Raw genomic sequence first — 72,089 nt, 5'->3', positions numbered from 1 at the left:
TCGGGGAAGGATACATACCTGATCGGTGGAAGGATACATACCTGGAACTTCTTCCAAAGCTATTTAAACCACGCCCGATCAGCAACTCACGCTTCACGTTGTTCTGCTCCTCGCAGCTGGACGCTCACCGTTTCAGCTCCTGCATCTGGACTTCAGCCACGCCTGTCAGCATCCTGGGTCACCTGCAAAGGGAGATAAGAGAGAATTGGAGAGAAAGAAGACCTTACCTGCTAAAGCTGTATCACGGAGACATCACACCGACGATCCTGAAAGGGAAGACATCATTTTTAAAAACATTTCGCTTCGATCGCTGCAGCGCTGCATTTCACTCACCTTTCCTGGGCACCTCCATCTTCAGCAGCGATCATCCGGATCCGCAGCCACTTCCCAGAGCCTAGAGAGAAAAAGACAAGAACACAAGGTGAGAGAAGGAAGGGAATAGGAAAAGCTCAGTTTCTAAGACTTACCTGTTGGGTCATTCCCATTTCATTTCGGGTCCTGCCGCTTCCTGGCATTCCGGACCCCGGCCCCTATGGGGAAAAAAGAACAAGACATTGAATGAGCGAATGCAAAGACATTACCCGAACGCTTATCCAGAACTTACCTGTCATTTATTGGAACTGCACGTTTCACTTCGGGTCGACGCCATATCTCCGGTATTCCGAACCCCGGCCCCTAAGGGGAAAAAGACATAAGCGTTAGCGCTTGCTGCAATAAGACAATGAACATTATTATTAAGCTTGAACTTTTGAACTTGCAACAGAACGCTTACAGCGCCTTACCTGAATAGTCAAGCTTATTTGAACTTCCATCAAACCTCAATCCAGTGAAGTAACTGGGTTTCAACGCGCCCCTGCATCAGAAGCAGGATGGAGAACTCATCCTTCCAGACCCTAAGGTGAGACTTCACGGGGAATCGTGGAAGGGTATCGTGGAGGGTTGGAAGGGAGTGGGAGTCTTGAGCATTATTCAGTCAGTAGGTAATACTCCCTTTTCACGCACAGGGGAATATTCCTACGAGCCAGAGAAGCCAGAGTAGAGGGGCCCTACCTGTCCATCTTCAGAGTCCTACGCTTCACCATTGAAGAAGCATCAGCACTCGAAGCCAGACCTGCGCCTCCGTGGGAATCAGGTGAGCGTGACAGAACGCGAAGCCTACCCACAATTTCCCACCCGGGCGCTATGGAGACTTCCGAGACAGATCAGTTGACCCAGCTTTTGGGGGAATTACGGGCAGAAGTGCACTCAGCCCGCCAGGAGACTAACGCTCTCAAAAGAGAACTGATCCTATCCAAGGAAAGAACAGATGACCTGGCCAAAAGGTTATTGCAGGCCCAGGCAGGGCACACTCCTTTACCTAATTCCGGAGGTACTTCCACATCAATGGGTTTGAATAACCCGGTACAAATCAATCTACCTGGACACATGCCTTTGGCCCCGCCTGAACGTTTTGCGGGGGATCCCAAGAAATATGCCGTCTTTATGAACCAATGTCGTTTACACTTTCTATGCAGACCCGGGGCCTTCCCTAACGACCAGACCAAGGTAGCCTTTATACTATCTTACCTCAGTGGCAGTGCTGCCGATTGGTCTATTCCATTGGTAAATCAGGATGATCCCATTCTCCAGAATTTTCAGGGTTTCCAGGCCAGCATGGAAAGATTGTTTGCTCGACACTCTCAAGGACAGGCCCTTGATAACGAACTGCTATCTTTACGACAAGGTAATCAGGATCTCCTGTCCTACGTTGCCACCTTTAATAGACTGGTTGTGGAAACTGGATGGCCAGAAAACAAAAGGATCACATTGTTTCATCGAGGCCTGCGCGGAGAGCTTAAGGATGTTCTAGCTCAGATAGTAGATCCACCCCAGGTCTGCGCAGACTACATAGACTTGGTGGTTCAACTTGATCACAGACTTCAAAATAGAAAAGCAGATCGGTTCAAGTACGAAACCCGAGTACCGATCAAAACCCACGGCAACTTTAAGAGTACCGACGTATCCGAACCTATGCAAATCGGCGGTGTTAAAGGACCATTAACGCAGAAGGAACGAGAGAGAAGGCGGCAAATGCAACTTTGTCTGTATTGCGGGACTTCCGGGCACTTTCTTCGAAATTGTCCGGTTAAACCACCTAAGAAGGTGGTTGGAGCCACTGATAACGATTTTTTGACACCTGATTCGGGAAACGACCTAGCCCGACAAGCGTAGGGGTCCGCTTGCCGAGCTTGAAAACAAATTCTTTGACCTCGCATTTTGTCATGCCAATGGTGCTCGTGGACCCAAAACAGCCTCAGCAGTTGCATGCTATAAAAGCATACATCGACAGCGGAGCTATTGGAAATTACATAGACCGTGAATTGGCTTCCAGGATTAAGCTCCCTCTCCGCCCGAAAGTAACCCAAGATGTCATTACTACAGTAGATGGAACCGAAATAGCCTCAGGGCCTGTAACGCATTCCACTGTTGAAATGACACTGGTGGGTCAGGATGGACATTGGGAAGCAATCGTGTTTGATGTGATCAAGGCCCCACAATTTCAAGTAATTCTTGGAATTCCTTGGTTAGAAACACATAATCCCAGAATTGACTGGCGAGCAAAGAAGATAAGTTTCCCTGATTGTGAACCAACTGGTTATCCAAGAAATCCGGATATGGGTCTAGCCTCAGCAACTTCCACCCCAGTACAGCTGCCGTCAGAATACCAAGAATTCCAAGACGTTTTTCAGAAGGAACAGGGTAACACGTTACCTCCCCATCGGTCTTATGATTGCCAAATCGATCTGGTACCCAATGCTCAACTACATTGTAGTAGGATTTATGCTCTTACGGAACCTGAGAACCTGCATTTGCGTCAGTATTTAGATCAGTACCTAGCCAATGGTTTTATTCGCACGTCCAAGTCTCCTGTCTCCTCAGCTCTGTTCTTCGTGCCGAAAAAAGAGGGCGACCTTAGAACATGTATAGACTATCGCGCCCTAAATCAAATAACGATTAATAATCGTTATCCTCTGCCCCTGATCCCTGAGCTTATCGACCAGGTGAAAGACGCTTGTGTGTACACCAAGTTAGATCTTCGAGGAGCTTATCACCTGGTGCGTATAAAAGAAGGCGATGAATGGAAGACTGCATTCCGCACCAAATTTGGGCTCTTCGAATATCAGGTGATGCCCTTCGGTTTGTGCAATGCACCTGCCGCCTTTCAGTACTTTATGAATGATGTTCTTCGGGAACTTATCGATGTCTGTGTCATTGTTTATATTGACGACATCCTGGTGTACTCTTCTTCAGAATCCGATCACAGAAAACATGTTAGGGCAGTTCTTGAGAAATTGCGCCAGCACAGACTATTTGCAAAGCTCGAAAAATGCTTTTTTCATACCACAGAAGTTGAGTTTCTCGGATTCATCCTGACACCACAAGGAGTCCGAATGGACTCGCGAAAGGTGGACGCCATCCTCAAATGGCTATCTCCTAGCTCGGTGAAGGGAGTTCAGAGCATGCTCGGCTTTGCCAATTTCTTTTTTTTTATTTATTTTTTTTTTTTTCAATTTCTATCGAAGATTCATCCCGGAATTTTCCCGAACAGTCCAACCCATCACAGCTCTCCTAAAGAAAAACAACCGCTTTGAATGGACTCTTGAGGCCGAACAAGCCTTTCAGGACCTGAAAACCAAATTCACCTCTGCACCAGTATTGAAGCACCCGCACCCAGATCTCCCTTACATTGTGGAAACCGATGCATCCAGTTCGGCCATGGGAGCTGTCCTGTCGCAAAGAGACCCAGAAACTAACCAACTACACCCTGTGGCCTTTTGGTCCAGGAAATTTTCTCCTCCTGAAATCAACTACGCAATTACCGACAAAGAGTTACTGGCTATTAAATCTGCTTTCAAGGCTTGGCGTCACTATCTTCTCGGGGCAAGACACACCATCACCGTAATTACGGACCACAGAAATTTACAGTATTTAAAGACGGCCAAAGCTCAATCTTCACGACAACTCCGATGGGCTCTATTCTTTGCGGAATTTGATTTTGTAATTACCTATCGCCCTGGCTGCAAGAATGGTAAAGCGGACGCCTTATCCCGGATTGGCATGGAAGAACCCAATTCGAGTTTAGAACCTGTGCCAATCATACCTGAACAAAGAATCTTAGGCCTAACTTCATTGCAAACTATTGAGGACATCCAAACGCAAGTAAAACAACTTCTAGACTCTTCAGCCTTACTGGAATGGAGTCAAAAGGGTCCTCATTACACCGTTAAGGATGATTTACCCTACTTCCAGGAGCGGTTGTTTCTGCCAAGTAAAGAATTGCAAGAACTTGTTATTGCCCATCATCATGAATCATTAATGGAAGGACACCCTGGTATCGCTAAAACGGAGGAAAAAATGAAACGCCACTTCTGGTGGCCTTCTTGGAGAAAAGACATAAAGTCTTTTGTATTGTCTTGCGGAATTTGCGCCCAAAACAAGGGTCAAAAGAAAAGGCCAGCTGGCCTACTTCAACCCTTGGATATTCCACCGGCACCATGGCACACCTTGTCAATGGACTTTATAACTGACCTGCCTCCTTGTGCTGGTTACAACACTATTCTTGTAATTGTGGATCTATTCTCCAAAATGGCCCACTTTATCCCTTTAAAAGGTTTGCCTTCAGCTTCCACCTTGGCCAAGGAATTTCTGGAGAATATAGTTCGCATACATGGTTTCCCTTCCATATTAGTCTCGGATCGTGGAAGTCAATTTATCTCCCATTTTTGGAAGAAGTGTTGCCAACTAGCACAAATAGATGTGCAGTTATCCACCAGCCACCACCCCCAGACCGACGGACAAACCGAGAGAACCAATCAGACTCTCGAGCAATATCTTCGGTGCATGTTACACCAATCCGAGTTAAATTGGAAAGACATCCTTTGGATCGCCGAATATGCATACAACAATTCAGTGCATTCTGGAACCGGACAAACTCCTTTTTATACTTTGTATGGTCACCATCCTCGTACCTCTGACCTAGATCCACCTCAGACCCTGGAAATGCCTGCAGTAAATTATTTGCATTCCACAATAACCCGAGCCTTCAAAGAAGCTGCAACTCATTTACAGCAAGCCAAGAAAAAGTATAAAGAAAACGCTGATTTGCACCGAAGTAAAACTCCTCCTTACCAAGTAGGAGACCAGGTATGGCTAGCAACGAAACATTTACCCCTCAAGGGCACGCAAACCTTCAATCCCAGATTCATAGGACCTTATCCCATCAAGGCTATAATCAATCCCGTGGCCTTTAAACTGGATTTACCGTCCAACATGCGTATTCATCCAGTTTTTCATGCATCACTTTTGAAGCCAGTACAACCAGGGACCCGACTGTCCAAGCCTCCAGACCCAGTTCAAATTGAAGGGGAATTAGAATTCGAAGTTAAAGACATTTTAGACTCCAAGGTGTTAAAGTCAAAACTCTTCTATCTTGTTGACTGGAAGGGATATGGACCTCAGGAGAGATCGTGGGAGCCTGGTAACCATGTTCACGCACCTCGATTAATACAAAGGTTTTACCGGAGATTTCCGAACAAGCCAAAACCCCCGCAGGGAACAACCTTGGGAGGGGCCTTGAGGGGGGGTACTGTCATGATGCCTACCTCCAAGGAGCCAGGTCCGACCCAGCAACCCCAGAGGCAGGCATCATTCCCCCCATGGAAGTGCCAGCGGGCCCAAGCTGGGGCCCTTTGGACACAGTCCTGGCGCCTTAGGCGCCAGGCTCATGTTGGACCCCTGTCGTGGCGCCTTAGGCGCCAGGCTCATAAAGCTAGACATATGTTCAAGTGTTTTAATGTGCACTTACCTGATGCAGACCATGCTGCTACATCCAGGCCCTTTTGAGGCCTGAATGGAACTACTTTACCTGTGGGACTACTTTCCACCTGGGTGTGGTCGAGGAAGGATACATACCTGATCGGTGGAAGGATACATACCTGGAACTTCTTCCAAAGCTATTTAAACCACGCCCGATCAGCAACTCACGCTTCGCGTTGTTCTGCTCCTCGCAGCTGGACGCTCACCGTGTCAGCTCCTGCATCTGGACTTCAGCCACACCTGTCAGCATCCTGGGTCACCTGCAAAGGGAGATAAGAGAGAATTGGAGAGAAAGAAGACCTTACCTGCTAAAGCTGTATCACGGAGACATCACACCGACGATCCTGAAAGGGAAGACATCATTTTTAAAAGCATTTCGCTTCGATCGCTGCAGCGCTGCATTTCACTCACCTTTCCTGGGCACCTCCATCTTCAGCAGCGATCATCCGGATCCGCAGCCACTTCCCAGAGCCTAGAGAGAAAAAGACAAGAACACAAGGTGAGAGAAGGAAGGGAATAGGAAAAGCTCAGTTTCTAATACTTACCTGTTGGGTCATTCCCATTTCATTTCGGGTCCTGCCGCTTCCTGGCATTCCGGACCCCGGCCCCTATGGGGAAAAAAGACAAAGACATTGAATGAGCGAATGCAAAGACATTACCCGAACGCTCATCCAGAACTTACCTGTCATTTATTGGAACTGCACGTTTCACTTCGGGTCGGCGCCATATCTCTGGCATTCCGAACCCCGGCCCCTAAGGGGAAAAAGACATAAGCGTTAGCGCTTGCTGCAATAAGACAATGAACATTATTATTAAGCTTGAACTTTTGAACTTGCAACAGAACGCTTACAGCGCCTTATCTGAATAGTCAAGCTTATTTGAACCTCCATCAAACCTCAATCCAGTGAAGTAACTGGGTTTCAACGCGCCCCTGCATCAGAAGCAGGATGGAGAACTCATCCTTCCAGACCCTAAGGTGAGACTTCACGGGGAATCGTGGAAGGGTATCGTGGAGGGTTGGAAGGGAGTGGGAGTCTTGAGCATTATTCAGTCAGTAGGTAATACTCCCTTTTCACGCACAGGGGAATATTCCTACGAGCCAGAGAAGCCAGAGTAGAGGGGCCCTACCTGTCCATCTTCAGAGTCCTACGCTTCACCATTGAAGAAGCATCAGCACTCGAAGCCAGACCTGCGCTTCCGTGGGAATCAGGTGAGCGTGACACTCTATAGACCTTTTCAATCACTGATTTCGTTCAAGATGGCTCCCGTAGGCAACCGGGATGCCATGCCTCCTTCCTATACTATTAACTATAGCCCCAACTTCTGTATACAAAGGGAAGATTCTCAGCCAATGGGTACATTTGAGGGTTGTACTGACATTGCAAATCTGAGCAGTGAGGACAGACCTTTGTATGTAGGAGACCCCCATTTACTTTGTTTGTGGCAATGAGGCTTATTCTTGGTTACCTAGAGATTGGCAGGGTACTTGTTACTTGGGTATCTTGTTACCAGGGGTACATGTGGCTACCACCACTGAAGTCTCTAGAGCTTGTCAAAGGCGGGATGAGAATGGTGACATTCCTTCACAAGTCATGGGTGATGTAGCAAAATCCTTTGTGCCATTTTGGGGACAGATAATAAATTCTGAGGATATCAGAAAACTAGCAAGGGTATTGGAAAAGACCATAAGTAGAACCACTGATATTCTGTACAACATGACACCGGAACAAAAGGCAATTAGATTAGTGGCCCTACAAAATAGGATGGTGTTAGACATCATCCTAGCCAAGCGTTGGGGGGTATGCAAATTGGTGGGATCCGTGTGTTGTATTTTTGTACCTGACTCCTACCCTACCATATTCAAGGCAATACAAAATCTACATACCTTGAGTACTGAAGTACATGTCCCCGAGGGAGACTGGAATCTTAGTGCTTGGTTCTGGGACTTGTTACGATCATGGGGTTGGAAACTCTATGCAGTCCTAATGATAGCTCTTGGTGTTCTATTGTGTTGTTGTTGCTGTGTACAATGTCTTCTTGCCATATGTTCGATGTTAGGAGGATGTTGTGCACAAACGATAGGTACACTAGGACCAAATGTACATACACCCAAGGAAACTTTTAATGCTGTAGTAATGAAGGATATGACTATCCAGAAATTCATGGCAATTGATATTTCAGAAGAATGTGATTCAGGATGTACGGACATTGGGAATCTGAGCAGTGAGGACAGACCTTTGTATGTAGGAGACGCCATTTACTTTGTTTGTGGCAATGAGGCTTATTCTTGGTTACCTAGAGATTGGCAGGGTACTTGTTACTTGGGTATCTTGTTACCAGGGGTATATGTGGCTACCACCACTGAAGTCTCTAGAGCTCGTCAAAGGCGGGATGAGAATGGTGACATTCCTTCACAAGTCATGGGTGATGTAGCAAAATCCTTTGTGCCATTTTGGGGACAGATAATAAATTCTGAGGATATCAGAAGACTAGCAAGGGTATTGGAAAAGACCATCAATAGAACCACTGATATTCTGTACAACATGACACTGGAGTAAAAGACAATGGCCCTCATTACGACCCTGGCGGAGTGGGTCTACGCCAGCGGTATTCGCGGCGGACCCGTCCGCCCTACTACGAGTTCCCGTAGCGCCATGGAGCGTTTTCCGCCTGGTTTTTCCGGGTGGAGAAATCCATGGCGCTACGGGACCTTGTTGTTAATTACGCCACCGTATTTTACGGTGGCGTAATTAACGCCTTCCCCACTCCCATTATACCCTATGGGGCAAAAATGGGAATGGGGAAGGGTAAAATGGGGAATGGGGATTTACCGCCCCGCCAAGGTCGGAATGGGGCGGTAAATCCGCCAACCCCCATGGCGCTATCGGCAGCTTTCCGCCGTGCTCCATGGTGCATATTGCACCACGATTTCCGCCAGGGTCGTAATGAGGGCCAATTAGATTAGTGGCCCTTCAAAATAGGATGGTGTTAGACGTCATCCTAGCCAAGCGTTGGGGGGTATGCAAATTGGTGGGATCCGCGTGTTGTATTTTTGTACCTGACTCCTACCCAACCATATTCAAGGCAATACAAAATCTACATACCTTGAGTACTGAAGTACATGTCCCCGAGGGAGACTGGAATCTTAGTGCTTGGGACTTGTTACGATCATGGGGTTGGAAACTCTATGCAGTCCTAATGATAGCTCTTGGTGTTCTATTGTGTTGTTGTTGCTGTGTACAATGTCTTCTTGCCATATGTTCGATGTTAGGAGGATGTTGTGCACAAATGATAGGTACACTAGGACCAAATGTACATACACCCAAGGAAACTTTTAATGCTGTAGTAATGAAGGATATTACTATCCAGGAATTCATGGTGATTGATATTTCAGAAGAATGTGATTCAGGATGTACGGACATTGAGGCGTGGGTTATTGAATAAAGCGAATGTTTGAGTAATGTTCTTGGCTTAGGCCAAAAGGAGGGTTTGTTAAACTGTATTAGTATAATACCGCCTTGTTATGAATATTGGCCTAAGCCCATTCGCGTTGCACAGAAAACCGCGTTTGAAATGCTTCAATTTGAATCGACTTTGCTGCCATTTTAGAACTATCCGCCATTTTGATTTTGACTCTTACTTCGTGTGCTAAAATGGTGGACTGTGTTTTCAACTACAGCTGAGCCAAGCGACCTTTGAGTTATGTCAACATTTAGGCTGTCCGAGAGCAGACTGTTTGTTCTGTGAAAAGAAACCTTGTGACTCATATGAACTGCAATCCAAATGTTGTCTGTGCTCACTAGCCTCATCCTCATCTAAACAACGGAACAATGTAGAGCAAACTCAAAGCATGTGCTTTGGTTGTAATATATTAAGTTCTTTCTTGAAACTAGGCGTACTATGAGCTGGAGACCCAATAGTGCCATTGTATCTTCATGGACAAGCAAACTTGTTATATATGTCAACCAATATTGTCATATTTGTCATCTGAACTGGGCACGAACCCTAGCATGTAAATTATTAGTTTGGAGAGGGGCTGGGCAATGATTGGAATAATGTATAAAAGCGTCTGCATGAAGATGTCCATCACTCTCACCCCTCACTGTGTCTGCTGGTACACACTGTGAGGTGTTGGGAGCCAGATAGCTATCTGTTTTGCTTGGAATCTGTACAGAGATAAAGATACTTGTACCTTTTGACCCGTGATTGGCGTATTTCATTTTGTGGTACTAGCCCTCGATATTTCTTTGGTCTTTCAAGGGGATGTCGATCCACCCAGATGCTCGTTGTAAGCTCCCTGAGATCAACACGCATCCTGAGACCCCACATCCTGTTTACACGCTAAAACCATGGGTGGCAACCACTCTGAGGACTCAATCTCCTCTATTATCCCTGCCTCCATCAGTTTGGAAAGTTTGACCTTCAGACCTTCCCATGTCAACAAAGGTACCTTTTTCACTACATGGGCCTTAAGCACTGCTCCTCTCTTAAGTATAATTTTATGTGAAAACCCATGCAACATGCCTAGCTTGTCTAAATACACGGTGTAAAATGCATTCTCCAATTAATCCACAGACACACTCCTCCCTGCTAGACTTCGCTCTTACACACTCAACATGGGAATGGCTTTTCCAGGGCATATTTATATTTACAAAGAAGCTTGCTCATCCCATGCCAGGACACTCTCCCCCTCATGCGCTACATACAATTTACCTTCAGTTTTGTCCCCCTTGAGCTCTATTCAAGCCTATTCATACCCCTGCACTTTTATAGGCACTTGCCCATACGCAATGGGATAGATGTCAGGAGATTGGAGGGTTGACACCTCCTTTCCATAACTTTCCTATGTATAGTTCAGATGAAATCATAGTGTAGGGTGAACCAGAATCTACCAACATTTCTATTGGTACACCATTTACATTTAACATGTCTTGACTGTCCCCTCCATATGTAACAGCACTCTTTCACACGCCATGCTGCTCACACGCCCCACCATTCCGTCGGCACCCTCTTCTGCTTCTACCATCCTGACCACTTGTCTTCCTTGCACAACGCCACTCTCATTATTCAACTTGCATATTCTGGCATAATGCCCTTTGGTATTGCATCTCCTGTACTCCACATTCAAAGTCGGAAATTCCCTGGCCCTGGTGGAGTGGCCGGTCCACCCACACTTTCTACACACTTGTCTTCCTCCGGCACTGAATGGCCCTCGGCTGCACTTGTTGGTGTGGTAATCCACTTTTTCAACTCTACTCCTGGTCTCGCCACCACCCTTCTTGAGTGCTAGCACAGCCCGCACTGTCTCTCCTTCCGCCATCCCGTCTCCTTTCTCTGTCACCACTTGCACACTAGCTCAGTGGCCCTTGCAATCTCAATCAATGTATCCAAAGCAGGGTCTCTGTCAATCCATAGTCTCTCCCTTACTTTAGCATTGCTCGTTTTCATCAACACCTGGTCCCTTATATATTCATCCAGTACGCCAGTGAATTTGCAAGTCGATATAAGGGTATGCAAAGCAGTTATGTAAGAATCAATCGATTTGCTTCCACTTTGTACTATGGAAAAGAAGTGGTATTGCTCCAACACCACATTAGCCCTTTTCCCAAAACACCCCTCCAATTTTTTCAAAGCTGCCTCGTATAGGCTCACTACTTGTTCTCCTTCCCGCCGCCAGGAATTCATACGTCCTCCCCAGGTAAGTGTCTGAACACTCGTCCATATACTTAGCTGCGCCGACTTCATTTACGTACACTTTAAATTCATCTACCCAGAGATCCCAGAATACAGGAGGCTCACCTGGAGATGATAGGAATGCGGGAGGGGGTCTGGCATTACTCTGCTGCATTGTGTTCAAAATAACTTGGGTTATGACCCAGATTCCAGCTATTATTGCACTGTGCTGTTGTCCTAGGTAGGCACTTTAATAATCAACAACAGGTACGTGCCACAGTACAGGGTTGCTGCTTTCTACTGCTTAGTATTCACTTTAATCCAGCAAAATAAGCATTCCATGTTGCGACAATTACTATAATGGAGAACGGACTTCGCGCGTTGCAGCATCTAGTTGGTTGCCATGCCAACTAAAATGGTTGGCAATGCGGCGTGGCATTGTAGGGTCCTTTCCTCAGACCTCTACTTATGTCTGTGGGCGTTGGAGCACTCTGATTGCTTGTGTCGTCTGGTTTGGGGTGGGGGCCGCACCTGCACCTGTGTTCTACAGTGCCGTCGTGGGGGCTGGCAGGATTGGACTCTGCACCCTCTCCTCAGGCCTGCATGGCCAGCACAGTGAAGGCAGAGGCACACAATGGTGGGTCTCTTTCAGGGTCAACCTCGTTCTCTTTATCGCTCGTCACCAGTGAAATAATGGAAGTTATGGACCATACGGTAAGAATAAACCGTGCTTTATTCCAACGAAAATGACCCTCTGGCCGCCCAGCTACCAAGCCCCTCAACAGTTAAGAATATGGAACCCTGGGCAGGAATAAACACCCAGCATTCCATTACAACACAGTGTTCACATTCACTGGCAGGCCTCGGCAGAAAGAGCAGGAACACTTGACAAGAGAAGGTTTTTGAGAGTTTTTAATTTATTTTTATTTTAGTTGTATTTAATTTAAGTAAGCACATTTTACACACTGGAACCCTAATTTACAAACAAAATCAAACATTTTAAAAATCACATCATATCCATATGAACATATGAGATACAGCGTTACGACCATCATTAAAACATATTCTAGGAATCAATCTGCCTCAAATTTAATTCATATTTACCAAATATTTCTTCTATATTGTTCCATAATTTCAACATCCGAAGCGATAATGATAATTGGCACCCAGTTAAATTTCGACCCCAAAAATTACACGTTTTAATCATTTGTAAATCATGATTAGTCCTAATAAGTAGAAGAATTAGGTGCATGGGCAGATCATTTACTGTCTGTGCTGCCACTCTGTGGAATCAGTTGCCTATGGAGCTACGATCCAAGACAGATCTCTTGAGATTCAGGAAGAGGCTAAAGACTATTCTATTTGAGTAGCCCAGGTGTTGATTTATGTCTATCCACTGCTGGCTTTTCCCACTCTTGATGGGTTATCGGCGCCCTTATGCCTGTGGGCTTCGGCACCTTACAAATCAAAATCAAAATCAAAATCAAATCATATCAAATCAAATAAATCAACAAATGTACACATATGAAGATTTCTTATTTGTCACAATTCTTTATATTAAAGTAATATGTGTCTTATTAATTCAGTTTGCTCTGGATTTTTACATATCCAACACACGTAAGCATGAATTCACTCCAAACCTACGTCCCAATACTGCAAGACCCGGTAATTGGTTGAACCTTAATTAAGCAATATGACCCGAGCGGCGGGGGCATTACCGACTCAGGTAATGCCCCGTGGCCCATAGTTATAGGCCCGAGCGAAGCTGCCATGCACCCACGCCGGGTACAATGGCCGTGGAATACCAGCCAAGGGATTCCCGGCCCAGTAATGCCTCGCGAGGGCCAATCAGAATGGTTGTGGAAAAACTGGGAATACACTGTTCTTCAGCAAAATTGTGAGAGGTTATGCGAATTGCTACCCGATACACAATTGAAGGACCAGATTGAAGATATTACAGTTTGGTCACAGGGAAGGATTAATTCCATTTCACCTTTCTGCATCTCCAAAGTGCATATGTGGAGATGGTGTGGCTCACTCCGGTCCATATAAGGCAAGATTCAAAGAGATTTTTGCTTCATGTCCTGAGGAAGGTCTGAAAAACAGAAGGGCTACAGTATTAGTGCTCAAATCCATGATCGAAACACGTGTCAACAAAAAGAACTGCTCAAAATCATAATGAACAGCTAGTGACACTTGTACAGAGAATAGGGTCCAAATACTTTGTAAAACTATATGTATGGAATATGGTGTAACAAAAAAGTGTAGTTACACAGCAAAGTAAAGAGAAATTTTTGTGGTTGGTGTAAAAGTATGAATGAGTGACGAAATAAGTTGGAGTGTGAGTATGAATTTGTATTTGTATATGATTTTACGATATTTGTTAGAGATTGGTAAATGCTATACACATCGATATATTTTTGTATTTGATCAATAAAATTACATTGGAAGAAATTGTGTTAGATAATCCTGTCTGTTTGTTTATTTATTTGATAAAACGCACCAAACCCTCAGGTAGCTGGGCGCAACATTACAAGTATACTTAAAGCTTAGTTGCAGAGTAAGTACGTACTTACATACAAGAAAATACAGAGAAATACAAAGAATTACTGTAACATATATAGCAAGTGACTAGTGGTCACATGTAGAAATTGCATGGTTACAGTCGACTGGTGCAATAGTAGTAGATACATTGAAAGCAGAGAAGCCTGACAGGGATTAGGTAGCAAATACGGTCGTAGTCTGGGCTAAGGAGTCAATTTCAGCAAGTTAGGAGTCATTGGAGCGTATCCAGGTAAGGACTTTCCATCTAAATCTGGAATAAGGTTGGTCTGTTCTGAGCTCTAGTGGGAGTGCTTTCCAATATTGCGCAGCTATAACCGGGAAGCTGGATCCGCCTGCTGTAGTACGTTTAAATCTGGGGATCTCTAGGGTGTGAGCATTGGCAGATCTCATGGGGCGGGCAGTGAGTCTCTTGTTTATTCTTTCAACAAAGTAGGTCGGGGCTATATTATTCAGACATTTGGACGTGAGAGAAAGTATTTTAAGGCGAATCCTGTCATTGATTCTGAGCCATTGGACGTCTCTTCTAAATGTAGAGATATGCTGTCTATTAGGGATATTTAGAGCAGCTCTAAGGGCATTGCTTTGAAGTCTTTGCCTTTTGTCAGTTATGTACTTGTTGGCACCTACGTACACAGCATTGCAGTAGTCCAATCGAGATATTATGAGGGCATTGGCCAGGGTAATGCAACTAGATTCAGAAAGAAATGGTCTGCAGGCTTGGATCAGTTTGCATGTATAAGCGGTTGATGATGCTAATGAATTAACTTACTTCTTAAGGGTAAGTGCGGAGTCCAGGTAGAAGCCAAGTGTTTTAGCTGCAGGCATCACTTTGATGACGTTATTGTCAATGTTAAGGAGGCGTAGCTGGGGTTAAGTTTTTTAATGGCCGTCTCTGAACCTAGAATCAGTAACTCTGTTTTGTTGTCATTCAGGCATAGGCCATGGGATGCCATCCATGTCTGAATGAGGAGGTATATCTTATTTACTAAGGCCGAGTCCTCCAGAAAGTTGCCCGAAAGGGGAATGCGGATCTGGGTGTCATCTGCGTAATTAGTGTAGGTAATCAGTTGCCTATGGAGCTACGATCCAAGACAGATCTCTTGAGATTCAGGAAGAGGCTAAAGACTATTCTATTTGAGTAGCCCAGGTGTTGATTTATGTCTATCCACTGCTGGCTTTTCCCACTCTTGATGGGTTCTCGATTAGTGTAGGTGACACCCAGTCTATCCAACCTGTCGAACAATGGCTCAGTAAAAATGTTATACATGGTAGGAGAAACACATGATCTCTGGGGTACGCCACAGGAGACTTGTATGGGGTCAGCAGCTGTGAAGGGGAGAAGACTCTCACTGTACGGTTAGCTAGGAAGGACTGAACCCATCTTATGGCATCACTTGAGAAATGGGCAGCCGACCTAAGGTGGTTGCATAAGACTGCGTGGTCCACCAGGTCAAAGGCTGCAGGTAGGCCAAGGAGGAGTAGCATAGCTGATTTCCCTTTTGTCCTTCAACTCGTCAATTTGGGTCTTGAGGTCTATTAGGGCTGTTTCCGTGCCGTGGAGTGGGCAGAAACCAGACTGGCGTGACCCTAATAGGTGGTTGACTTCTAGATAGTCCTGTATTTGTAGGTATGCTACTCTGTCGATAATTTTACGCAAGAAGGGGACTGTGGTGATAGGTCTATAGTTGGTCGGGATGGAAGGATCTAATGTTTGTTTTTTGAGCAGTGGGAGCGCCCAGGATCCTTTGAGATTGGTAGGCACTGAATTTGTTTTAAATGAGGCATTGATGAGCTTTGAGATGAAAGGGGCTAGGTCTCTAGTTGCATCCTTTATAATTTGGGCCGGGCAGTTGTCTCCTTTGAAATTAGAAGGTTTTAACGAGAGTATGATTTTTTTTGTCTCAGGGATAGAAATTTTCTTGAAGCTGAAGGGTAAGGTGATGCTCACCCGTGTGAAAGGTGGGGGTTGCTGCTCAGGTAGGAGCAGTGAAGCTTTCTTTTTAGCTATTTTAAGTTGGAGGTAAGTGATTTTATTAGCTAGGGTGTTTTGAATGTCCGTACACCAGGATTTATCCTTAGGCGTATTATCAGTCTGAGGTATCGGTGATTCCATTTCCCGAAGGATGGAGAATAGTTCCTTGGTGTCTGATTTTGCCTTAGATATTCTGTCGTTGAATATATTCTTTTTAGTGTTGAATATTTCATTCTTGTACAGTTTGGAGAGGTTTGTTAGCTTGGCTTTATTCTCGTCAGTGGGAGAGTGGCGCCAAGTTGATTGAAGCTTTCTTTTTTGGAGTCTTAATTCTTTAAATTCGGGTGTGAACCAAGCGTTAAGGTGAGATTTCTGTTTGCGTTTGCGGATTTTGACAGGCGCAATAGTGTCCAAGGCCTTAGTCATAGTGCTGTTAAAGATCTCCACTAGTATTGTGGGGTCCGTATTGCTGGCTATGTTGTTAATGGCAGGAAGAAGGTGTGGGAGTAGTTTTCCTGCTGTAATGTCCTTTTTGCTTCTGGTCGGGAATGGAGGTGCCATAATAATGGTTTTAGGGCAGATGAGGTCTAGTGTGGCCATGAAGATAATTAGATAGTGGTCAGTCCAAGATTGCGGGGTAATGTTAGTGATGGTAATATTACAGTTCAGGTCGGCAACCCAATCTAGGGTCCTACCTTTGATGTGGGTGGAGGTGAGGGCTTTTTGTGTTAGCCCATTATCCTTCAGTAGTGCAGCGACTGATTGGGCATGTTTGTCATCAGTGTGATTGAAACCAAGATTGAAATCACTTAGCAGCAAGATTTGTGAGTGGTCTTTGGTGTTATTGGATAGGAGGCAAGTAAGGTCATCCTCGAAAGTTCCTAATGCTCCTGGTGGTCTGTATACCAGGTGGATTGTAAGAGTACAGTAATTAGATAGAGGGAGTTTAGCTGTGAGTATTTCACAGGATTAGTATGAGGGAGAGGTGGTCAGTCTGATAGGTAGGTTAGTTTTTGAGATAATGGCTAGTCCACCGCCTCTGGTGTTTGGTCGATCAGCTCTCAGTATCTGGTAACCATCTGGTACAGCTAAAATGAGGGTGGGTCCTGCTGCCTCGTGAAGCCAGGTTTCGGTTATGGCAAGCAAGTCCAGGTTCTCATTGGTTAGGGTACCTGCAATCTCAGCGGCATGGGCCACCAGGGATCTGTCATTGATAAGTGACCCTGCTAGTGGCAGGGTACTTATAGGTTTGGTAGTAAGTGGCTGTTTATTTGCAGGTGTCTTAACTCTTTGGGAGGTTTTCATAGTAGTGGCGAGATATGCCGAAGTCAGATTGTAAGTGCTATTCTGCTGTGCACGTTTAGTAGATAGTTCTGTGGGTTGGGCAGCATTACGTATGGGAGGTCTGTTATTCCAGTTTGTTTTAGGTTCGTAAAGGTGGGGCAGTCTTGATCTAAGTCTCAAGTTCCTATCCTTCGGTGGGAATGTGGCTAAAGATGCAAAGGCCATTGTGACTAGGAGGCCTAGAAGGAATTGGGTTGTCTGGGTCCTTGGGAATTTGCTCATGTTCGTAGACTTGGCTAGGACAGATAATCCTGAGTAGATTAGTAGGTGAGCCACAGGAGGGGTTGTTTCCAGTAGAAGTGAAGTTATCACGACTTAAGCTGTTAATTACTTTGAGGTGTGGGCTAAAGACACTGGCATCAGAGTAGGCTAAGATTCGTTTTCCAGAGTGGGCTGAAATAGTTGCGTAAAAGTGGGCTGGAGTCACGTTCTAGTTTAGTCTGGTGTCACTTGCCCAGAAATAGGCTAAGGCAAGTTTTCAGGAGCAGACTAGAGTCCTTAACATAGGCATGGCCTAAAATCACTTGCAAGTATAGTCTAATAACATTAGTACCCAAGTAGGCTAACCTCAACTTTCAGTAGAGGGCTAGGATCACATGCAGGTGTGATCACAAATCATTTGCTCCAGAATAGGCTAACATTAATTTTCAGTAATGGGCTGAGATCACATGCAGGTATGGTCCAGTAACATTTGTATCAAAATAGGCTAACATCAGCTTTCGGTAGAGGGCTAGAATCACTTGCATGTATAGTCACAAATCACTTGCACCAAGATAGGCTGGCATTCATTTTCAGTAATGGGCTGAGATCACATACAGGTATGGTCTAATAACATTTGCATTCAGGAAGGGCTGGTGTCAGTTTTGGGAATTAAGGCTGAAGCCGCAGGGCAGTATGAGTGGGTTCAGATAGTACTATGTGAATGAGCCCAATCACGTGGCAGGTGGGAGCAATGAGCACAGGGGGAGGCAGGTAGGCACAGAGTTATACAATTTATTAATTAACGTGGGTCATGCTGGCAATGATAAGACGGGTGTAACTACATATGTGAAGACACAGTAAGGTTGAAAAGGAGCGTTAGATGGAGGCAGGTTACTTAAAGAAGCGCAATCATCTGGATAGGCAGGTGCACAAAGTGGATTACCATTTGCTGTGCAACAAATTCCGTCTTATTGTGTGCACGTTTGGATTGAGCTGTGGAGGCAGCAGATAGCGTCCGTTACAAGGGTGTAAATGTCTTGATGATTAGGGGGAGGAACAAGTACTTTAGTTGTCGTGCAGTTTGATGGTGACTTAGGTTGAGTGATTAGTAGTGGATAGGGTGTGCACAGGCTTCGGTGGGGCATTTGCAATATGGCATGGTAACTTGCAGATGACAGATTTCGCTGCGAAAGTTCACACTGGAATGGCAGCAGTACAAAGGGAATGATGGTTACCTTAAATACGTGTTATGGGTCACGTGGAAGCAGCCCGGGCCAGGCCAGTTGGGCAGGGGGTCTGGCAGACGGCATGCACGGCTGTGGACAGGCTCGGGACAGGTGATAGCCTTATTTACCTGGGCCTTGCTGAGGTGGGCCGCCTTACGCCTGCCGGCGCGCAATAGGTGGATGTAATTGGCTCCTGCTCCACGGAAGGGGCTGGATAGACTACTTCTGAGGCTTGGGACAGGTGATAGCCTTGTTTCCCTTGCTGAGGTGGCTGTCATCCCCTATCTACTGGTTCACCCGTTACATATTTTCCAAATTATTGGGGGAAGTAAAGGAAATAGAGGTGGGATCTATAGCATTATCGGATCATGCCCCCCTGATTGTTCAAGTAAGATATATGTGGCCACGTATGGGGCTGTGGGCATGGACATCCCAGGTGAATTGCTGCATGATGTAGGTATGGTAGAGGAGATAAGAGGTAAAATAGAAGAGTACTTTTCTACTAATAGTAATCAATCTGTCATGCCAGAAGGGACCTGGGATGCCTTTAAGGCGTTAATGCGGGGAGAATTCATTGCACCCTGGGCTCAGAGGGATAAACAGAGGGCAGAGATAGAAAGGGACATTGAGGTTCAGGTGTGAGACACCCAATTGGCTATAGCTAATCACAGAACGAGAGCTTTATCTAACACACTGAAGGGTTTGTACAGCCAGCTGAATATGCTACAGACTCGAAAAGCGGAGAGATCTTTGCTGATAACTAAGCAAAGATATTATATTTGCGCTAATAAAGTGGATAAATTGTTAGCTCGACAACTAAAAGGATTGCAGGCTACTAAGCTAATACAGCGATTGTCACAGCCAGATGGGTCAATAGTCACAGAAACAGAGGCCATAATTGATAATTTCGCCAATTTTGATGAATTACTTTATACGTCAAGCCACCCATGCACATGAGATACAATGCTATATTGGTGAAATAAATCTGCCAAAAATAGCGGCAGAGGAGTGGGAGGATCTCTAGATATTAGCGAGGAGGAAGTGGAGACAGCAATAACAGCATTGCCAATAAATAAAGCACCGGGACTAGATGGGTTCCCGGCTGCTTTTTATAAGAAATACGCTAGGCAGTTGGTCCCAATATTAGTGGAACTATCAATACAATAGGGATGAGGGGGGCTGTGGCACCCACTATGTCAGAGGCGAAGGTGGTGGTGTTTGAAAAACCAGCGAAGGACCAGAGGAAATGCAGGTCATATAGACCCATTGCCTTAATGAATATTGATGCAAAACTGTTCACATGCATCTTGCCAGCGAGATTAGCGCTGCTGCTCCCGGAATGGATACATACAGATCAATCAGGGTTTTTACATCGGGTAGACAGACCTCAGATAACATTAGGAAGGTGATCCATTTAATTGAAAAAGTTAATATTAAACAGATACCCGCAGTTCTAGTTGCACTTGATGCCGAAAAAGACATTTAATCGCGTAGCGTGGCCCTTTTTATTTTCTGCGATGGAAACCATAAGGAAAGTAGAAGTCTAGGGAAGAGGAGCACAACCCTAGCCTTGGAATCCTATACCTATGGCCATTGTTTGGTCCATCAGATTAGATTACTTGAGAGACTGGGAACTTTTCTGTTCATTGGAACTACCATGAACACTTTAGTTTTGGGATGAAATCATCCTTGCGCAGTTGGTTTAAGTTGTTAGTGTTAGGGACAGAGGTAGTCTTTTGAGACACGTGTGAGAAACCAGAAGGTGTCACCCACTAGTCCCCGGGGATCTGTCATTCAGGTGGCCAGGACACGGCCATCGCTTTTCGATCCAGTTCCTGGGAGTAGACCAGTGCAGGAGGACCACCTGGGTGAGGGGTCTTCTGGGAGTGGGACACCGGATGGTGAGATACGGTATCCCCTTGCCTATAACACCTTTACCCCATCCTACCAGGTAGGATATTTAAGAACTCTAACCCCCCCCTTTTACAACACAAACTCTTTCACACGGACAGTCCGCTATAGTAAATAACAGACTAACAACGAGCAGTATACCTGACGTGTCCCAATACAATGGTCAGGCGAGGTCAGGCAATTATTGACCATCACACACACCTGACTTCCATTAAGCTTCCCCACACGGATAAAAGGCAGAGTGCAACAGCACACTCTCAATGAGGCAAAGCACACGAGGAAACAGCAGTTTCAAGACGGCAGCTGAATGAGAGAAGAAAGACGGGAAAACAGAAGGGGATCGCAAGGAGGGAAGTTCCGGAATTGTTAATTTCTGGAACCCTCGAGAATAGAAACCGTAATACCAGGAAACTGCTGTTGTACCGTCCTTTGCTCCAAGAACAAAGCAGCGTCAGTGAAATCAACCCAGCCGGCGAGTTTGGGAGACCGATACAAGACTGCTCTGTGTTGAAGCCAAGGTTGCAAGCAGCAACAATGTATGGTGATCGCTGGAACGAACATTGTTAAAACGCGTGTGATAAGAGATGCAAGTAAAGATTAACTGCTGATGAGTGATTGAACTTTAAAAGCAAGATAAAATACCTTTGACAGAGTGGTCCGGCACCGCGTGGGTGCTTAATCGAAGGTCTCTGTAAGGTATCCAGCTGAGAGTGGCAAAAGTGAAAGTGAGGAAAAGGTTATATCAAGAAGAGAACAAGTAATTGTAAATCGAAGTGGTCCTGCGACCGGTCGAGCAAAATCCTGCGCACAGTCAAATGTTTTCGATTTTGAAGAAGTGGAGAAAGTTTGGAAAAGTAGATAAATTTGTTCTGAGGCCAGCTGAGGGAGTTTTAAAGTGGGTCTGAGCCCGGCAGAGGGGGACCCGGGGTGAACAGAAAATCACCCGTGAAGTTGTACATGTGAAATCCTAAGAAGAACAGAACTTTAATGTTTGTTGTGTTGCATAAGGCCCTCTGAAATAAGAGACTTTGGGCCTCATTACGAGGTTGGCGGTAACCCGCCAGTGCCACCGGTGGGTTGCCACCAACCCTGTAACACCGAATTCGGCACCTGACTTCCCGGTGCCACCGGGACATTACAAGTCCTGTCTTGCGGAAAGTTAGGCGCCGGTTTTTGTAAGTCCCCATTCCCATGGAGTCCAGTAAGACTCCATGGAAGTGGGGAGACTGAAGCACCGGCACCGTTGCTAATAGTGCCGGTGCTTCTGTAACAACTCTGCCTACCGGGGCCGAAGCGCCTGGAAGGCACAGTTCATAGTGTGGCGGTCTGGAAACAAGGGTGCTGGTGAGCTTACCGGTACCCTTGTTTGCAGACCGCCACACTTGTAATTAGGCCCAGACTTTGGCACAGAAGGCCCTATTGTTGAGATTTTGAACTGCATCCTCATGCTAGAGAAGCCAGAGAGTGTGCTAAGCTGGAGTGTGCCGCCTTGTCCTGTGCTGAAAACGTGGAGAAGGGAATCCAATGGCTTGAATATCCTGAAATATTATTTCTTGAACACTTTTCTTTTGCATAACATTGTTTCCCACACTATTTGTATTTAGAAGTAAGAATTGGCAATAGGTTTATTATTATAGGCCCTTTTTTTTTACAGTCTCAACTAGGACTGCGTTACTGTTATTTGATGGTAGTAGCTTGCTCCTATCTTTAGATTTAGGATTAGCTAGGTGTTTTCAAACCCTATTAAAGTTCAATGAACACCCTTGAACTGTGATCACTTGTGTCTGTCTTACTGTTTGATACCATGCCTTCCTTACACACGACAGTGACAGACTTTTTGGTTTTGAGCATCCTGACAATTTCACTGGATTTCTTTGAGGCAGGGAAACTCAACTTAGTTTTAGGGATAGAGAGGCATTTTTCTAACCTTTCTTGATTGAGAAAAGTTTGTACCCAAAGATATGCCACCATTGTGTCCGAGCCTTACTTCTGCATCCTTGCAGTAGCCTAAAGCGGATTGAGCAATTTATCAATATTGCAACTCCCATTGAGTAGGTTGATGACCTTGCATCTGGTGGTGTCTCATGTGGCAGCGGGGCCCCACTGAGACTGCACATTGAGGGGGGTTTCCTGTAGGAAAGCAACATTGGATTTGTGGCATTGCAGATATGCCATTACTTTCCAGGCCTTGATCAGGTTTTTGAGCACCCGCACATTCCAGGTTATGCTTTTAATTTATGTCATAGCGTCTTAGAGTGTAAAATTGATCAGTGGTATCATATTTTGTATGTGTTGGGTGAGGGCGGTCCCGTATCCATGAGTTGTGAGGTCTACCCCGTGATCTTAAATTCCTTGCTTTATTTCCTGAGTAGTTACAGTACACTGCTAACAAACATTCCCTTGTCCCCCATCCACCCTTTATCACTGGCTGCCCCCAACTGCCAGTGTGGATCCCAACATGCCCCAGCACCCCAATTGCGCCGGGGTACGTACCAGCTGGCTGGCCAAAGGAAAACTTGCCAGCAGTCTATGCTCCGAGCCAGGAGTCATCTGTACCTAGCTGTCACACCCCAGTAATTAGATTTACATCTTTACAAAGAGTAGTATGAGCAAAACGAGAAAATGAGAAAGAGAAGAAAACAGAATGGAGGTGTTAGGCAGAATCATATGCAGTACTCTTTGGAACCACTACATGCAATTAGGACTACAAGTGTAAGCACAATTGACCTTTGGTACAGGCCTGTGCTACACAGTAAAGTGGTAGCGATGGCTGAGCAGCCAGACTTATCTCAAGAGTTTAAGTGAGCAGTAGCACAAGTTACACAAAGGACCAACAAATACAGTGATTCAAATATACACTTACTCAAGGTCTCTTGGCAAAAGAATATACATTTATTTACACATTGAGTTAGAAAACATTACACTTGCACAAGCAGCTCAATATCACACACTAATAAACAACAAAAATCCAACCGTAAAGTAAATGAACAAGTTTAGCTCCAAAATGAAGTCGGAGCAAAATGGCACTTCAGATACTTAGAAAAGGGAGGAAAAGACAAGGTTATAAGAATAGACAGTCCAAATACATTCATAGGCAGGGCAAAGGGTTTCAGTTAAATGCAATCAGCAATTCTTCTCAACAGGCCTGGGCCAAAGTCAATGGTTCAGAGTCTTTTGTATAGGATAGCAAGTTCTGGTATATAACGGTTAAGTCTTTGCCACGGATTTTTAAAGAATTTGGCTAGGCGAAAAGTTTGACGAAAGTTTAGAGAAGGACGAACCTTCGAAGTTGAGGAAAGTTTCATACACTTTCTGGATGGGCGAAAATATTTCCAGACCGTGTTTCAGTCGTGGGGACAAGAAGGAGGACGTCCGGAGGTTCCTGCACTGCCCAGGGATGAGGCCAAAAGCTGTAGTCCACAAGCTGGTTTCCTTCCCACTGGCTATCTGGTTTTCAAGCAGCACTCTAAACATGCGACGAGTCAGGGATGGTGTCCAGGTGGCTTACCAGTTGGTTGTTTCCACCAAACTCAAGGGAAGAAGTTAACCTTGAAGGGCTTCTCTGTTGATTGGAGTTTCAGACAATTCGGGCCTGCAGCAGGGCTTCACCGGTTGTCCAGGAGTTGCAGCAGTCCTCTCCCTTCAGATCATCTTCAGTTCTTTCGTTCTAGTGGTCGACTCTGCTTTCCAAGTCCCAGAGACCTGCTTTCAAACTGTTTTCCCCCATTCATTCAGCCTGGCTGTCACTCACCCGGCAGGGTGGCTGTCCTTGCCGGACAGTCAGCCAGCCAATCACACCAGAGTGCATTCAGGTCTCCTAGGAGACTAAGCACAGGGAGTGCCGGGTACTTCCCTCACATCCTGCCCTCCTCAGACACTCTGGCACCAGAGGAGGGTTTCAGCACCGAAGCCTGCCAAAGGGCATGAACAAAGGGATCAAACCTGGTTTGGCGCGCAGAGTTAAACACAAGAAGGACTTTTCCTAAAAGAAATGGCAAAAAAAGTTGACCAGAGTCTGTTTTTACGGATAGGTCTGGGGCACCATATTGAAATAACATGAGGGAGAGTGTTTTTTTGTTTGTTACCAACTTAGATACAACCGTGCGCCTGATTCACGCTTGAATTTGCAAAATGGTGTTGCAGGTGAGTTCAGCAGAAAGAGGCAATGACCCCAACCTCTTAACTGACAAAGTGAAGTAAATTGCTCACACATTAAAAACTGCACCACACTTGATTAGTGAAAAGTAATTCTTATTTGGTGTTGTAAGTCACAATCACAAACAAAAATAATAAAAAACAAACAGTGCCCTCTCAGATAACACGTGTTTCAACACATCAGTGTCTTTTTCAAATCAGGGCAAATTAGGGCTGTGCATTATACATTGATCAAAAGAAACAATGTTACAAGGATACTATCACAGACATTAGAGAAGAGTTGAAGGGGTGGATATTTCAGGAATTTTTGGAAAAGAGAAAAATAAAAAGAACGCACAATCAGTTCAAAGGTTCTTGTGAATAACAGCTATTCTATGCTGTATTATACATACACGTTTTGCTAAACAATTTAGCTCATGTCAGACCTTACCTAAGTTTCATTTACCAAAAATTGGTTCAAATCCAAAGAGCAAAGAATTCAAGGGTTGGATCCCTCCTGCAGGATAAATTAGTAATAGTCGTGTGTCAGGAGTATAGATGCAATATGAGTATGAATAACTAAACCTACATGTTATAGCTCTAGATAGATATATAGGAAGACTTTGGGCCTCATTACGATTTTGGCGGTAGCCATGCCGCTATTGACAGCATGGCTGCTGCCAAAATCGGGTCCGGGTTCCCAGAATGGGGAATTCCCGGGCCATTCTGAATTCGGAGGGCCCGGTAATTCCTCCCTCCAGGAACCCGGGCCCGGACCTTCCCCATTCCCATTTCAGTCCCCATAGGGCTGAATGGGAATGGTGGAGGAAGCTAACAACGGGCCGATTACGAGCGTCCCGTTGTTTGCTCCCTCTTTCCCTCGCGGGACCCGGTAAGCACGCCTGGTTTGACCAGGCATTACTTACCGGGTCCTGCGAGGGAAGCTTGTAATGAGGCGGAACGGGTTTAACGGGTCTGCCTCCTTTAACGGGTCCCCTTAACCCGTTCTGCCTCACTTGTAATGATGCCCTTTGTCTTGATACAAACCTGTGAGCAGCTTAATTTGTCTCTCTCTAATCGATAGAATTAAATGCTGTGTATGTATATATTGCATTGTTCCGATCGTTGGTATCATATTATGAATATTTAGAACATATGTCCATTCCGAGGTTGTGAAAAATCTCCTCAAATTCCCTTAAAAACACAGAAACCGTGTACCATTTTCGTGCTACCAATTTTAAATGCCTGCATTACATTGAGCAGATCCCCATAACAAAAACAAGAATCAAAATGTCCTTGTTGCGTTTGATCAATATTAATTTCGAATGCCTGCATCCTATATAACTCGAACGTCTCAGGGGTCAATTCTAAGGGTATTCCTGACTATAGGTCCGCTGAGTAAAACGGCCTATCATTGTACGGGCTTACCTGAAAATAGTTGGTTCAGTCTGCTTGCGTCGGCATTCGTGCGGGGTCGCGCTGCATTTCGTTTATCAGTGTTTGCCATGGCAACATTGGTCCTACTATTGTGTCTATGTCTCCTGACACGACAAAGCACTTTTGGGTGTCATGCTTTGGGCTAATTTTACGTGTAGTACTGTAAACTGAAGGGGAAGGAGCCCAAGCTATTCTTTTAACTTGTAAACATAAAATATGTAGTTCAAGATATTACTGGACGAAAGAGGTAATAATGACCAAGTTATGGAATAAATTGCAAGACGCAGGCATGTATTGCCATAATGATGCAAAAACCTGTATGTGGGGAAACGTTTCCACATTATAATATTCAACAGAGTGCAGGGCGCTAAATCGCTCGGTAGTGTTAGAGAAAACCTCTTCGGCTATGGGCAGTCATGTGTGTTCTCAATTCATGACAAATTTTCAAATACTCCCTAATGGTATATTGTTGCCTGAAATTCATTGAAGAAGAACCCAGGCTAAATTTCAAAAAAGCCAGAACTTTGAAGACGGACATACAGAGGTCACAGAATCCTGTCTACCACCAATGCCGAAAGGCTACAGAAAATGTGCAACTTGTGGAATGTGCAAATTTGCACACCCCAACACACAAACCTTTATTGACTCACGTGGAATTGCATTCAAAATGACTGACACCATTAACTGTTGGAGTAAATTTATTGTCTATGCCATCATTTGCACATGCTATCGCATATACATTGGGAGCACCATAAGAGAGCTTAGAACCACAATACGAGAACACTTCTCTGGCACTGGCAAACGGAACACCGATTGGAAGATAATAAAAACCTGAAGTTCATTGGATTAAAGAAAGTAACACTGGGTGATAGGGGAGGGAATAAAGAAGCTCTCCTTCGCTAAGCCGAAGCTCTACTAATCTGTACATTTCGTGCGACGGAGTTTGCCCTAAACAAGAACAATGAGTTGACTTACTTCTTGTGAAACTGTAATGTATGAACAACATCTATGAACAACTTTAGCATAAGAACAGTATGAATATTATCAGATACATCTAAAAAGTTGCAATATTGTTATTGTATCCCTTTCTGTGAGGTTTTCTCTAGAGTTTATTCAGGTATGGGTCAATTGAATCACCATGTAATTCGTACAGATGTAGCCACATGAGTGACGCGGTTTCTTTCCTTATCCTTTTTTCTGTTAACACCACCGAATTTGTGAGAAAATCACATGTAAGTCTGAGTTCATAGATATATGAGACACTAGACTAGTATAGCATATACCTCAGGCAACAATATATCATTAGCGAGTATTTGAACATTTGACATGAATTGAGAACACGCATGACTGCCCATAGCCGAAGAGGTTTTCTCTAACACTACCGAGCGATTTAGCGCCCTGCACTCTGTTGAATATGATAATGTGGAAACGTTTCACCACATACAGGTTTTTGCATCCCTGTGGCAATACATGCATGCGTCTTGTAATTTATTCAATAACTTGGTAATTATTACCTCTTTCGTCCCGTAATATCTGGAACTACATATTTTATGTCTACACGTTAAAAGAATAGCTTGGGGTCCTTCCCCTTCAATTTACAGTACTACACGTAAAATGAACCCAAAACATGGTGCCCAACAGTGTCTTGTCGTGTCAGAAGACATAAACACAATAGTAGGACCAATATTGCCATGTTGCCAACTAAATGCAGTGCGACCCCGCGCAAATGCCGACGCAAGGAGACTGAACCAATTATTTTCAGGTAAGCCCTTACAATGGCAGGCCGTTTTACTCAGCGGACCTATAGTCAGAAATACCCTTAGAATTGACCCCTGAGACGTTCGAGTTATATAGGATGCAGGCATTCGAAATTAATAGCGATCAAACGAAACAAGGACTTTTTGATTCTTGTTTTTGTTATGGGGATAAGAGCCTAATTCGGCTGAACATGATTAGAATGTTTGCATTGAAGATTGGACACTAGGCACGTACCATCTGCTCAATGTAATGCGGGCATTTAAAATTGGTAGCACAAAAATGGAACACGGTTTATGTGTTTTTAAGGGAATTTGAGCACATTTTTGACAACCACGGAATGGACGTATGTCCTAAATATTCACAATATGATACCAATGATCGGAACAATGCAATATATACATACACAGCATTTAATTCTATCGATTAGAGAGAGACAAATTAAGCTGCTCACAGGTTTGTTTCAAAACAAACTCTATATATCTATCTAGAGCTATAACATGTAGGTTTATTTATTCATACTCATATTGTATCTATACTCCTGACACACGACTATTACTAATTTATCCTGCAGGAGGGATCCAACCCTTGAATTCTTCGCTCTTTGGATTTGAACAAATTTTTTGTAAATGAAACTTCGCTAAGGTCTGACAGGAGCTAAATTGTTTCGCAAAAAGTATATGTTTAATACAGCATAGAATAACTGTTATTCACAAGAACTTTTGAACTGATTATGTGTTCTTTTTATTTTTCTCTTTTCCAAAAATTCCTGAAATATCCACCCCTTCAATCCTTCCCTAATGTCTGTGATTGTATCCTTGTAACATTGTTTCTTTTGATCAATGTATAATGCACAGCCCTAATTTGCCCTGATTTGAAAAAGACACTTATGTGTTGAAACACGTGTTATCCGAGAGGGCACTGTTTGTTTTTTATTATTTTTGTTTCTGATTGTGACTTACAACACCAAATAAGAATTAGTTTTCACTAATCAAGTGTGGCACAGTTTTTAATGTGTGCAGCAATTTACTCCACTTTGCCATATTGAAAAAAAATGGCTGCCCTTGATTTTGAGCTACCGTTGTTAGCGGTCACGAAAAATCACGGTAGTTGATCTAAACCACTGCCACCAGCCATTAAAAATAGGAAAAGGTAACATTTTACTATTACATGGGTGTTTTGACTCAGGGGAAGCTAAGCAACCCCTCCGGCACTCTATTGGAAGATAGTGTGTGCTGGGTCAGTAAATTTAAAAGGACTAGCAAAGCCAATATAACTTTACATGCTCTGGGAGACGGTAGTCAGTCCCAGAGAAGGTATTGAAACCTTGGGGAGTCTGAAAGACACCCCTGTGCCACTGCACTGAAGGTGCTGTGTGACACACAGTAAACGATGATGCCACTGGAGTTGTTTTAAAACTCCATAACCAAAGAACACAAAAGTGAAACACACACAAAATACATGGAAGAGTGGGAAAAAAAGGATCACACTCTTCCCAGGTAAAAAATGTAATCCCAGAAATCCAGCAAAGTTGCTGGGGCTCTCAAAAGGTATGGGAAATTAGCACATTCTTGAGAATTCTCCCTAACAGCAGGTTAGGTTGTAGCTTAGCAAATTAGTCATCTGTTGGATTTAACAGGGCCATTATTGGCTTCCACATACTGCAGAATATCCTCAGATGTGTGTGAAGAAGTGTTTTTTTTTTATTGTGGATAACTCTTAACTTGGCCGTTAAGAGTGTGTTGCATACTAGATGCCATGCTCCCATACGACCTTCCTTACCGAATTAAAGTTCCTACTCATGGTTTGTACCGATTGACTGTAGTCCGGGAACATTTTAATTTTAGATTGAAATTGTAAGTTGCCTTTTGCTCTAGCGGCCTTGAGCAACGAGTCTCCGACCTAGTAGTTGAGCAATTGAGCAATGAAGGAAACCCGAGTGTCAGGTGCGGGCTCCCAATCCGGAGCACCTGCTCTATCAGGAATTGGCTTGAAAGCAGTGGACGATCAAGAAGCATTGAGAACCTCTTCTCCAAGATGGGTTGATTCAGCCTGTTTGTGTAGATTTAGGAAGGCCGATTATCCGTAGGTTGTTTCCGTCTGGACGTGTTCTGCAGATCCATATTTTTGGCTTGTATAGTCTAACGCCTTCCTGAGGTTGAATGGCAAAATCATCTTCCAGTCACTGCATCAAGTTCTCAGCAACCCCCACTCTGTTTTCCACTTCCGTCATTCTGATGCATAGCTTTTCATCTTGGAGTTGGGATGATCCTCCTTGGACATCATGTCAACCAGCTTTTGATTGATGGTAACACATACTTTGTTGTAACTGCAGCATGGTCTGCATCAACTTTTCTGGGAATGGACCTTTTTCTAAGGTTGGGGCTGACTGAAGCTGCAGCATGGCTCTCGTGCCTTCTGATGAATGAGTCCAGCTTGGCCGTTTTCTTGGCGCAGTTATGTTTGTCTGTCATGGTTTTTAGCACCCGATTGCTGTGTGGTGCGCCAACCATCCCCAAGTTGGGCCTGCCGTGGTACACTTGTGTCCACGGCAGTCAAATACCATACCTTTGCATGCCCTGTCAGTGGGGTTATGCCCTCTGCTGCCTCAGCTTTTTGGAAAGCTCTGTGGTATCACTTTCAAGACACACAGGGAGCAGCACCCTTTGCTGATAGCTTCCTTGCTAGTAGAGTGCCACTCCCCAGTTATTAAGGCACGCCCCACCTTTCGTCACAGGTGCTTACCGCCTTACGGCCCCCGGCACTTTCCTGCTTGCTCGAGGGGCCCGGCTGCTGATTCTCTTGGCTGTATTTCTCGGCTTGCCGCCACTTCTCCAGTGAAGGCTTTAATGCCGTCGCAGCTCCTATTCTCACTGGAGCTGGAGGCACACCAGGCAATCTGCTGGGTGGAACTCTGGGGAAGTTGCTGGGCTCATTGCCCCGAATGTGGTGCCCTGTTTGTTACTCCTTCCAGAAGCCATAACAGCTCACAGCAGACACTGCATCTCCCTGCTCCTTCGCTCGAAGCCAGGCCCCACGCACACTGGCCTCTGTCACCTTTCACCGTGCTCCTGGGCACCTGACCACCACTCAGGCAAGACCACTCGCTGGAGGGACACTGGTAGTACCACCAATTGTGAAGTTAGGGCTGCGTGTGCCTAGCAACGAGGGGATTCAATGAGAGGATTATCTGGCTTGGACAGAGCTTACAGTTAAGCTGCAACCTTAGTTGTCTGCTCACGGGCACACCGAACCAACCCTTGTTTATGATTGAGTTATATATCTATGACCCCTCGTATTCCAGCATAGTAATTGAACTCTTTATGATGTTTTGTCAGGGTCTAATTGGAGATTTGCTTTCAACGGTTAAAGGTTGCCTTGCTCAGTTTTCATGGCGGCATTGTTCACTTATCCACTTCTTTTGTGGTTCATTCCATTGTATGTTTCTTCTCAAGTCAGAACACATTATTTGCATTCCTTGATGATAATTACCTGCTTCAGTTTTTCATAAAATATTGTTTTTCGCTGGAAATATTTCATAAGTTTCACGAAGAAGGTGGATAAAGACGTTATATAATTTGCCACATGAGATGATTTCAAATGCACTCTGATTTAATGTTAATTGCCATCCATACATTCTACATAATTATCGGATGTTATAACGTAATAAAAGATTTTCACCCAATAATCTCAAAATTACAGTTCTATTCAAAGGGGAATTATCCAGGGAGGTAAATAGTTTGCACACATTGATTGGCTTTATTTCATTAATCACAGTCGGTAGAGACTTCAATTAATGACTTTTGTTGTCCCGCCTTTCGTTTAAAACCCCAATGTTTGCCACTGGTGAGAGAAGACATTGAATTATTTAGTTTGGATTCCTCTGAAACATTTCCTTCCAAAGTTGACATATCTACACAATTCTCTCCTGATTCTTTCACTTCCAAGTGCTTGTTTTTAGCAATATTCTTGGTATCATCTCTTTTCAGGACCCAATTAACCAAATTTGAATGAGGAGGTCTAGGCTTCTTTCTCCTTTTTGATTTGTTCTGCCTAGATTTGTTCTGATCTTTTTTCACTCAACTTGAAACAGGTAGAATTTTCAGACTATGATTTTCTTGTGATCCCTTGTTTAATTAACAATCTTTTTCTTCCTTATTTAATTCTTAATCATATTGTGTTTTCTTCTTTTTTCTTTCACTGTATGTTCTTTAGTCTTTTGGTTCCACAAGTGGGAGATTTTCAGCTTGATTCTTTTGATTCTTTCTATTCTTAGGTTCTTTTATTTTCAATCTAATTAATTCATCAATTTCATCTTTCTAGATGTCCATTCCATGTGTTAAATCAATGGGGATATCGGACCCTGCTGATTATCTCTTATTGTGATTTCAATTATCGATAGTGCATCCTCTATTCTCCTTTTTACTCTATATTGGTCTAATTGAATATCTCGCTTAGAGTGAAAGATTATTACCAAAGAATTTAGAGCTAAATGTAGTGCAGAAGAATGAAGTGAGAAAGCAGGATTTATTTTAAAGGGAGTTCAAGAACCCCCAAAAGATTTAGAGTAACGCTCAAGTCATTTTCTCGAAAAACCTGCGAGGCAATTATCCGCAAGTGATTAAGTCCAGCTTCCTGGTCAGTCATTCAGCTGACCTGTAGCTCATTATTGCTTCTGATTTAAGCCACAAGTTCACCATCTCTTTGTAAACTATAATAGAGGACTAGTAATGAGTTGTTATTATCAATAGGAGACATCACAGAATGCTACATTATGCAGGGTTTGTGGGTGCGCTTGAGGAGTCAGTTGGTCATTTTCTCCGTTTTTGTCCAGGCTATTTGGACCTATGAAAGCGTTATCTATTTACGCATTTTAGAATCAAGTACATCAGGTCAACCATACAAGCTGTGAATTTCTGTAAAGGCACTGATGCCTTAAATAGGTTTTTTATGTATCTAAATATGTTTTTAGAGCTTGGCTGAGAAGACAGGGGGCCTCATTATAAGTTTGCCAGTCCGGGAACTACGGTACCAGTAAGGATGCCGATACCGTAGTTCCCGGACCGGCAAACTACGAGTTCTTCTCGCGGGTGCCATTGCAGCCGCCAGGTCTGTCCTGGCGGCCTTAACGGCACCCGCAAGCAGAGCATGTCGGATGCACCGGCACCGTTGATAATGGTGCCGGTGCATCCGGCTTCCCCATTCCCAAATGGGAATTGGGAAGAATATTTCCCGGCGGCCAGTAATGGACAATTACTGGGTCCAGCAAGGCCGTAATGACCCGGTAATTGCCCATTCCTAGGAGCCGGAAAAAAAAACATACTGGCGCCAGCCTCGTAATGAGGCCCAGTGTATTTTAACAATTATGTGAAACCTGTTCATTTTATTTTTCAATGCATTTGGATGGGTAATATTCCCTGAAACAGGTCTTAGCTGTGTTTTATCTTAATCTATTGTACATTGTACTGCTTTTATGGTTTTATGCCGAATAACATTTTGTTACAACAAAAATAGGAGTCAATTGGGAGCTATGTTGAGGTGATTGTGGAATATTAGCAGTTGAAAGAATATCATTTTCCTGAATTGTTTCAGTGTCTCATGGTACACAATACATGATCCCTTGTGATTTCCACCAGGCTTATCCTCTGCCATTTTGTTTGATAGTTGAGTAGCGGAGATGCCTGATTTATTCGACTTAGTCCTCAGATTATAAAACATGAAGATTTATGGACAATATATAACATTTTAGGGCACATACTACTTTGTCGATATCTGACTTTTACTAGGTATTTGTTTTGTGCGTCACCCTTTTGATGCCACTAACCGCACACTGCTCTGAATTTAAGCTTACAACTTTGTGTGAGGTTTGCGCACATCCCCTACTGTTATACACTTCATGTGCTACAGGGCAGGGACCTTTGGTAGCTCCACAACCACTAAGAACAGGTCCAAAAAAACTCCCACAACATGGCAGAATGCTCCCAACTTCAGCTCGCAACTTTGCACGCGTCCCCTGCTGTTATACACTTCAGGTGCTGAAGAGCAGTGACCTTTTGCAGCTCCGAAACCACTGTGAAAAGCTCTAACAAAGTTCTGGCAACACTGCAGATGCTACACACTGCTCCCAACTTACCCTTGCAGCTTTGTGCCCCTCCCCGGCTGTTATAAACTTCAGGTGCTGAAGGGAGAGGACCTCTAGCAGCTCCAAAACGCTAGAAAAAACTCAAACAAAGCTCTGGCAACGCTGAGGATATAGAATTGTAAATACATCCTGCCATCTCGGAGGAGAGACTGACTTCTGTGAACACTTCACACACGTGGAAGTGTTGTTTAGGACAACCATTAAATTTCAGCAAATTGTTGTGGTCAGTGGGAGAGCAAGAGAAGTTTAGGTGGGTGTTGTGCTTTGCAACAAATATATATATATATATATATATATATATATATATATATATATATATATATATTTTTTTTTTTTTATTTATTTGAGTTAATTGATTTAACAATTTTTTCAAAAGAACAAAAGGAAGATGAAGAAGAGAGAATCACATCCCACCACGTTGAGTCCAGTTGCTCCAATCAGAGAAGAAAAGAAAAGACCAAAGTTGCAATATAGAGAAATGTGTTCAGAGGTTCGTCCTGGGGGAACGTCCTCTGGATCTTGTTGTTTATACAAGATTTGGGATGATAGACTTTATCATAGACACTGAAGCAATGGTCATGTTGGTTTTCTCTCCACATATAAGAGCTTTCCAGCGGTCCTCTGCATCCATTGTGAAGTGGTTACACAGTGTTGGAGTCAGATGTAATTCTCTCAAAGTTTTCCATCTTGTGCAGGTCATCAGCAGGTGCCTGATTGTTTCGATCTCTTCTGTTGGAGCACAAAAGCGGCAGGTTTTCAAAGTTGATCTTCACTGTATGTAGTTGGTCTCGTTGGTGTTCAGCAGGTTCAATCTCATTCTAAGGAAAGTGTCTCTGAATGATCTGTCTGGGAATCTTTTCAGGTAACCTCTCCGATGATTTAATTTTACAGCGATCGCAGGTAGGTTTCCTGCTAAACTACTTTTACTTGCGTTTTCAGTTGTTTTAATCCAGTCAAGTTCAAATAATTTTTTTTTTATCCTCATTGGATTTTCAACCAAGTCCCTTTCTGTGCTGCTTAGTTCTTCTAGAGTGTTTTTGCGCATGTTGACCCATGTGTTCAAAACCTCATTTGAATTTTTAGAGAATTCATCATGTATGACTTCAAATATTGAGGCGCAGAAAAGAGGCAGTGTTTTCCGGTATACATTTAATGCCTTCTACTCCACAATTGCCTCCAGTGACGTTAGTGCCAGTTCGTTTCTGATTCTGATGGTTCCCGCTGAATTTGGTAGGTTTAGAACTGCTCGCCAGAACTTACCCTCTAATAAGGACCACATTTCTGTAGGCATGTGGATCAAACCCTCTGCACCATATGTTATTGTCGGGACCACCTTGTTCCTATAGAAATTAACCAATGCGATCATTGAAAACCTTCCAAATCTTTTATCCATCAGGCGTCCCTGTGTTGACAAAGCTGTGACCTTGTTTTTTAGGGACACTTGTGCTGGTGCCTCTATAGAGCTATTGTTAATAGTGACCCCAAGATATTTGATTGAGTCCACTTCCTCTATTTTTTTTTTGCTCAAGAACCAACTGGGTTTGTTTTTTCTCGTTTTGGCCTTTTGGAGACAGATGATTTTAGTTTTGCTTTCATTTATTTCCAGATTGTTCTCACATAGGTAGCGATGAAGGCTGTCTAATTGTCTTTGAAGGCCTATTGCAGTTTGGTCGATCATGATCAGATCGTCGGCATAGAGGAGTCTTGTTAGTTTTGTTTTCCCCATCTTAGATGGGAAGGACCGGATTGATGGCTCAAAATCAGGGAGGTCGGCAGTGTAAAAGTTGTAGATTGCCGGGGCAAGGGGACATCCCTGCTTGACCCCTTTCCCAGTTGGAATTGACTTGCTTAGAAGGCCTCCTCTATTTAGGCGAATTCTAATCGAGGTACCTGAGTGTAGCTGCATCAATGGATCCAAGATTTCTTGAGGACAATTTCTCTTCTGACGTTTTTGCTAGAGCCTTCGTCTGTTTACCCTGTCGAAGGCTTGGGTCATGTCTACAGAGATGATGTATATTCTGGTCTTTTCCTGGTGACTCTGGGCTTTTAAAATGTTGAGTATCACAATGTTGGCCGATGTACCAATGTTCCGAATAAAACCCGTTTGAAAAGGGTCGACCCAGCGGTTGGTTTTTGTCCAGTTGTTGAATTTGGTCAGTCGAAATGATCCAAAGATTTGGCTATGACGTCAAGTAATGCAATTGGGCGATAATTTTGAGGCTCGTCCTTTTTCCCTTTTTTGTAAATTGGTACAATCGTAGCAGTCTTCCATGAGTTAGGGATTTGATGTTTTCCACAGATTTTGTCAAAGACGGCTTTTATAAAGGTCTCTTCCAAGTTTTCTTTTAACATTGCGTTACTTAGACTATCAGGCCCCGGTGCTCTCGATGTAGTGAGTTTTTGAATTTTTTTTCGAATCTCCTCTAGACTTATATCCAAGTCCCAGTATTCCTGAGGAAATTCTGTAATGGACATTTACGAAGTCTCGTTGTCCTTAAATAACGTCAAGAAGTGTTGTTTCCATTGTGATTTGCTGACGTAGTTTTGCTGCAAATCATGGGTAGTTGATTGATCTTCTTTAATCAACTGCCAAAAGTCTCTTGAGTTTTTTTTGGTTAATGCTTTAAGCATGGTTTCAGCATCGTTCTGTAAGATGGTTCTTTTGCGTCCAGCGACCCAGTTTTTGTACTTGTTGATAGCAATCTTCACTTCTGCTTTTAGAGTTGGTGAATTAGTTTTAGCTGCCACTCTTTTGAGGCGCCTAACAGCTTTACGTTTATCTACAAGCTCCTCATCGTAACAATGTATCTACAAGCTCCTCATCGTAACAATGTCGTGATGTTTGCTCTACCACTTTTCAATTACGTTCTTGGTTTTGAAGTGGTCAAGTAGGGTCACGAAATCCACCTGGTTTGAGCCTTTCTCCAGGTTCCCATTGGTCGCTGACATGCTATATTTTCCAGTTATAGTTTTTATGTCATTCGATTTCATCCGAAGGTGGTTACCACCGCTGTTTACCGTTAAGTCTGTATCCATTGTTGGCCGACGCAATTGCAGACCCTTTGTCTAGGTCACAAGTCTCAAGTTGTGATCACTGTTTTTGGTTTGAATGATCTTGTGCCTTGTGATGTGGTCTACCAAATCAGTAGATACGAACACGTGGTCGATGTCAGCTGCCTGGTCTCCTCGTCGCCACGTTGGAATCGCCGGTTTTGTCACTGGGCAAATTGACTCTGTGGAGACCAGGTTCCTTGCTTTCATAGTTGCTGACCAAAGATTCTATCTTTGTTCGCATGGTGGATTTGCTTTCTGTGTAATAACAGAAGAATTTGGTGTACCTCCAGCAGCGTTTAAGTCACCTGCTATTAGGAATGATGGAATGTCATGTTTTAATAAAGCCATGTCGATAGTTGGAGTGACCATTTCTATGAAATCTCGAGAAGAGATCGACTCTGGATTCCAATAGCAGTTGATGATAATTAGTTCCTTGGTAGTCTTCTCTGGCATTTGAGGTTCAGTCACTGATCATTCGACTAGGATTGCCAAAAGCAGGTCCTCGCAGGTCAACACTTCCTGTATCGATAGGCCTGTCCCAGACTTTATATCCGTCAGCAACCCAGAGGTAGGGGACCTTTCGCTCCTTTTTTTGCAGGTGCCAGTCTTATGTCATAACCGTCAATAGCCGGTAGTGCAAGCAACCATGTTTCCTGGAAGCAGAGGATATCATATTCTCGCAGATTTAAGTCACTGGGTGCTGTCAAGTGTTTAAATCCTCTCGTGTTCCAGGATCCTAGTTTTAACTCTTTGTTGTGGGGATCGTTAGAGATTGTAGGCTTGTTTTTCCAGGGGATGCTATTCACTGGTTGCTATTCAGTCGGGGACATTAGGTGAACCTTTGAGGTCCACCTCAATGCCTTTTCGTTTTTTTTTCTTTCCTACTTTGTTGTTCAGCTATACAAATCACGTTCTCTTCGCTTGGGTTGTCTGAGTTAAATGTGATTTTCAGGGTTGTTCTGTGTACCTCTCTTTGTTGGTTTTGATAAGAGCTAACGTTCAGTTGTACACTGTCCATGTCGTCATTTGAGACTTTGGTACTACGGTTGGTCGAAGTCAAGCTATGTTTATTTGAGGCTTCTCTTGTTATGGCCTTTTTGATATCTGCTGTTTTTTTTTCTCACGGCTTGCTCTCTGCTTAGAGTGTCTGTGCTTCTCTGGATTGGAAAATTGTTGTGGTGTTGGTAGACTCTTAGGTCATATCCTAGGTTTCGAAGGTGGTCTTTTGCTTCGAGAAGTGTGTCTGTCATTGAGGGTAAGTTGATGTGGAGGTAAACTGAGTCAGTGACGTGTTTTTCTCCAAACTCCACGATTTGTATGTCATTCGTGGATATCAATCTTAGGTTCAGGAAACAGTAGAACAGCTGCAGGATTGCTTTACGGTTTAAGATCAGGTTGTCTCTTTTTCCTAAAATTCTCGTCAATTTGACAGATCTTGTCCTGGTTGAGGGTTGTGAGAAGTACATTTATTTTGTGTGGGTGTTCGCCATGAGGTTTGCTGAGTCTGCCCTGCTGACTTCTTTGTGGCTACGCTTGTCCTGTCTTGTATTTGAACCAAGTTGTTTGTCAAATGACCTCACCTTGTCTTGTTTGTCCGGATGTTGGTGTTTGGTGCATACAGCTGGTTTTTCTCCATTATTTGGCACCGTTTTAACCCAGAGTACTTCTATTTCTTGTCCTCCTTTCTCCCTTAACAATCTTTTTTTGGACAGTAATTTCCGTTTAGCAGACAAGGTCAAGAAAGGAAGGGAAGGAGAGGTAATTGTCTCGTTTGTTGGTGATCCATTACCGCTCGAATCAGGTGAGGCAACCCTCTCGTTTTGGACTTCTCCGTTCTCGAAGTAAATTGAAGTGATGTTATTTTTTCTGAGATTTCGTAGTCAGAGTTTTCAGTTAGATATTCTGAGACATCCAGGAGGTCAATTGAGTCATCTAGATTTGAGTTTGTGACGACTGCCTCCCTTCTATGGTCCTTGTGCTTCAATGTCACTTGTTTGTGCTCAATATTTTCGAGCAGGTTTCGGTGCCCCTCAATTAAGGAGGGCTGTGTTTCTTCAGTTCTTAATTTCGTTGTGTCATCAGGTCTTGGCACTTTTTCGAGCAATTTGCCACTATTTGGGTTTATAGTTCGGTCATAACTGAGGTTTCTCAGGTTTTCAGAGATAAAATATTCCTTTATACTTTCAGAGTTTTTAAAAGGGTTCTTGTGTGCCCAGCTGAAGAGTCTTTTTTCTTGGTGTGCCCTGCGCGTACCTGAGGGAGGAGAGTCAATTCTTGGACGCAAGAAATTTTCTTTGGGTATGTCTGACCATTTGTGTGGTGTTTTTTTGTTGTTTGTCACCCTTTAGGTTCTGCACAAGGTCTGAGTTGGGTTTGTGGTTATCATCATCCCAAACAGTTTGTATACGTACCTCTTTTTTTTAGATATTGTTAGGTTTCTTATTGGTTTCTGAGGCTACCATGAATCCTTCCAGAAATTGTATTTTGCTGTTCATAGTTGCAATAATCGAGATTTGATCTTTGAGGGTCTTGTGAATTGACTCGTATAATTTTGAAAATGGCGCTAATGCTATAGTCACAGTTGACATAACTGACAGCAGGTCAGACTTTCTTGTATTTTCACCTGACATTTGATTACTTAATCTTCTTGAGGTCTGGTTTAATGACAGGGTTGAGTTTCCTGTGGTTCTTGATTTGGGGAAAAGGGGTTTTGTTTTGCAATGAATTGCTAGGTTGAATCCTGACATCGTTTGCATCTCTATTCCAGTTTCTAGTAGGAATTTCTCTTAAAGGGGATGGTCGGAAAGTGTGATTTTCGTGCCGGTCAATGCCGGTGTCCCTGCTTTTTGATCGTAATGGTGATCCAGGATACAGTTGAGTGATAGCAGCCCCACGGATAATTAACTGTGGGGTTACGATATCTTTTCCAGTACCCGTTTGAACTGTATGTTGTTTCTCATGCACCGATCCCTGATTCTCTGGAAGGGAGTTTCCAGGATGAGCGTTTTTTTGATGGTCCACTGAGTCCCTGGTGAGAAAATTGTCTGTTTCAGGACTGGTAACTTTTTGTAGGTCTAGGTCTGCTCGTTGACCAATCAGAGGGATGTGACTGGTGTCCCGTCTCGTTCCGTCATCTACTGCCATTTGCAGAAGTTCGGCATCTGAAACCTTGTGTATTGACATGGGTTCAGTTTCCAATAACTCGTAGGTTGACAGTTTCTGTTTGAAAAAGAACTTTGCCAGGTCTCCTGATAGCAGTGTTCTTTTAGGGACAATCTTCCTATAAGTTCTCAGTTTGTCAGGAAGTAGTAGCTCCTTCCTAAAATGAGCGATGAAAGGGAAAGGTGTTTTTAGCTTAGTTACGTTTTTGCTTTCTTGTGTGTTAAGTCGTGTAATGAATGTTCTTTTGTCTGTCGATCTCTCCTTTGTTTTGTTTTTAGGTGTTGTAGAGGGCTTACATTTTAGACTAATCTTTTTCTGAGTTTTTGTTTTAGAGGTGCCCTTGTTATATTTCCCTCTTAATTTGCGACTTGCGCTGGGTTTTGACTTTCCTCTAATGGATTGGGCACTATTAGTGTCCTCCTTGGTCGCTATCTTTGTCGTTGGTCCCAAACACAGGGTTTCCACAAGATGCGAGTTGTTTGTCGGAACTTTTCCACATTTGGGGTTTACACCGGTCTGGTCATCAAACAGAGTTCTTTTCAAAGGAGAAGAACGGTCCTGGTTAGTGCTCTCACTGAGGCCAGTATCCGAATCAGTCTCCACAGTGTTCATAAGCGATGTACTCGGGGTGTGATGGATTTCCGCTATGATGTTCCTTGTGGTTTGAGGGACTTGGGTTTCACAATCAAAGTATGGCCTTAATGATTCGCATTGTGTACTTGGTGTAGGTGAGGCCATGTGTATTTCTGTATCTTGTAGGGTTGCAATCTTAAATGCCGTGGCTATGGGGTTCATGTGCATCCCCTGCCTCTAATTAAGTGAGGGATTTGTCCGTCAGGACCCCACCCTCGCCCACCTTCTCTATCACATCGTCACTGAGTACCTTTTCTGTTGTTACACCCTTCGCCACACAGAAAGCGAGTTCAGTGTTTATGGTTGGGGTGCCTTTTTTGACACTTTCCGGACTGTGTATATAAGTAGTGTTAGGGTTAGATGACATAGATGTATCTGCAGAAGGGTTGCCATTTATGGAACCTCCTAATGAAGGCTTACCTTCGGGTACTGGAGTTTCAATAACAGGGTCGGGGTCTGCCTCCAAGGTATGCTCATCGCGCCTCCTTCTTGAGCTTCTTAGGTGGCGTACTTCCTCAATTTGATTGTGCCCTGTGTCGCACAGTGTGTAGATGTCACTGCAACCGATTACCAGATATCCAGCTAAACAGCGAAACAGCAGTTATCAGAGCGCCCTCGACTTGCGCGGGCTCAATGCCGCAAGGGTAGCTGGGTCGGGTTTTCCAAGACCCGCTCCCTTGTGGGTGGAGCTAACGCCACGCACCAGGGTGCTGGTAGCTGTAGTCCGGGTGAGACTCACAGTCTCCCAATCTGGCAAGTGATTCCACGGGTGCAGTCTGGGGCACTAATGCTGTCTAGAAAGCAAATCCACTGGTGCAGGCAGCCAGAAGCGGCAAGGCTTTTCCTTCTCCTTCTTATTGGCAGCGAAACAGCAGTTATCAGAGCACCCTCGACTTGAGCGGGCCCAACGCCGCAAGGGTAGCTGGGTCGGTTTTCCAAAACCCGTTCGCTTGTGGGCGAAGCTAACACCGCGCACGAGGCTGCTGGTAGCTGTAGTCCGGGTGAGACTCACAGTCTCCCAATCTGGCAAGTGATTCCACGGGTGCAGTCTGGTGCAGTGATGCTGTCTAGAAAGCAAATCCACCGGTGCAGGCAGGCAGCAGCGGCAAGGCTTTTCCTTCTCCTTCTTCTTGGCAGCGAAACATCAGTTATCATAGCGCGCTTGACTTGTGGGAGCTCAACGCCGCAAGGGTAGCTGGGTCAGGTTTTGCAAGACCCGTTCCCTTGTGGGCGGAGCTAACGCCACGCGAGAGGGTGCTGGTAGCTGTAGTCCGGGTGAGACTCACAGTCTCCCAATCTTGCAAGTGATTCCACGTGTGCAGTCTGGGGCACTAATGCTGTCTAGAAAGCAAATCCACTGGTGCAGGCAGGCGGAAGCGGCAAGGCTTTTCCTTCTCCTTCTTCTTGGCAGCGAAACAGCATTCATCAGAGCGACCTCGACTTGGGAGGTGTCTGTGTATTTTTGGGATAAATGTAGGAGTTGAAAACAATACTAACACTCCCACTCGTGCTCTGCGTTCCCAGTCTGCCTATCTGCTGTCTGGTACCGGTGTCGGACTGTCACGGATAGGTGGCCGTGCCTTTTCTGTCGCCGCTTCAATGGCTGGGAATGACATGCTGCTTGCTCTTTGAGCCACTGCCGTCCATCTTTCCTTCCTCCGTTCTTTGAAAAACTTGCTATTTTAAGCTTCTTGCCACTGCTGCTGTTCCCTCTGCTACTTAGCGCCAAGATGCCCTTGGGCGATCGCACACTTTATAAATATGCATAACATAATAAACTAGGTATTTGTATTTTGTCATTAGAAAGATACTAATTGCTAAAACCGTAGTTGGCACAATGAAAGACAGTACTGAGCACTACTGTACTGAGTAATCTCTTCTGTTTACAGAAGAAGTATATCTTTTATTCTTATTTTTCTTATTATTATGGTATTTATTGAGACCGGACCTAGCTTTGAGAAGCAACGGAGCACTTTGCAGAGGTATACCACAATACAGATCCACAACGGAACACTTTATAGAGGTACACAACACTACAGATGCAGAACGGAGCACTTTTTAGAGGTAACATCAGAACAGATATACAGTGGGGGGTAGGAAACAGAAGGGGGATGGCTATTATTATTATATATTAAGCAGTCATTAAGCATCTCTGCACAATGGCCACACACATATGTGTTTTTAACTGTGGGTGTTATCTCACTTTAAATGTGAGGGGAAACACAGAACTAAACAAAGCCTAGCTGTAAAAATGTATTGGAAGACCCAATTTCCCAGCACAATAAAAGATGCCACGGCAGTGGCCGAGTTAGTGTTGTTTTTATGATCGCAGTGGTTCAGTAATAGTTGCTTTAGAAAGTAGAACTGGTAAATCGTGTGGGTTTTCAGGCTTTTCTTTGCACCAATAATGCCCTGTTTGGTTTCTGAAGGACCAATAACTTTGTTCCTAACTGGCACATTGTGTGGTTTGGGTTTTCCAGGGTGTGATGATTCACAGGATCCTGTGACTTCTCCCCACGGGGGAGCCCTTCCATGTGACACTATGGAGGTGAGCCCACTATGCAATATCCCCCCTAGTGGTGGCAGTCAGCGGGACCTAACAGGGAGAGACTCCCCTCTTGCAAACCAGGACGCATGTTCCGTCAAGGAAGTCCCTTCAATACTCTATGAGAAACCCATAATACCATCAGGATTACCTGAGAACCATCCTACTCAAGTCACTGTTATTGTAACATCAGAGAAAATAACCAACAGAAAAAAACATAATACTGAGAAGAAGACGAATGGGCAAAACCTGAAGAGTACTCAGTGGTTCTAAGGCAACCAGACTGGGATGAAGAAGATCGAGAGAGTAAGGAGAGACAAAGGACTATAGCTCTATTCTGGGGAAGGCCCAGGATTCCAAGGTAAAAAGAGAAGAAGGATCAACGTATGTGGTTGGTAAAGTCTGGGAAGTTCAAACCTGATGAGGAGGAGAAGCCAGGAGAAACTGGGATGCCCTCGATCGAGAGGACACATACAACCAAGGAGGGAGAGAGAGACACAGAACTTGCAGGAAGCTGAACCGTGTCTTTGTGAGGCAGCACCAGACAGTGGCGAGACCCAGAAGAGCCGCACAGAGAAGAAAGAAGAAAGGAGCACAGGAAGTGTCCAGCGTAGCAGAATGAGACCTACCCCACAGGAAGAACCGGTGACGCCAACCCAGCAAAGAGGAGGTAATGGGAATGGCAGGAGATCCAACTAGGGAGAAGGGCAGAAAGAATATATGAAGGCATGTGAAGAGTACCAAGGGACTCAACATACTCGTCCCAGTGGTTGCGAATACCCTAAAGAAAGTGAAGAGTACAAAGGGACTCATCCCAGTAGTTCTGAATACCCTAAAGAAAGTGACGAGTATGAAGGGACTCATCATACACGTCCCAGTGCTTGTGAATACCCTAAAGAAAGTGAACAGTACAAAGGGACTCATCATACTCGTCCCAGTGGTTGTGAATACCTCTAAAGAAAGTGAACAATACAAAGGGACTCATCACACTCATACCAGTGATTGCGACTACCTTGAAGAAAGTGAAGAGAATAAATGGACTCCTCATGCTCGTCGCAGTGCTTGTGAATATCCAAAAGAAAGTGAAGAGTACAAAGAGACTCATCATATTCGTCCTAGTGGATGTGAATACCTTAAAGATAGGGAAGGACATTTTGAAGCCCAAGTCAATCAGTCCAAGAACAGGTTGATACCCAAACCAAGGGTGGAAAGTAATTAAGAGACACTGCAAGGATCTCAAAGGAATAGAGGTCAAGAACTCATCTGGAATAACCTAAGAACTGTATGTAAGGAACAAAAGGGGAGACCCTTGATGCTGAAGAGCCCCCTTAGATGAACTAAACAAACTGGTTCAAGTAATAACAGAGAATTATCTGAAGATAGACTACTAATCTCCAAGACGCCTGTCCAGGAGAAGGGAGTCATTCTCCTGGACCTCCTTTCTTTTGACATTTTCATTAGTAGTAGGGTCAGCATTGGGTAGTTTTTGGATGGAGTGTTGATTTGGACTATATTCCTGACAACGAGCACCCTAGTTAGATTTGTTTTAGACTGGGCAAACCCTTTTTGTTATGGGTAGATAGACCTTTTCTCTTTTCATTTAATTAAATCATTGTAAGAATGCCACCATTTTGTCCGCCTCCTTCTTCTGACCTACCACAGAGGGCAAGGCTGTTAGCTACAAGCCATAGACATGGCCCACTATATGTGGCTTGGTGAGGAAGGAGGTGTCAAAGGCCCTGCTCCAGATAAAGCAGCTTCAGGGCATTAGGCTTGGCCAGGCTAGTGGGCACATTGGGTGGGTTTGGTGTTGTCCAACCCTGCCCCTGTCAAAGTAGGGTGTCTTCCCTTGTCAAAGTCGTAGATTGGGCCCATTGCATGGTTCAGGTCTAAGGTGCGGGCCAGTGGGACAAATAGGTGGCTTGGAATTGCCCAAGTAAACGTAGGCAGCTCCCATGGATGCAGACCATGCCTAGTAGGTCCACTGGATGGTGAAGGGGCTTCTGAGGTATAGCATTTGGCCCTGCCCCTGCTCAAAGAGGGATCCCGGGGCAGGGTGCGAGACACAGAGAAGAGCAAACAAGAAGACAACTATCCAAGTGCGTGCTGAGCCCTGCTAGGTTCCCCTGCATCTGAAAAGGTACTGGGGAGAACGGGAGAGGTAATCGGGAGGCTTCCGGGGAGAGCGAGAAACCTCTCAAAGTCCCAAGTATGAAAGTTGAACATTAAATTAGCAGAATTGGAGTTATCTGAAACCCATTAAGAGTATGACGAAGAACACTATTAGAGAAATAGATAATAAGTGGAAGCAAATACCCTGGGAGGAAGGGATAAGCCCCCAGGTACTGAGGTTTGAAGAGACAAGAGAGCCCGCAGCAAATAAGTGTAACAAGCGTTGTGAAATCAAACTGTCAAGGGAACCGATTCATAAAAGGGAGAACCCAATACCAAGAATCCAGGAGAGGTGGACTCATAGTTTGGATAAGGTCATAAAAAACCTAGGGAATGTTAACCCTAAAGAATATAATAGCTTACACAAGTAAATACCAAAGTGTGAGAAACTGTTTCAAGGAAAAGTCTTGAAAAGCTGGTATTAAAGGTATTAAAGAGAATACAAGGCCCACAAGTAAGTGTCCTGAGGTTTCCTTCATGAGCTCATGTAGCTCTTTCATCTATCAGAGAAGATAGCTTAAAGAAACCTATATTCCAAGGAGAGACATGTGTGTATCAGTAACCACAGGTAATAAGATAAAGACTTAAAAAGAAAGAAACCAAGGAGAGCCACGACCAGAAGAAGAGAGACATTCTGTTGGCCTATTTTGATTTATTCATGTTAGTGGTGGGGACAGCTAGAGTTAGGTTGGGACTGAGGAACAATCATACTTTTTGACTTCCTGATGACAGACGTGCACCTTAAGTTAATTTAGATAGGCAGGGTGATCCCTTTAGTAATAGGGAGAGATAGGTATTTTTCCTTATATGTTAATTAAAGAAAGGTAACATCTTCAATGTGTCCGACTCATTCTTCCGACCCACCATATATGGTATCAGTAGTGGATTTTTATTTAGATTTATTTAGAGATTTCCTCCTCATCGACGTATCCAGATGTTAAAATAAGCAATGAGTCAATACTCAAAAGGATTATAAACCATCAGATCCAGGTGAAACAACTACTTCAAGAAATCTTTGACCAACTAAGAGCAGGTCCATTTCACAGATTAGTATTGCATGGGGTACTCCAACCTTAACATGAAGGGGAAGATTTAGTTGCCTTTTTTTTTAAACTTAGAGAGAATAGCCACCCAATTTAATTAGGATGAAGGATTAAAAGTATGTTATCTAGCCCCATTATTAAAGGGAGAGATACAAGCATCATACCAAAATATAAATCCCCAATGGATGACTTCTTTTTCCGATTTAAAAAGGGCCCTGTTAGAGCGGGTTAGATAGACAGAAACGTTTTACCACATAACATTTTGGGACATCCAACTGCATCTGAATGAAAGCCCCCTCGAATTAGCAGGCCCGGTACAACATGTTCTTATCCAATAGCTGGGAGGGAAACCCCTACTGGAAGTCTTGGAAACCCTAGCTTTAGAACAATTTATCAGTACCCTACCTAAACCTCTATAGTGAGGTATATTACAGCAGCCACAACCCTCCCTGGAGACTGCCAATCAGGTAGCAGAGGCCCAGTCAGAGGTCGCCAACTATCTGAAATATACAAGTAGAACTGTCGAGGAAAACAATGGAATAAGGCATGACCTTGTAAGTACTCCCCTAATACTGCACCATTGTATAACAGAATGTTCTGCTTGTCTCACGCCATGATTAACGATTGCTCTTAAGCCACACAGCGAAATGTACTGGTCAGGACTGCCCCTGTCACTGCTGAAGAAGCGCCTCACTCATTTTTAAAGAATGCTCGCATTTGCTGTTCACTTTTCTTATGTATATTCGTTTTGCTACAGAATGCTCGCCTTCGCTGTTCACTTTTCTTATGTATATCCGTTTTGCTAAGTTTGTTTTGTGCTCTCACCTTTACGTCAGAGGCAGCTTTAGCGAGCGGATGTTGTCAAACTACAAGGCCTCTCGCCTGCTTCAAGGCAGGATGTAAAGCTGAAGGGAGCATAGTTGCCTTCAAGAAATGCGTTACACTGTGCTGCTTACTAATAACACTCATGAGCACTGCCTAATGCAGCTGGCATCAAAACACTGTACAAGAATGTAATGTAACCATAATCATAAAGCGCTATCTATGGGCCAAAGGCATCAAGGTGATGAAAAGGAGAGCAGACCGAAAAGAACAGACCTTCTGCGAGAAAGAAGAGATGAAAGCTCAGAACAAGAAAGTCTTCAAAGCTTTACGAAACCCAAGATTATACACAGTTTCGCAGAGCTGCCACGGGAGGGAATTCCACATTGAGGGAGCAAGACATGAGAATGCTCTGCCACCTGCACAGGGCTCTCTGAAATCTGGGAACTATCAACATTTTCTGTGAAGCATTATGGAAGGATCTGGCTGGGACATAAGGAATCAGTTTTTCTTGAAGATACTCTGCTCCCACAGATTGGACTGCCCGGTGAACCTTAAATTAGATGCGGCTGCTGACCGGGAGTCAGTGGACCTGGGAGAGAAGATTGTGGGAGTGGGCAAAACGAGTGTCACCAAGGGTTAGGCGTGCGGCAGCATTTTGGGATAGTTGAAGTCAATGGATTAGAAAAGCTGGTTGTCCCAAACAGATTCCATTACAATAATCCAGGGACCCTAAGAAGGGCTTTGTCTCGGTTAGTGCATAGGTGTGACCTTGTCAAATACTAAGACCACCCCCTTCCATTGGCACCCATGTAATCCTGGGAGTATGAGATACGTGAACGCAGGAGGGAGGGAGGTTGATTTTGCACTAGAAACGTATGTTGCAGTTGGTCATTTGTTTCACTTACTACTTTGACTAATAAAGTGTTCATCAATCCACCGGAATCAAGTGGTCTTTTTTTCCACTACAAACCAAAAGGGACTTTAAAACATCTCTAGAATTCTTACCCCAGGAAAAAAATGCCTAGAATCGAGAGAATACCAGTACAGGAACCCCGTCCCTGCCAGTAACTAAAACCTGACAAACCCAGAGAGAGGAAACCTGGCGAATCAAAACACCCGTACAGATTCTTCCTGTTTGTTTCTCTTGTGGAAAAAAGGGACATCTTGCACTGTTCTATCCTCAAAACATCACAGAAGAACCAATGGAAATAGGATAGTTAACAGCAGAACAGTGGGACAGAGAAGAAGGGGAGGTAGATGACCCAGATAAAACAGAGGTATTAAATTGCACCTCATAGACTCTGTAGATGTATGAACCTGTCCAAGTCAACGGAGTGTGGGCCAAAGCCCTTATTGATTCAGGGATTAAACAAAAGGCTGCACAAGCTGACCAAATGTGTCCTGAAGATCTCCAGTAGGGCTGAGCCATACAGATCACATGTGTCCACAGAGATCTGGAAACCTATCCAAAAGTCCGTCTGTTGTTAAAAGTCTGAAATCAAATTACAACGATGAGAACTGCCATGTTACCCGGTCTCCCTGAGGAAGTAAGTATCATACCGTTTAAGACCTCCTGTATGTCAGAACCTTGTAGAGAAGTAGTCCCCTCTGCTGTCTTGGGAAACCGTGATCCAGTTCCCTGACACACCCATCTGGAACTGGTGAAAGAACAGGTGGCAAACCTCCGAAACCATTTCTCCAAGTATTGGGAAAACGACAACTCAACCCGATCTAAACAAAAGGAGGGCGTGTCTTCCACACGAAGCTGGGGGAGCCACCAACATAAGGGGAAGGGTATGTGATGAATCAAGGGTATTCAACCCTTCTGCCCAAGGGGGCATAACCCCCTTTGAGGCTACAGTGGTGAGTCCACTGCTCAAGACCCTCCCTATGGGTAAGGGCACTTGGGACCTCAATGGGAATGACTCCCCCTTACGGGACAAGGACTCACACTCTGATGAGGAATTCTTTGGCCGAATACCATATCTGCATATATGGGACTGCCTGCAATGAAGATCATATGTCAGCCTTATGTTTGGCTTCAGGCAATGTGGGAACAAAACAACCAGATCAAGAAACAATAGATGTTTGAAAAGAGACGTGTATATACCTGGGACGAGTAGCCCTTGTAAGAAGAGGGTGTATGCTACGCAGGGGAAGCCCCGTTATGTGATTACAGCTTGGGGAGGCGGAGCAGAATGGAGCCACAGAGCCTGCAACTTTTGGAAAGGCAAGGAATGCCCGAGTGAGACGGTGTAGAGCCAACAGTACCGGTAATGGGAAGACCGTTGTCTGAACGGAAAGCTAAGACACATAGACAAGGTAGTGGTGTGATCACAGCTGCTTTGACACTGAGACCACCGGAGGAGGGAGTACTGCCAGCTCCCTGCTTGCCAAGTATGTAGATGGCACCCTACATCAGAGGATCTGAGAATTCTACGTCGACGAAGACAGACACAGAAGAGCAACCGAGAAGCTGACTACCCGAGTGCGTGCCGAGCCCCACGCGGTTCCCCTGCGTCTAAAAATGTACCGGGGATAACAGGAGAGGTAGAAGGCCGAGGAAAACAGGAGAGGTGGGAGGCTACCGGGGTAACTTATTGGAGAGAGAGAAACATCTCAAAGTCACAAGTTAAAGTCGAACATTGAATGAGCAGAATTGTAGTTATCTGAAACCCACGTAGAGCATGACGAAGAACACTATTTGGGAAATAGATAAAAAGGTGAAGTGAATACCCTGAGAGGAAGGGAGAAACCCCAAGGTACTGAGACTTGAAGAGACAAGAGAGCCCACGGCAAATAAGTGTAACAAGTATTGTGAAATCAAACTGTCACGGGAACAGATTCATAAAAGGGAGAATCCAATACCGAGGAGCACAGAGAGGGGGACTCATAGTTTGGATAAAGTCATAAAAAACCTAGGGAATGTTAACCCTCAAGGGAATGCTAACCCTCAAGAATATAAGAGATATACAAGTAAAGAGCACAGTCTGGGAAAGTGTTTAAAGGAAAAGTTTTGTAAAGTTGGTATTAAAGAAAATGCAAGGTCACAAGTAAGATGAAAGAGCTACATGAGCCCATGAAGGAAACCACAAGACACTATCAGGGAAGATAACTTAAAGAAGCCTATATTCTAAAGAAAGAGGTTTGTGTGTCAATAACCACAGGAGATAAGATACAGACTTAATGAGAAAGAAACCAAGAAGAGTGACGACTAGGAGAAGACAGATATTCTTTTGACCTATTTTGAGTTATTCATGTTAGTGGTAGGGTCGACTATAGTTGGGTTGGGACTGAGGATGAATCATGCACTTTGACCTCCTGACAACAGACGAGCACCTTTAGTTAATTTAGATAGGCAGGGTGATGCAGTTAGAAAGAGGGAGAGATAGGTTGTTTTCCTTATATTTTCTTTAAATACGGGTAACATGTTCTCAATGTGTCCGACTACTACTTCTGACCTGCCACAGGTCGGAAGGAAGGGCCCAGCCAGTTGACTACAAATTGCAGGTCTAGAGTTTGCCCCCTGGCACAAATTAACATAGCATAGTGTGACAAAGCATAATATAACCTTACAATGTATAACTGGGCATAACAAGTTATGGCAATGATTTTATGAAAAGGAATGGCAAGGCATGACAAGACATGCAATGTCACAGCATTGCCTCCTTCCTGCCCTCCTCTTGCCCACTGCAGACAGGTCTTATTTTCACTCTGCCACTTTTAATATCTCTCTCTTTCTTTCATGGATACCTTGCACATAGTGTGCCCTAGCGCTGCTTGGGGACTTTGCTCTCATTTCCCTAAAGGCCATATGAGGTTTACTTGAAGGCATCACCTGTTGTAGTTGAAAGAAAGATCTCCCCAGGAAATGAAAATTGCTGCCCCTATTTCTCTTTACATTTTAATTTTACTAAATGAGGAGATTCATCCAGAAATTGCTCAACTGCTACTACATCTGGACACATGAAGAACTACATGCAGATTCTGAGCAGTTTCCGTGCCCCACAAAACTAATATGCAGAGCAGCAAAAGATACAGATTCTCTGCATGCAAAATCTGCCTTGCCATGGTAGAAAGAAATGCGGAAATGTCGGCATGGCAACTCCATTATTTAGTCCCAAGGCCATGTTCCAAGCTGACTGAACAGCCCTTCAGAACAACCTGGGACCACGCATCTGTGGGAAAGGCCTGCACCACCCTTTGGACAACTAAATACTGTGAGTGACTTGTGCTTTCCTACCCCCACTTCCCTCAGAATACAACTTTGAATACACCCATCTGATTCCCGCTATTTGGAACCCAACCTTCATGCACATGAATTCTGTGCTGTTCCAAATGTGTTTTTGCCTTCCGGCTGCCACCCAACATTAGAATTCCCTAATTGTGCAGGATACACATGTGGCCCATTTCCTGGTGCCCAGCTTCACCACCCCATTACATCGTATATCCACCAGAACCATGCCTGGAAAAGCCTGCAAGTTGAATTTTTCCAATAGAGAGTTCCAAGTGCTGGTGGATGGCATTGTGAAAGAGGAGTCCTATGTCTTTGGGTCTGAGGGGCAGGTTAGTACCAATCCATATGTGCACAACATCTCAAGCCCATACTATATTCACAAGAACACACAAACACAGACAAAATGTCCATATGTATACTGACACCAAATCATCACTTACAGGACCCAATGAAGAGGCCACCCCAGAACAGTGCCCTTGTGTGAAGCCATCCTGGCCATAGTCATGGTCTTACAGCTTCTCCAGCTCCCATCATCTCTTACCTGTGCAACCATGGTGCCACCACCTCCACTATCAACTTCCCTGTGGGCAATCCACTTTATAACTTCTTAGGTTGGCTAACATAATGCAGGTGGTGAGTTTAGAATTTCGTTTGTATATATTTGAAGAATATTGATGTCAATTTTGATCAGAAATGACTTATAGGGATACATTCAGAGATGGCAGAGACATTCACTGGTGGGGTGCTTATTCAATACCACAAAGATGACAGCATGTGATGAGGCTGTGAACAAAGTAGGACATAGGCCGGAAATACAAAAAACAGGTTGTTTACAAAACGGAACATTGACCAATGGGGGCAACTGCTGCAAACTAAAGAGGAGTGCTGTATAAATATAAAACAAAGTACACAGCACTGGAAGGAGTGGTGCTATCAGGAAGGGAGCATGGGGGAGGGGGGTGGATCTCCATCTTTGGCCTGTAGGTAAAGTTTAAGCAGCGCTTTGAAGAGATACACTATTGGGCTGGCTTTGAATATGATGGGAAAATGTTTCCAATGGAGGCGTTGAGTAGGGAGAAAGAGCCAAAGTGAAAGGAGGAATGGCGGCATGGCACGGTGAGGTCGAGTAAAAAGGGAGGTGTAGAAGGAACGAGATGGTGAGAAGACAGGTACAATGAGCTAGGTACTGAGTATCAAGGCCATTTATAGCATTGTAATGTAGGAGAAAGAACTTGAAAAGGGAGTAGTTATGCACGGAAAACCAACCAGCATGGTGTCAGTAGGTATAAGTTTAGTGGTAGAAGTGGGGGAGTATTTGGGTAGTTTGTAGAAAGTATGGGTAGCGAAGTTGAGGACATTGTATAGAGGGAGTATAGAGGAAGGGCTAGAAGCAGTCATGGGTAGTAGTTGAGTTGCTGATCATGAGTGTGGAGATTAGCGTTGTCCTACAGTAGTGAGTAAGAAATTGATTCCAAATGGTGAGAAAGTTAATACTGGCAGGTGGTGGTAGTGATGAATTGTTGCAATCAGAAGTCACTGTCAAAGAGAACCCTCAAGTTTGTGACCCCACAACGAGGGAGCCAGAAGGTTAGGCTGGCAGGAGATGGGAGGATAGGAATGGCACAGAGAGAAAGATGACTTCCATTTTCCAAGAGTTTAGCATGGGGCAGCGGAGAGCCATCCAGTGATGGATTGCAGTGAGACAGTTAGTAATCTTGAGACGGCTGGGATGAAGGAGGGAAAGGAGAAAATATTTTTTGACAAACTATTTTAGTGTACTCAGCATAGAGGTGATAGTGTAAATCAAAGGGCATGATAGGTCTATATGGGGGGAGGTATAGAGGGTGAACAGCAGAGGTCCAGGAAATCATCCTTGGGGGATGCTGATAGGGGGAGGGATGGGGTCAGAGGTTTGCGAGTGGCTGGAGACTTTAAAGGGATGACTTTTCAAGGGCCTGGAGAGTGAGGTGAGAGGAGCGGTCCACAGTGTTGAAAGTGATAGAGGTCCAAAATCATGATTATTAAATTGAGTTTGAGGTAGTTAGCATCAGAGAGAAAGTCAGAGAAGTTTCTGAGTGCAGTCTCAGGGGAGTGTTTACTACGGAAGCCAGATTCCAGTGGATCCCCAAGGCAATTATTCTCAAGGTTCATAGTGATCTGGTTGAAGACAACACACTCAAAGACCTTTGAATGATGGGGTACACAGAAAACCAGGGTACAGTTTACTCAGATGTTTGGGTCAGCACAGGGCTGCTTTGAAAAAGCTAGGTGAGTTGCAGATTTAAAGAAAGCAGGGAGGATTGCAGCAGAGAGAAAGTTTAAAGAACTTGGTGAGATGTGGGCAGGTGATTAGGACTAAGGGCCTCATACACGGTAGGCGGTGGACCAAGGTGCTATTAGCACCTTGGTCCATTGCCGGTAAAATACCGGCACCGCCTTGGAGGAAAGGGGAATTACCGCCCTATTCCAAGGTTGGTGGGGCGGTAATTCCCCCTTCCCCCATTGCCCTTCCCCATTCCCATTTTTGCCCCATAGGCATAATGGGAATGGGGAAGGTGCTAATTACGGTACCGCAAATTGCGGTACCGTAATTAGCACCCTGGTCCCTTTGCGGATTGGTTTGTAACGCCTGCTAAAAAGCAGGCGTTAAAGTACTAACCCGCAAAGGGACCTTGTAATCAGGCAGTAAGGGTTAACGGTCACCGGTACCAATACCGGTGACCGTTAACCCTTACCGCCTTCCGTGTAATGAGACCCTAAGTCTTTGACCATTTGAGCAAACAGGTCGCTAGGAGCGCAAAATGGGTTGGTGATGCAAAGGGTGGGTTCTAATAGGTAGAAGAGGTAGGGGAGAAGTAGTTGAGAAATGAAGGGGGAAGCGTGAGAAAGAAGGAAAGCGGGAGGGGAAGGAGGGCTGTGACTGTCATTAATAGATTTCAGAGGAAAAGTAGTGAGTAGGCATTAGCAGAAAGCAAGGAAGCAATGGATTTTTGCTTGGTACGTGTGATCAGACCATGGAGGGTATATGAAAGTTTAGAGGGTTGATTGTGAAGGAAGGAGATACGGTTTGTAAAAGAGGAGAATTTGGCAGGGCACAGTGTAGAGGAGAGAGCTGCCACATTTGTGTAGGTGGGGGATCTGTGATTTGAACCAGCACTGTTAATCAGGGTGATTGTTTGAAGGTATGAATATGCATACAGGATAGTGTTGGTAATGCAGAGTCATACGTGCATTGTGTAAGTCAGACAAAGCACAGGCATGAATGAGGGAGAGAGACACAGGAAAGGTCCTATAAACAAGGTAAGGGGCAAGCAAGTTCTTCTTGAATTTCCTCTTGGCCATGGACAAGGGGAAAAGAAGAGTAGAGGGACAGAGAGTTTAACAATAGAATGATCAGGGGTCAATGAGAGGTGAGAGGAAGGGGGTGAAGACCTGGTCAAAAGTGTTCCCACCAGAGTGGGTGGGCTGGTTGTGGAGGGAGTGGTTAGCCAGGATGATGTTAAATTCAAGGTGGGTGGCTGCAGAGGGCTTGAGAAGCTTAAATTTCCAAGCATGACAATGTGGATGTCAGTGGGAAAGAGGTTCAGGTCAGGGAACATGGATTTGAGAGGGTGTCAATAGAGAGCCAGAAAAGTGAAAGGAGTAGTTGAATAGTTTTCTATTTATTGAGACTGTATTTAAATTCAAACTTTTTCCAATTATTTAATTTGTTCAGAATGGCTCAATATTTATGTAATATGATTGCCATTATAGTAAACAAGATAAGGTTTACTATAAAACATGTTTACACTTTAATAAAAAGAGGAGATGATATCTGATGGGGGCAGGTGGGGATACCAGTTAGACACCATTTTCACACCTAAAGGCTGCATAAGGCACTAAGAGTGTCATGCGCAATGCTGCCTGCACTGGTCTTTCCCTCAGCCACCAGATGCTTGACGTCAGCATCAGGCATGCCCAGTTTCATGTCACCAATGCTTGGCTAATAATATGCCAGCCACAGTTGCTCGCTCTACCATTAAGATGTACTGAAAAAGTATTCCTTATGGTGACATATATGTGCAGATCATGAGGCAACATAATATCGAATTGTTAATGGGACGATAAACCAGATTACTATAAAACATACATTGCCGTTCACAGGAGAACTATTGCAACATGTCCAGGAGGCAAGTGTGTTTTCAAAATTGGATCTGCACAAAGCCTATCATCTTGTTAGAATAAAAGAAGCTGATGACGGGAATTCCGTATTCACAACTAGACTGCAACATTTTGAATATAAGGATTTGCTTTTTTGGTCTTGGACATGACCCATTAGCTTTCAAATTATGTATTCCTTCGAAGACGAGAGTATTGGAGGTCACAGGTAAGATTAGAATGTGTGTGTGCATTTGACTGAATAAGGCGTAGCAGGGCGGGTCAGGCTCCAGTAGTAAAGGAACCCATGAGGTCAGGCATGTGGATGGGTGCTGAGAGGAGTCACGTGATGGCATGAAAGCTAGAGACTCATTATGTGTCCAGCTTGCCCGAATTTGTTGTAGGTCTTTGCTGCATACTGAAGTCAGAGGTGTTGACGCATAGTATGCTGTGAGAAGGCAGAACAGTTATGGGACCAGGGAGACCAAATTCATTGTAGTCGTTGATGTATTCTGATGTGTGCGGGTAGCCATGTCTGCGGCCAGTGTCGACCGGAGTGGTGCATTATACGTACCTAGCAGATTGGGTGGAGATTTGTTGTTTGCGCCTGATCAGGTAGTGGCTTCCTCTGCCGATTCTTGTGGCTGCGATAAAACCGTTAGTGACAGTCTATGCTTCACAAATTGTAGCTAAAGGAGCGTGGGCTATACTTCCAGGCTCTAGCTGGGGAGCATGGTGAAACTTCCCAAATATTGTGTGCCTACTAGAGCTTTAACAATTGTTACCTTTACCATGGGAGCCCGACAGTGCAATACCCGCCTGCTGCTCAAGTTCTTCCAGTTCGATTCCAGACTAGTTCTTGTATGCCTTCACGGATTAATGTCATGTCATGTTTCTCCTTGCTTGTATTTTTGTATGAAGAAGAAAGTGCTTTAACGAGAAGACCTGTACATCAGGTCAAATAGAAGGTAGCAGAAGTTCTAGTAATGGGTACTAAATATCAGAAAAACGAATAGTGGCTGGTGGGAGGGATTGGGAGCCACCTCAGCGAGAACATCAATGTGGCTCACAGTGCTGGGCGCTTCAGCAGAATTCACCCACTCAGGGAGTGCAAGCAGCATCACGCCAACGCAAGTAAGAGTGCAGTAAATAATCAGATCAAGTGGAACCTGGGGGTTGGAGATGCACAAACCCTAGTTTAGATCGCATATGGGAATTTAGAGAAGATACCACCTAGATTGTGCCCTGAAGGAGCATTAGATAGATAAGGCGTTTGCCTTTAGGCCATTACACTTAGCTAAACAGTTGGTAGCCAGTAGGCATTCCCGATCTCTAGCGACAATCTCTGGATTGAGGGGCACCTGAATTATGAAGGAAACGCCCATCTCTAGATGAGAGAGGGCAGCCCTTGTTACTAAAAAATAAAAAAAACCTTGAACTGTTTTAGGGAGTTGGTGTGTTCTTGAGGCCATCTTTAACATGTGGTGTCATCGTAGGAGCATCTTGACTCAATATAGAGGGAGCCCACGTGAGAGGAAAACGGACGAGAAATCTGAAACAGGGGACTCCTGAGCAACAGCCAGTAGAAAGCACTTGGACCACAAAATATGGGAGATAGTAGAATTGGAATTCCTGAATATCGCCCCCCGCTACCTGAAGAATCCAACGACACCTGGGCATCTGTCTGTCTTGATGATAATCCCACCCAGGCTGACCACCCAGAATAATCCATCAAAAGAAGAATCTACTAGACTACATACAAGAGGCCGGAGAAAAGACTTGCCAAAGGAAACAGGCCACAGTCAGTGAAGGCGGTGAGACAAGCCTTGCAAGCAACTCCGCTTTCCATCAGTGGATGAAGCCCTCCGATTGTGAAGAGCCAGCTAAAGAAGAAGAGGGAAAACCTATACCATCCAATCGAGGTCCCAGTTCCAGGAAAACCACGCTCCTCACACAACTACATGGAATAACTATTATGGGCCCTGATTATAGGCCAAATGGCTATCAGCCACCAACACCAGGAGACTCTTACTGCCTTACAGGGAGTCATAAAGCAAAGCAGAGAACAACCCACAGTACCTCCAGCAATCCTACAAAAACTCAGCACAGGGGTGTGCAGGGGAACCAGTGGCCTTCTTTGTGACCTTTGGAGTGATAGAGATGACAGGTTGGCATCAAGATCGTTGGGTCAGGTACATTGCTGCACTGCTAACGGGAGAAGCCCAACAGGCCTTTCAGGCTCTTTACCCTGACGGAAGGAACCTCTATGAATAATTAAAACAGTGGATTATAGAGCGATTGGGAATGATACCTAATAAATCTGAAACATCTATGGTTAAGACAAGGGGAAACCCCTCGCCATCTGTTGTATCGAGTAACACACTTCCTGACCAAGTGGTTAGTCAATAAAACCTTCAACAAGGTTAAAGAGATTTTAGTTTTGGAGTAGTTTATAGATCCATTACCCCTGTACCTACAGAACGACATCTGGCAGTTACATAAACCTACACTGGAAGAAGCAATTCATCGTATCCTTCATATCATGTGCATTTTAGTGTATTTTACGGAATTTAAAACAACCTACTGTACCTGTACCTCATGTACATATACAATGCTCCCTGTGCACCTCTTCTACTCTCTACCAATTCGAAATAGCCTACCACACTATGAGCATTCTCAGTGCATTTGAACTGATCTGAAACAGCCCGCTGTATGTCCATGTGTATCCTCATTGTCTTTAACGATTTCAAAAGCAAAGCTGTCTGCACAAGCCCATTGTATATGCGGTGTATCTCAGCCTACACCAGATATTAGCACACTTTTGGTTTTGTTTTGCCTCTGCCTATTATTTTGCATCAGCATCCCACAATGACCGACTGTGCCTAAAACTTATTAGCTCCTACCTAAACTATCCTAGTCAAACAATTCTCCACAGCCAAGCTATTGTCAATCTAGCATACGCAATAAATTTAGAAGTGTTACCACTGTAGTGGACTACACACACCCACTCCAGCATGCTGACTACTAGTCAACTCATTTGTGCCCTTGGTCTCCTATTCTCATTTATAAGCCTTGTGGCCCTCACCTGGCTTTGCCCTCCTCACCTCCGAGGCCATCTAAATCTAACGCACATGAAAGCAGGAAACTCATCCACTATGATAATCTCAAGTATTCCCACCTCGGGTCATATCCCAAAGTAGCGTGCAATTTAGTTACCAGGAATGCCGAACAACATTCTAGACTAACAAAGTTCTATGAACCTACTAATAGATTTACACACCTAGTGAGTAGATCCAGCCTATAGGAACACCTAGTCCAATCCCTAACACAATCCCCAACCTCACAGGTGCCTTAATAAACGCCAGACCATTGGTGGCTCATGCCACTGAGATTTCAGACCTTATACAATCGGAAAACTATGACTTTTTGGCTATCACCGAATCTTGGCTTCATGCGGCCGCAGGTCCTGCCCTCATGATGGCTATAACTGACGGCTACACAATCTTAAGAGCTGATAGAAATGAAACACGCATAGGAGATATAGCCCTCATTGCCAAAAATAATCTTGAGATAAGGTTAGCACCCCCTCGACCTTAAATCATGCGAAATCTCACCGCTAAGCTATCCATCAACAAAACCCAGACTCTCACCATCCACCTAATTTACTGACCCCCAGGCCCTATTGGAACTTTTGAGGAGGATATTTACAATATCCTCTCTAACGACTTAAAAATTCTTCCCAAGTTATCCTACTAGGGGACATCAACCTGAGCTTTAACGACCCTAAAGACCCACACGTGTGAAGCATTGCCAATATCCTAACAGACCTTGGCCTTACCCAGAGTGTGCTCCAACCCACCCACATTAAAGGGAGAACACTGGATTGGGTAGCCGACTACTACTGTAACGCCTCCATCTCGTCCATCTCCCCTCAAATGTGGACTGACCACAACCTTGTGACATTCTCACTAGCAACCAAAATGACAAACCCCCACCACATCCCAGCTCCCCCCACCCATACCAACTAGGAACAAAAAGAACATTACCCCTGACAACCTACTCCCCCTGATTATCCCCATTCTCAACTTTTTACCAGAAAACGTAGGCCCGAGGCTTTGGTGAATGAGTACAACAAAATCATGTCTACCTCACTAGACACAATTGCACCTCTTAAAATGCGACCAAGCAAACATAAAGCCCACCTCAACGCTTGTTACACACCACACTTGAAAACATTACAAGCTAAAAGAAAACAATGTGAAGTAGCTTGGAGACTACTACCCTCCAAGGAAAATAAAGCTAACCTCCACACGATATCTGCCCTATACAAAAAGGAAATAATCGCAGCTAAACGCAAAAACTACAATTCCAGAATTGCACAAGCCAATTCAAGCACAAAGGAACTCTTTGCTATCGTGAAGGAATTAGAAGCCCCCATCCCAACACCTGATAATTGTGTTAAAGACAAATGTTGGTGCTTTAATATCCAGCGAGCATTATCTGACAAGGTCTCAACATTACAAGCTAAAATCGCCATAAAAAAGCGACACTAACAACAAGCACATCACCCCTAAAGTCCACCACACCACCTACAGTCATAGTTTGCCCCCCCCCCTGCTTTAAGTTCTCTAAAGTCTCCATGATCGAGACTGAAAAAATTATTCTTTCGCTCAAACCTTCTAACTGTCAGGGAGATCAATGCCCTGCCCAACTGATAAAGGGTGCGGCCAGAGATCTGGCCCCCTTCATCACGAAACTCATCAATGCTTCATATTCTTCTGGCACCATACCAAGCTCCCATTATTAAAAAACAGACATTAGACCCCACCATCCCTGCTAACTACCTTCCAATCACTACAGTGCCCTTCCTTCTAATAATTATAGACAACATGGCCTATCTACAAACACAGCGACACCTGGAATCCAACCACTTGCTGGGTGATCGCCAGTCAGGCTTCCGGCCCCAGCATGGGACTGAAACAGCCTTAATAGACCTAAAAGCCCAAATCGACGAGCTCAGAGATAAAGAAAAGTCAGCCCTCCTGCTACTCCTAGACTTATCGGCTGCATTTGACCTCATGGATCATGGGGTCCTTTGCAGGCATCTGGACTCAGCAGCACACTTCTCTAAAGAAGCCATAGTGTGGATTGAATCCTTTCTCAACAACATGACTATGAGAGTCTTCTCCCCCACAGCAGCTGCAGACCCCATCCCCATCTCTTGTGGAGTGCCTCAGGGTTCTTGCGTCTCTCCTACCCTGTATAACATCTGCATGAAGTCCCTGTTCGATAATTTGGACCTTCTTGGTATCAACTACACTAACTATGCAGATGATACTCAGATTCTCCTACCTCTTACTGGTGATTATGACAAGGATTTGGCCTTGGTGAACAGGATATATCTCATCATCCAGGCATGGGTGGCCACCCATGGACTATACCTGAATGATGACAAAACTGAGATCATTATGCTGGGCACCTCTTCAACCCTCAAAAAACTGGGACCCAAATATTCTATGTTCAACATTGACAGAAACCCCATTACAGTCGCTACCAAGCTTAAAACTCTGGGTTTCTACCTAGATTCGACCCTCTCCTTTAAGAAACAGATCAATACAATGGCATCTACCACAGCATATACTTGTAAATTAATCAGAGCAGGTAAACCCTTCCTGTCCGACAATAGTTGCATCACTTTGGCAAGAGCACTTGTTCGGTCGAAGCAGGATTACTGTAACTCCCTTTACTGCGGGGCCAACATGGAAATTATCAAGAAAATCCAGCTCCTCCAGAACAACGTTCTAAGAGCTGCACTCGGAATCTCCAGGAGAGAGCACATCTCTGAAATAATATCCAACAACGGGCTAGCCACGCAGGACAAAATCCAGTTGAAAGGGGCTTCTCTCACATACAAATGCCTCAACAATGCGGCTCCCTGCTACCTTACGGAGAGAATCACCAGAAAAACCACTATGAGACCCTCCAGATCATCATACACCAACTGTCTCTTGGTCCCAAGATTCAAACTCTCTAGAGTTGGTGGATTTAGCTTCCCGGTAAAGCCAGCCCAAATGTGAAAAGCCTTACCCCCTCTCATGCGAGAAGATCAGCCTTACCTAAAATTCCGTCAGAACCTCATAAATTGGCTCAAAGACTCGGACAAGCAATCTGGTTTATGATTCTAGGCTACCTCTCGCTATACCTTTGTACATAACAATATGTTACTTTAACTGTATCTAGTATTCTATTTTTGTATCCTGATTAGGCAACATCATCTCAATCTGGATTGTATTCTGTGTAATATTGATTGCACCTATGTATGAAAATGTACCTTATGTAACCAAGCAAGCTGTCTTATGCAATGCACCCTGATACCCTTGGGTCTGGTGCGCAATACAAGTAATAAACTAGACTAAACACCCAAAGCACATCAAATAGCCATGTGTTCCAGGGACTCCATTGACAGACCCAATGAAACCACCTGGGCAAAACCAGAGTTGCGGAGAAGAGCACAAAGTCCAGTTCCAAAGAAACAAGGCTCGTGGCCATCAACATGCGCCAGAGAACAGTCTATTAGACTAGTTAAGAGAAGCCAAAGATAAGACCTGCCAATTGAAACAGACCCCAGCCAGTGAAGACGGAGTGCCATGCTTTCTAAGCAGCTCTGCCTTCCACCATTGGAGAAAGCCCTCGCATTCTGAAGAACAAAGAGAAGAGGGGAAACCAGAAGGAGATTCCCCATACAGATAGACTGTCAGAAACCCAGAACTACACCATGTCTAGAGATAGTAAGGTGTAATGTCTGCAGGAAATCATGGCATATTGACAGATTTTGTCCCAATTGCCCCCAACGGAGAGCCTACGGAGATCAGGCTCCTGTCTGAGTAAAGTCCAACACCTCTGGAGGAGACCATACCAGGCTGTGGAGATGTGTCAACTGATCCCTAATAGCTTGCACCTCTTTGTCCAGACAAAGTAGAAGAACAGGCACCAGTTTCCTGAACTGTCTGTAACATGGGCGCGACTGAACTGAAATTCGAGACTGAACTGATATTCCACGTACCAGTCACGGTCCAGGGAATACCGACAGGGGCCCCATCGAACTTCAGTCGTAAACCAACAGCCATACCATTTGAACTAATCAGTCCCGAAGAAGTTCATCCCAGCCTATTGTCACAAATAATGTACATCCAAAGCAATGCTGATTTATATCCTCAACTATTCATATCCTGCACCAAGGGATACCAATGCCAATGATGGCCATGCTGGGACGCCCTGATGCTGTTTTGTTCAGTACAGATTTCCTTTTGTTCGACCAATGCCTTAGAGAACTGCAATGGTAGGGGCCGGCACATCTATCACGGGACCCACATATATTCAGCTACTTGAGGAGATGCGGTACTCAAAAGAAAGGATGAAAGTGTGTGACCGGACCATAGAACTGTCCCCATCAGGTAGGGTTAGCAACCCCTCTTAGTCTGTGCTGGGATGTTTACCAGGGTCTATGCCAGAGCCAGTCCTACACCACAGGTGGGGTGTGATAGTTGGTAGGGTCCCATGGCCCTATCAATTGCACCAGTGCCATTCTATCACCCCTTCCCTGCACATCTCCATTCTGGCCAGTGTCTTTCTCTTTACCTCATAGGATCTCCAATATCCGCAGCTTTCGAAACGGGGCAGCCAGCAGTCAACGAGAGAGAAAGCCAAATAAGCAAGCAAGAGGCAGAGAACACTGTACAGAAGTCTGAATGTAGCAAGCAAGCTGCTACGAAACCCATCTCAGCTTGAAGGTCAGCATGGCTCAGAGAGTGGAGCACTTAAGCCACATCCATCCTCTCATGAAGAGCAAAGCGCACCACACCAGTGTGAGTCAGGGCAAGCAGCACCCAGCGGGGTTCACTTTTACAGCAATGTTGCTCTCATGAAACGGCGCCCTCATTGTGCTGGCATTCTCCACCAGCTGGGTAGCCCTCACACAACATGGACTGTTGCGGGTCACCATTACCAGAGACCGGCAGACCTGCATATGAAAAATAGGCAGTGCTTAAAATCCCTTAGGAATGTTTCTCTGATTGTATCACGTACATCCCTTAGTAACAGGAAAGGCAGTGGTTGGCCAGGGGATCCAGCTGAGGCAGAGGGCCAATGGAAGGGGAAAGAAGGGGGGGGGGGACAGGAAGTAAGAAGGTGTTGGCTATTCCGGTGAGGTGAGGTCAGGGGAGGTCAGGGGAGGCAGAGGAGAACCAGGAGGAGGAATGATGGAGCAGAGGAGTGTGGAGGAGGTTTGCTGAAGGAATGTGCAAGTTGAGGTATTGTGTTCAGTGTGCGTGAAAGGTGAGTGCCTGAGATGGCTAGAGGAAGAGGATGGAGTCAATGACAAGGGGACTGGGGAAGTGAATGAGGGTTACGGAAGGAGGTGGGGCTGGAAAGAAGAGTAGTGGTAGTGTGGAGAGGAGGATAGAACTAGTGTGGAGCAGTGAGTAGCAGTAGTAGTGTGGAGTAGCTAGTAGTGGGGAGACGAGGGGAGAAGTAGTGCGGCGAGGAGGGCAGTAGAGGGGAAGCAGGAGAGTAGTAGTAAGGAGGAGATAAAGTGAGGGAGTAGCGGTGAGTACGATCAGAGGGGGAGGTAGAGCGAGGGATTGAGGAAGTATCAGGGAGAGCAAGGAGAGACAGTGGGTGGAGCACAAGGCAGGAGAGTAGGAGGAGACAAGAGAGAGTAACAGATTACGGAGAAAAACATTAGGATGGGAAAGGATCAGGCCACATGAGGCCTGAGTGTCAGAGAGGCACAACCCCTAATTTACATCACATTTTGGAATTTAGAGCAGGAACCACCTAGATTGGTCCATGAGCTAGTCATAGATGGATACAACATTTGGCTTCAGGTCATCACACGTAGCTAGACAGTTGGTAGACAGTAGGGGTTACCAATCTCTAGCAACAATCATGGGGGATGCCTGGGTTGAGGAGTAAAAGCCGGTCACTAGATGAGATAGAGAAGGACGGCTCTTAGAGAGAAGCCGGTCGCTAGATGAGATAGAGCCGGACGGATCTCAGCCCATTCATTACTTAAATAATAAAAACCCTTGAATGGCATTCAGGAGTTTTTGTCTTCTTGAGGCTGTCTATGGCAAGTAGGTAGTTCCAATTGTGGGGAGCTATGAGGGCGAAGGAATGAAAATGTGCAGCAGAACTGTGAGGACAAAGAAAAAGTACTGGGATTTAACAACTACCATCCATGTGAAGCCAATGGCAAAATGGTTGGACTGCTTCGTTCAGGACAATGGTAATATTTTTATACCTAGGCATGTACAAAGATATGGAAAATTATTTTCACTTGTGCTCTTCGATTTTAAAAATGCAATAACTGAGTTCTAACAAATAAGCATATAGTGGGTCATGGTCCATGGATTAAGGACATTCGGGAGAAAGACATGCAAGAAGGTTGAGGCTTTAGAGGCCAGATGAAATAGCTCTTTTGTTAGAGAGAAGTTGAGTATCAGGAAATACAGTACCATCCTTTGAAGAATGACAGGATGCTGATGTAAGAGGTTCACTCAGGGGTGAAGGAGAGGTTTGGAGTATCATCTGCAAATAGATGGCATGAGAACCTGAAGGAGAGGAGTTTGCCAAGGAGGAGAGATACAGATTGAAGAGGAGAGGACGGAGGATCGAGGACAGGCCCTTGTGGAACTCTTTCATGGGAGAGATGCTGGGAGAGGCGGCATTTCAATGGATGGATCAAGAGCGATCAGCTAGGTAGGTGGCAATCCAGTCCATGTTGGTGCCCTGGAAGCAGAGGTGTGACAGGTCTTGAAAAGACGGTCTGTTAAGCACTGATGCAGTTGAATACCAGGCATTCCAGGCCTCCAATGGGAAGGTCTGTACAATGTATGGGACTAAAGGTCTTCAAGGCCCCCCTCTCCTCCATTCTTACCAACTTGCGGACAATGACTCGTCCAGCAACCACCCATGCGCCTGTGGCCAGGGATGTGGGATGGCTGCGGGTCGACCCATATGGCTGCAATACTCAGCCAGCAGGATGATACCAGACTCCATTTTTTGCCACATTCAGATTCAATTTTGTGCATAACAACTTAGGCCTCATGAACACAAGCGGCCTGCAGGGCTGCAGCTCTCCCCTCATGATTGCGCACAGCTGGCTAGTCACTTCCCTCGCTCTCCTCGGCGTCCCTGCAGCGGGCCTGTTCTCACGGGAGACTATCCACGAACAAGCCTCATGACAAACACTGTATCTTTCACCTTCTGCAGTCCATCATTGACCTGCAAATGACCAGGCCGAAGCTGGGGTTTGAGAAAAACAAGTTACCTCCATAAATATGTCCCGTCCCCTTGCAGCCCCTACATTTATGACATATGCTGTGGATAACCCCCCAAACCTATTCCCCGTTTGAAGTATCAGATACGTATGCCAAGCCTGTGTGCCACTCTGTTTCACCCATACAGCTAATCCTTCTGAAGAGGTTTTAAATCCATTCCTGTTGTCATATGCCAAGAGATTGATTGTATATAATGAAATAAGGTGACCCTCACCCATCTCTGATCATACACCAAGCTATGAATTGTATGTTTAGGCTTCACCATCGGTCAAGAGTTACAAACTACACGATGCAATGTATGACATCAATATATATATATATATATATATATATATATACATATATATATATATATATATATATATATATATATATAATGATTTCCTCATATTATGTATGATCCCCAACATATCCAATCAGCATCACAGTATTTATGTTATGAAGTGTGGCATTTATACATATAGTGTCTTATGTATCATTTGAATGACCTCAGAGCACTGAACCTTGCACCTCATATTGTAAGCAAAGCTTTGTACACCATTTAATGTACCTGTACACACACTAACCTATTTCTACCTCATTTGTATGATTCACATGCACTCCCCGCAAAATGCACGAGACATAGCTCAACAAGCTACAGAGCCTTCTTTCCCCTCTCAGTGCAGTGCCGCGTACACAGCCCCCACCTTCCTCCCCCCTCAGGCCAGGCTGACCTGTAAATGCCTTTGTTTCAATGACGATGCGATGCTACAATTGTAACCCCTCACCCTTCAGCTGAGCCTGCACCAAGCATCCTCCCTCCCCCAAGCCCCTAGACTCTGATTAAAGAAATATGGGCAGCACGCCCCTCATCCCACTGTCTTTTGATGTACCGGCGTGTGCCCTCTGACCGGGTAGTATCCCAGCTCACCCCAACCGTGACTGACCATGGTGGCCATATATTTACTCTTGTACTAACATACTATAAAGATGCCCCCCACTAGATCTAACGTAGAAGAGTGATAGAGTTATCCCTGAAATGTGCCCCCTGATAAGTCACCTGAACCCATGAAGCAGCCCATTTATTGTATAGTATTTTTTATGATAATGAAACGTGAACACCTAGAGTTATGTGCTACTTTTCTTGTGATGCTAGAATAACGATGTGTAGGATTCACAGGGAATTATGAATTATAGTCAACACTGAATGAGTATGTGTGGCCACAAGGGCAAATGTTAGTGCAGCTGAGATGTATCAATCAAACATCCCCTGACCCAGAGCACCACCCTGACGAGTCCAGCTGACCTACAAGCATCACTGTGATACCATGTGGAACCTCGCCAATCCTGAAATTTCGACCTTACATACTTCATACTGTCCACTCCCCATTGCCCAATCTCATTGATTCATAGGTGACATGGTTTTGTAATAAAACGTAGATGTTTTCTGATGTTTGCCAGAGCGCTCTCGGAGTTTGCAGAGTTCTCTGCATGCCCTATTTTGGTTTGGATAAACTTTTACCTTTTGCCTTCACCCGCACTTGCTCTTGGTCTCATTCCCTTCTGCGGTGTTTCCTTTATTGACTCTCACTGTGGAGTTTTAAATGCATTATTGGGGGACGCTCACTTTCAAGTGGTGACCGTGGGACGTGATTTTGTCCCTTGGTTCCTTTTGGCACCAGACGTCCCCGGCCACAGCAGAGACCCACGTGGCGCCCCCTCGAGAGAGCTGCCCGCCTACAGCAACCAGTACACTTAGACATGTGCATGCAGTAGGGCGAGAGGATACAGGTCCCACTTTGCAAAACCCACCCTACCGCTGGCTGGAGCCGGGGGCGCCCATTGAGTGCGGGGCAGCGCCTAGACGGACCGGGTCCGGAGGGTCTCGGAGCAAGACGGACACGTGAGTATCAAGTGCGAGCGACATTAAAAGAAATTGGATGTAGGATATAGCATACAGTGTCAGATAAAGTAAAGGGGAATTGAAAGAGGACTACGGGGAATATAAATAGGGGGCTCTTGTGGGTGTAATAGATATTCTCTTATTCTTTTTCTTTTTCTGCATATGGCCATTAGGATGAGTTAAGGAGATTACAAGGTGAAAGAGGAATACAGGAACCTAGCTCCGCGAGGGGGTAGAAGGCGGTGCCACATAGTGCTATCTTGACTAGTGCTGGGAATAAGTGGAAAATAAATGAAATCAGTGGGAGTCTCACATAAGGGGAAGACTCAGAATACTATTTAGAAACACTTTAGTCTTTGTTTTTTTCTGACCACGGGAGAAATATATGAGCAGCTAAGGGTGAAAGGACGTAAGGTATTGGGATAAGGGAGATTTTCTTCAGCAGGGTATCGAGAGTAGAAAGGGAGGGTATGTGTTACATGTTGTATGTGTCTTGTCCATTGGTCAATGTTGTGTACTAAATTGGTTGCATCTTTTGTGCTTACTGTATACGTGGTAACGACTAAAAGTACTGCATTATTGTCTCATGAGTATTCGTCATCGTAAGTGTGACACGTTGGAAAATAATTGAATATTGTTGTGTAAAAGTGGTATATAAAACGACACAGAATACTGCAGTAGTGAGAATTGTGTTCATATAATACACACTAGCAAAGGGAACAGAAGGGGCCAGAGGTCAGAACGGGCGCAGAAACACCATTGGCCCATATCTGTCACAGCCTTCCAGGTTACGCAAAGAGAATTACAAAGTACCATGATCAATGGATCACAGAGTTGAAGGGGGAAGGCCTACCTCAGGTATGGCCCAAATGTCTTAGACAAGGTAGCCACATGTCTATATATGAAATATAAAGGCAAACAGTATCACAATAGAAGGGAGATACTAGATCTACGGAGACTTTTTGAAGACGTACCGCCAATAAAGGAAAGGGAGCCCGTGAAGGAACAGAATTCAACTACCCTGGTAACAAGTAGTAGTGGGAAAGAGGGAGAGGAGAAGGAAAGTCCAACAGAGGTTGTACGATTATACCCCCTCTTACCAAAACCAGTGCCGGCTGAAGGATACAGTGATCCTGTGTATGTGTCAAAACCCACGCCCCCAACCACACCCCAACCCACAGCACCTCACCCATACGAGTGTACAAGAAAATTGAAAAATTCACACAAGATCTAGACTCACGACTAACAATTTCCCGTAGTGAACTGTCCCAAATGAGAAATATATGTGAACAAGGGGGGGTCTGACACCTCCAGAAATGAACAAACACCCATGTCACAGTCACTTGACAGGTCCACAGAAGAAGGGTGGAAGAAGGGGGAAATACTCTTTCGGATAAATGATACACCGACAAGGATAATAGAGATAGGACAAGACATGACTGAGGGGGAAACAATGGGAGGGGGCATGGCCTCAGAAAGAGAGGAAGAACTTTGGTGCGAAATAGAAGAACAGGAACTAGAAGAGAAGAGGATAGGGATTGCAGCAGGAGGGGCACCAGCGGGGATGGAGCAGACACCCTTGAGGAGGTCAATGGAGGAAGAATGGAATGGAAGGTTAAGAAACAGGATGGGTCAGATGGCGGGACTAGGGAAGAGAGGAACAAAGGTGAGTACGGGGAAAGGGACCAAAGGGAAGTTGCAATTACCACTAATACACAGGGGAGGAGAAAGGCAGAATTACATACCCTGTGCCCAGATGGATAAGGCAAACTTATTAAAATTCTTGCCCCCACTTTCAGGAGTAGCAAGTAAATGGATATACGCATTCGAGAAAAACACTGCAAGGGTTCCCTTGGCAGTAGGTGATGCTAAGAGCTTGCTAGTGTCTGCAGTAGGTGACCAAGCTGACAGGGTTTGGGCAAAGGCAGGTTTCCCAGGAATAACATTGGATTGCGACGGCCATAATGGTGCCTCCTTTAACACGGTGAGAGCAAGAATATGGGATGCATTTCCAGACACACCTGATTTACAGTCAGTGATGCAGTGCACAATGTGTGATGAGGAACATGTGATTGCCTTCATTTTACAGGTGCAGGAGATGTGGAGAGCGGAGACGGGCACGGCTTGGGATCAATCCACCTACTTGTTCTACTTCATAATCAAGAGAGGCCTCCCGAAGGAAGTTCAGAAAGCTCTCGATAAAATAGCTGGGATTGAAGCCAAAGGCTGTCCAGAAATACAGAGCATTATAGTACACCATTGCAAAAGGATCAAAGAGAGAGAGAAAGAGATAGCACAGAAAAGACTGGCAGACGAGGCTAAATTAATTCAGAGGAAACTAGTGAAGGTCACAGCAGCTGTAGGTGCACTCCGCACAGACAGGGAATGAGAGGCGGAGGAAGGGTCAATAGCAATACAAGCTAGAATGGCAGCTAATTGGGCAGGAAACGGACAGGAGCAGTGGAATAGTGAGGAACAATACGGAGGGCCACAATGGCAAGCAAGGAGTACCCATGGAGGGCGCGGTGGGTACAGAGGTTCAAGGGGGGGTCGATACGGGTATGGAGGGTATGGAAGCCCGAGCACAAGGGGAGGACAAGGGAATTGTTGGAATTGCGGAAGGTGGGGGCATTTCTCGAGGTAGTGTCGGAGTAGACCCATTAATAATTATCAAAATGAACAGCAGTATCGCCACCCCCACCCAGGAAGCCCATATGGGCTGCCAATGGGTGGTGGAGGGAGAGAAGAGCAACATGATCCGAGGTACACAGACGAGCGTAGAGCATCCCCGCGTAATGTTCAACAGCACCCACAGTCCCGTGAGCACATGGCACATGTACACGGTAACCCCTTCGTTACAACGGCAAATGGTGCCCCCACGCCCTTTGGAGGGGTGGCAGTGGTGTCGGAATGTTTTTGACAATGGGGGGAACACGAGATAAGGAACATAGGATAGCCCACAGAGAGAACTTGCGTGTCCAGTATTATCGACGACACTCGATGCAGTTGAGGAACCACTGGTGGGGGCGGGGATAGGAAAACAATTCATTTTTATGGTGGACTCGGGAGCCAAAAAATTATGCCTGTGAGAAGGCAGGTTTCTGTTATCTAATCGTAAATTGGAAACGCTGGGGTTCTCTAGGGCAGCGGTCACGGTTCCATACACAAAGGAATTGGATGTAACGGTGGGCGGGAAGACAGTATGAGCACTTTTACTGTATTATGAACACTCGCTCATTAATTTATTGCGGAGGTACCTCTTCAGTAAACTCAATATGACAATCTCTTTTACTGAAAGAGGGATAGTTTGTTCAATCCCTGGGATCTGTCCAATGCGAGTGATGTTGGTAGTGCACACACGAGCCACAGCACCGGAGGTGCATGGAATACCAGTTGATCCAGACATGTTCATCCAAGGACTAAAAACGCAAGCACGGTTTGTACCTGAGTTAAAGCGTCAAGAATGGAGAGTGTGTTCCGCCCTGTAGCACGGCCAGGAACAGTGATGTCCTTAGATTTGCATGGAGTGCAGGTGTCTGTGCAAAGAATAGCGGTAATAGGATTGGACGTACATGGATGTCAATGGTAAACAGTGCTGTGTATCAATGCCAACATAGCCCTGCGAGACTTGTCCGATGAGGTTCTCTTCACTGACACAGACAATGATGGAGAAACAGTAATGGAGATAGCAATCCCCTGCGATATAATGATACAAACAAGACAAGTGCCCGTACAGCTAATGGCAGTAGTGGGTGCGCCACCTCCCTTTTTCGATGATGACATGCAACTAGTACCGCAAGAATTATGGACAACAGGCCCATATGACGTAGGATTATTGTGTGA

The sequence above is a fragment of the Ambystoma mexicanum genome, chromosome 4p (assembly GCF_040938575.1).
Source record: "Ambystoma mexicanum isolate Mex_15411 chromosome 4p, UKY_AmexF1_1, whole genome shotgun sequence".
Classification (NCBI taxonomy): Eukaryota; Metazoa; Chordata; class Amphibia; order Caudata; family Ambystomatidae; genus Ambystoma; species Ambystoma mexicanum.
The sequence above is the reverse complement of the archived record's forward strand: the minus strand, read 5'-3'. Positions refer to the sequence as shown.